This window comes from Mirounga leonina, unplaced genomic scaffold (genome assembly GCF_011800145.1).
Source record: "Mirounga leonina isolate KUSES-001 unplaced genomic scaffold, KU_Mleo_1.0 Mir_93, whole genome shotgun sequence".
NCBI lineage: Eukaryota > Metazoa > Chordata > Mammalia > Carnivora > Phocidae > Mirounga > Mirounga leonina.
This window is the reverse complement of record NW_023270854.1, coordinates 52,341,586-52,413,674: the sequence shown is the minus strand read 5'-3', so window position 1 is coordinate 52,413,674 and position 72,089 is coordinate 52,341,586. Positions and strand designations below refer to the sequence as shown.

Genomic DNA, 72,089 nt, shown 5'->3' with positions numbered 1-72,089 from the left:
CTCGGGTCATGGTCCCAGGGTCCTGGGATCGAGCCCCGCATCGGGCTCCCTGCTCAGCGGGAAGCCTGCTTCTCCCTCTCCCACTCCCCCTGCTTGTGTTCCCTCTCTCGCTATGTCTCTCTCTGTCAAATAAATAAAGTAAATAAAATCTTTTAAAAAGAAAGAAAGAAAGAAAGAAAATCATCAAGGGAGCACCTGGGTGGCTCAGTCGGTTAAGTGTCTGCCTTTGGCTCAGGTCATGATCCCAGGGTCCTGGGATCAAGCCCCACATTGGGCTCCCTGCTCAGCAGGGAGCCTGCTTCTCCCTCTCCCTCTGCCACTTCCCCTGTTTGTGCTTGCACTCTATCTCTCTGTCAAATAAATAAATAACCTAAATAATAATAATAATAATAATAAAGTCATCAAGAAGAGAAAATACATTTCTAGTATTATACTATATTTATCCAAAAAATTCACATGTGGGGCACCTCACATGTGAGGTTAAGGGTCCAACTCTTAATCTCATTTCAGGTCTCAATCTCAGGGTTGTGAGTTCAAGCCCCACATTAAGCTCTGTGCTGGGCATGGAGTCCACTTAAAAAAAAAAAGGTTAAGATGGTAAATTTTATGTTATATGTATTTTACCACAATTCCCCCCAAAATAAAATATTATCACATAATGACTAAGTACTCTAAGGTAGGAAAGAAAGAAAAAAAAAAAGAAGAAAGAAAGAAAAAAAGAAAGAAAGAAGAAAAGAAGAAAGAAAGAAAGAAAGAAAGAAAGAAAGAAAGGAAGGAAGGAAGGAAGAAGGAAGGAAGGAAGGAAGGAAGGAAGGAAGGAAAGAAAGAAAGAAAAAGAAAAGAAAGAAAGAAAGAAAGAGGAGTGAGTTACTTTTTGGTGAGTGTCTACAGGTCTTTAAAAAATGCTCTACCGAGGCGCCTGGGTGGCTCAGTCGTTAAGCATCTGCCTTCGGCTCAGGTCATGATCCCAGGGTCCTGGGATCGAGCCCTGCATCGGGCTCCCTGCTCGGCGGGAAGCCTGCTTCTCTCTTTCCCACTCCCCCTGCTTGTGTTCCCTCTCGCTGTCTCTCTCTCTCTGTCAAATAAATAAATAAAATCTTAAAAAAAAATGCTCTACCAAAAAATTTTTTAAATAAATAAATAAATGTTGCTTTACCAATAATTTGCCGTGTTCGTACAACCTTTATGGTTTAGGAAGCACATCGGCATCTACTACCTCATTTTATCCTTACAAAATCTCTGTGAGGCAGATAAGGTATATGTTATTCCCACTTTATAAGAGAAGAAACTGAGGATCAGACAAGGTCCTGGAGCTAGGAAACTGCAGACTCAGCTATTAAAGGCTGGTCTTCTGTGTCTAAAACTGTAGCCAATCCACTTATAGAAGCAACTGGCTGCTTCTGGAATCCTTGTGGTAAGCCACCCCAATATCTCCTGGGGCTTGTGGTGTGTTACAGCATAAGCATACAGTGTGTTTAACTCGGTTGGTTCATAAGCCTCACCAACTGGCCAGTGTCATGGGTTTGCTTCCTGTATAGCCCAGTTCACTATACTGTACCTCATGGTCAGAGACAATGGATCTAACTAACTCTGGCCAAACATCTTTCAAATGGATACTTTTTTTTTTTAGGATCTTATTTATTTATTTGACAGAGAGAGAGAGAGAGAGCACAATCACGGGGAGCAGCAGAGGGAGAGGGAGAAGCAGGCTTCCTGCTGAGCAGGGAGCCAGCTGCAGGACCCTGGGATCATGACCTGGGCTGAAGGCAAATGCTTAACCGACCGAGCCACTCAGGAGCCCCATCAAATGGATACTCTTTTTTTTTTTTTTTTTAAGATTTTATTTATTTATTTGACAGAGAGAGACATGGCGAGAGAGGGAACACAAGCAGGGGGAGTGGGAGAGGGAGAAGCAGGCTTCCCGCTGAGCAGGGAGCCCGATGCGGGGCTCGATCCCAGGACCCTGGGACCATGACCCGAGCCGAAGACAGAAACTTAACCGACTGAGCCACCCAGGCACCCCTCAAATGGATACTCTTAAACAACAATTCTATATGGATGGAAAATCAGGATAGATTTTTTCCTTACTGCTACTGGAAAACTCAAAGTGCTTGCTGGAGGTGCATTAGTATTAGATGTGCAAGAGAATCTGAAACTGTTAGAATGCAGCCGGTTACAATTAAGAGGAAAGGTAACTAGACCTGGTTTAAACAATAAAAAAATTCTGTTGGTTCCCATAAGTGCCAAGTTTAAAAACCATATAAGCCTCAGGTCTGTAATTACCTAGAGGTTTCTGCTAGAATCAGGGCTCCTGGACTCCATTCACTTGCGGGGCCCTCTTTCAAGCATTACTTCCCCTGCCTGGCTTCTGTCACGACTGCTCGGTGGACACAGTGGTGGTCTCACCTCCACATACGTGGTGTCTGGAAGAGGAGAGATTGCTTTGTCCCAGCATTCTAGGCATGAGTTTCATTCTGATTGGACTGGTGAAGTGCCATGCCCCAACCAGTCCCTGAGGCCAGGGCAATAGTTTCACCAACTGACTTAGCTCAAGTCCTGTGCTCACCTCTACGGGCCAGGGATAATCACTTTTCTCTTAATCCTCCGGAAATGGGAAATTTATGCCATTAGAAAGGAGAAAGGGGAAATGGCTTTTGGGAAGGATCCAACAGGTCTACCGCAGCAGAGCTTCGCATGCAGTGTGCTTTGGCCCTGGAGTGGCCACGTAAGGTACACTGAGTACTCAGCAGGCCTTGAGGTGCCAGGCAAGGTTGGGGGCAGCTGGAGTTCCCACGGACGCCCTCCAGCCTGGAGCTGAGCTTAGCTGTGTATGCTACACAGTGTGACCGCTTTCTGTGTCTGCCATGGGAAGAAAGGATTGAGAAATACTGTACTACCAAGTCATTTGAATACTTCTCAATCCATGAAAGCAATTTATCAATCACGTTAATAGACTTAGGCCATCTCCTGAAAGCACTATCTTTGTGAACTGCAATCCTATCTCATATTTCCATTTCCAGAAAAGACTGCAAAAACTAGTTTGGATACTACCTAATCTAGGTTTGGGTCTGAATATAGGGTAAAGTACAGATAGCTTTGATAGCAAGAACAGAGTATTCTTCAACATTCCCTATATGTGGGGTTTAGGATTGATCCAGCTAGATTTGACTGTAAACGATAGTGGATCTAGACCAGGATTTCCTTTTTTGAGGTTTAATAGGTAAGCCCCTGACCTCAGCCTGACTGTTGTCATGGTCCTTTGACTTCCAAGGGCTGAAGGCAAAATGCAGGGTGGGAGGAGGGATATGTCCTCACCAAAGCCACACATGGTCCCCCATCTCTCTCCAATTCTTAGCATTACAAGATGTTGGCACCTGTTTGGAGTTTCTCCAGTGCTGGCCTGTGGCTTAGTTGCAGTGAACCCTTCAACATAAACTGACAATGAGGACATAGAAGAAAGGGGAAAAGAAGGGGAACCCAGAATTCCCCTTCCTTCTGTCTCTTCACCCAGACCTTTAGCAACACTGATGGAGCCTGGATCTTCCTCACTTCCCTCACCTTGCCTTCATTTCAGAGGCCCTGGCCATAGAATCTGGTAACTTACCAGTTAGAAATAAAGTCTGGGGTGGGAAATATGGAAGTGAACATGCAATATGTAGTTGCAGGGGGCTCCATGTTCAAGAGAGCCCTGTGCTTGGTTTAATGCTCTGTTATAGGGGCACCTGGGTGGCTCAGCTGTTAAGCATTGGCCTTCGGCTCAGGTCATGGTCCTGGGGTCCTGGGACCGAGCCCCACATCGGGCTGCCTTCTCAGTGGGAAGCCTGCTTCTCCCTCTCCCACTCCCCCTACTTGTGTTCCCTCTCTCGCTGTCTTCCTCTCTGTCAAATAAATAAATAAAATCTTAAAAAAAAAAACTTTAAAAAAACTGTGCTGTTATAACCATCTTAAAATTCTTTTTTAAAATTCTTTTTCTTTTAAGATTTTATTTATTTATTTATTTGAGAGAGAGAGAGAGCACAAGCGGGGGGAGCAACGGAGGGAGAAAGAGAAGCAGGCTCTCTGCTGAGCCGGGAGCCTGATGCAGGGCAGGCTCCATCCCAGGACCCTGAGATCATGACCTGAGTTGAAGGCAGATGCTTAACCTACCGAGCCACCCAGGCACCCCAACCATCTTAAAATTCTTAATCATTGTACCTCTGCATTTGTGTTTTGGAGGCGAGGTCCAATGGCACAGCAGTGGATGTTCGTAAGCAGAGGAATTAGGTGTCGCTTGTGTCCTCACTGGCTCATTCTCATGGAGTGTGCAATCCCCATGCCCCAGGAGCACAGGATTTCAGTGGACTCACTGGGGATCCCCACTGGAGGTAGCAGGAGGTCGGGGAGTCAAAGTGGGTGCAGGAAAGGTGCTAGGTCTACAACTGCGTAATTGGAGGGGCACCCCGCCCCCCAAGAAGCCATGCTTTCTATTCGAGCCAGAGGCAAGCAGTGGCGTTCTCAGAGTCATGAATGCTATCAGGATTTTTCTTGCTCTTGTTACTTCCCCATATTAGCCAACAACTTACTTGGAAGATTTTATTTATTTATTTCATTTGAGAGAGACAGAGACAGAGAGAGCGTGCACGCAAGTGGGGGGAGGGGCAGAGGGAGAGGGAGAGAATCTCAAGCAGACCCGGTACTGTAACCAGAACCTGCCGCAGGGCTCGATCTCACGACCGAGATCATGACTGGAGCCGAAACCAAGAGTCAGATGCTTAACCTACTGAGCCACTCAGGCACCCCAGCCAACCACTTACTTTGAAGATGGTGATATAAAAGGAAAGGGAAAGGAAGGGAGACCCATACATAGTTCCTTTTCCTTTCAGTCCTTCCTTGCTCAATAAGCCAAAGGTAGAGAATGTTGGTAGGACATGGGCATATTAAGAAGTGAAAAAACAACAAATAAACAAGAGATTAGTTACTTCTACAGAGCGTTTCCTCTATTCAAGCTACAGCAAAATATATATCGTGTACAAACTATGAAACAGAAACGGTATGATTTGGGTGATTCTGTGTATGTTGCATGCTCTTATATTTCCATTTAAAACTGGCATTCGTGATATAAAGATGAGCAGTAAAAATTCATGCTAATAATGTAAAATTGTAGTTTTTCTTTACTTAAAACAACATTAAATAGCAAATGGAAAACACCATGACAGGTCAACAGAAAGGAAAAAGCACTGGATGTTAGCAGCATTCATGGTACTTTTTTTCTTGTTCTTTGAAGGGGCCCCACACGTGTGTTTTGCCCTGGGCCCTGCAAGTTATGGGGCTGGCCCTGGCTGGAGCCCAGATATCTGTATTTGAAAGCTCCTGCCAGAAGATTCCAAAGCACAGCGGAATGTAGAATCTGGTATCTCTTTCCCTGGCTTCCCAGGGCGCTATTCCTGCCGGCCTGTTCCTGCACTCTGCACTGCCCCCCACCACTGCCCCTCCACCTTCGCCTCATGGAGTCCTGAGCACAAAGTAAAGATTCTCTGTGCTCACTTGTTGTCTGCCCCGCATAGGTGCGGCTCCTTTTCTCTCAAGTAACAATTACCCCGGGCTTCAGAGAGCCTTAATGTGAAAGCCAACAGTTTACCAGTTGCCAGCCTTGCCCAGCTTGCCCAGCTACTCTGAAGGGACAGCTTAGTTTTTAAAAAAACCACTACAGGGGTGCCTGGGTGGCTCAGTCATTAAGCATCTGCCTTCGGCTCAGGTCATGGTCCCAGAGTCCTGGAATCGAGCCCCGCATTGGGCTCCCTGCTCCGTGGAAAGCCTGCTTCTCCCTCTCCCACTCCCCCTGCTTGTGTTCCCTCTCTCGCTGTGTCTCTGTCTGTCAAATAAATAAATAAAATCTTAAAAAAATAATAATAATTAAAAAAAAAAGATTTAAAAAAACCACTACATCCTAACTTCCAGAGGCGCCACATTTTTATTCCCTGGAGTCATAAGGTTCTTTCCTATCTGGTTTCCAAATGCCCCTCTGACTTCTCACTAAGTGTAGAATTACAGTCATTTTCCTAATCAACTACAGGTTTTCCTGGAGCTCTGTAGTCTTCAGGAACTCCTTGAGATCCTCCCCACTTCTGTCTCCAGGGGAAGACATGGCAACTGGGCAACTGGGCAGGCCTGGCACTCTGCCCCCCTCTGCTCACCGCCACCTCCCTCTCAGGGCACCAGCCCAGTCTGTCTCCCCCCTTCCCCTCCCCCACACCGCTTCGTCACTGCTACCAGAAACAAAACACTTAGCCTTTCCAATTTAATAGTCTTTTTCTTTTTTTTAAGATTTTATTTATTCATTTGAGACGGAGAGATACAGAGAGAGAGCAAGAGCAGAGGGAGAGGCAGATGCAGGCTCCCTGCTGAGCCAGGAGCCCGATGCTGGGCTCAATTCGATGCTGGGCTCACTTCGGGGCTGATCCCAGGACCCTGGGATCATGACCCGAGCCGAAGGCAGACGCTTAACCCTCTGAGCCACCCAGGTGTCCCCCAGTTTAATAGTTTAATGTAGGCTTTTCTCCTCCGTGGACGGCAGCATCATCCCTCTTGATAGTTTTCCCCAAGGAAAAGAGACATTTCATCATTTTGAGACCCCAGTCACAAACTTTTTATTTGCACTCTGTTACACAGTCAATCTTTTACTCATACTATGATGATCAGTATCTTGTGGGCCTTTTATTGATTTTTAAAAAAACGACATTGTTACCAGATCTATAGGTATTATTGCTTAAGTCCTTGGAAAGTTAGTGCTCTCAGAGGCGGGGCAGAGCATCTTTTGAGAAGCCAGTGTTGTGCTGGCCTAGTACAATACTTAGTTCTGAAGTAGAGCTCAGTGCTCTTCCTCCCAGGTCGGGCAGCATCTTCAGCTGTGACTCAAAGTCACAAGAGGCAAGAAGCCTGTAGGTTGAAGACATGCGCACACAGTGCCCCCCCACCCCCCACTGCAGGTCCGTGGGGACGGAAGCTCCTGCATTCCACCCCCTTCTGGACCTCATCCAATGTTACCCCTTCACCTGGCTGTTCATCTGTATCCTTTATAATGTCCTTTATGATAAGCTGGCAAACAAAAAAAGGGGGTAAAGAGAAAAGGAGAGCAAAGAGCAAAGACAGAAGAGTTGAAGGAGAGACATTGTCCTTGAGTAACTAGGGAATGAAGCAAAAGCAAGACATCCAAGAATAGACAAATGAGGTTATTCGACCAGTTATTGTTTCTAGTAAAAAGACTGACTGTGGTATCTTAAAAATATTCTCTAGAGGATAAATAAGAGATGAGGGGACTCACGCTTGGAGAGATCCCGTAACTTAAAAAGGTTAAGAGACAAACCCAGTGTTTGTGTCTCATCTAAATGATCCAGAAAAGACCTTCTGCCTCCAAGAAAACAATGAAAAAGTATACCTCTGTTTCTGTTCCATGGTCATCATAAATTTCACATCTTTCACGAGAACAACAACAAAAATCACAAAAGGCAACATGAGATCTCTTCATAGTGTTTTTCTTAAGGGACCCCAGAGGGAGGAGAAAGCAAACCTCTCTGGATGGTCAGCCCCTTAGTAAAGAGGAACTGGTATTATTTTGAACTTTGCAGGAATGATGCTCTGGTAAAAATTCAAACAGCTTTGAGAGAGAGAAAGAGAGAGAGAGAGGATTACCTTGTCTTCAGCAGAAGGGCCACCACTCTCTCCAGCCTACAACCCATTTCTGAAGTTTTTACACCACTTCCTCATATAACAAGAGAGAAAGAAGGAAGACAGCAGGAAGAGTGGGGAAAGGAAACTGAACTGCTGCTATTTTAAGACAGGGAGAAAGGCAGCCAGGAGGTGGGAAGAATAGGCGGGGTTGGGCCTGGCAGGACAAGATCAAAGGCTGCAGCCGGATTAGGAGCATTCACCTGCCCGGAGGCAATGTGGAAGCAGGACTCTGAACCCCGCCCAGGTAATGGTGGCTGTGTAGAGGTAGGTTCCGTCTATCTAACATGCAACAACCACATGTATTTGTAGGTCAATCTGCTTTGCTCTAAAACTTTTAAAGGGTTTCCGATTTAGGTATTTTTACCAGATTTAGAGGTGACATCCAGGCTTAGCGAGATGCCAACTAACTTCCCTGAGGCTTCACAAGTTCAATTGTCTTTCACCTACGGCCCCAGTTGTTCTAAAACACCTCTCAATGCAATGTCAAAAAAAAAAAAAAAGCATTTAAAAAAAATCCAAATGCAGAGTGACAAAATCTTGGCGGCCAAAATTGTATGGGCTTTGAAAGAGAAATGGAGCCCAAGGACACGTATTGACTTGTAGTTGAGTGTCAAAAGGATGAGAGACCAATTAAAAAAAAAAAGAAGACTGGATGTTATCTGACCATTCACTCTTGGGCTGGTGATACACTCTTGAGGTCTGAGTATGTCTCGGGATCCCTCGGTAAGGGACATTGCTGTTTTTAACTCAAAGTTCCCAAGCTGTCGGAGGTCCAATTAATAGCACCCAGACCTGCTGTCTGGGGGTCATCTCCGTGGACAGAATATGTTGCACTTCCTAGCTGCTTTACAATGAACAGAGTTCCCCTAAACTGAACTATGTCTTCTAGTTACTTTCAGCAACACGCCAGCAGGCACCGATTTACATCATCACGTACATGGCATTGCACATGAGCCTGAGAACCCTCCCTGACTCTCCATTTGCAGAGATTGAGTTACAAAAAGGAGTCACCCACTGTACCTGGATGCAGGTTTGACCTTGTGACAGTCTAATCGTGGCAAACGCCCTTCAAGGAAAACATGCTGTTATGTGAACCCAGTGAGCAGACACAGAAACAGGAAGGCTGAGATTAGAGTCTGCTTTACAGTTCTTTTGATGTTTCCGGAGCCAACTCGGGAAGCTCGTGAGGTTCTCAGGGAGCTGATCAAAGGTACCTCTGCAGGTTCAAGTTAACACGGACTTGGCGAAACAGGGCAGCACCTGCCTGTGAATAGCAACACATTTCACCAAATAAAGTCAACCTTTGAGTCAAGCTTGGAGGTGGCAGTCCATTAGAGAACTTGCACAAAAATTTTTCCCCCCAGCTGTATCTGAGGTCTCTGAAAGGGAAATAATGCTCAGCTTTGTTTTCTTTGCTTGGAGGTATTTATTTTAAAGCCGATCTTTGCCCCCTGGTGTAGACCATTTAAGACCTCTGGCTCTAATCAGCTTACATGGCCTTGTTTCAAAAAAAGGTGATATTTTGGGGTTGGAGGAGAGAAGAGTGGAAAGGCACTGTCATAAATCTTCACACTCCTTTTAAATGTGTTACTTCTTGAAGCTGTGCCTTTGGTCCAGGGCAGTCCCTCATCTCTATTTGGGAAAACACAGTTTCCCCAAAGACTTAACTTTTATACAGAGGAAATTGAAAGGAGCAGCACAGAGTAACTATAGACACTAGGATAAGTCTAAAGTTTCTCTGGGTCAAAAAACAAACCAAAACACCACCCCAAACAGACATGTAGTAAGAAAAAGTAGTAGCTGCAAGGTTGCAGGCTCAGAAAGCTGATACTTAGAAAGGGAAATGAAATGCACTGAATCAGAGATTAGGTGTTAAGACTTACACAGAGAAGCTCCAAAACAGATTTCTTGGCACTGGAGAGTTCATTATTTCAGGCCCTGGCTAGTCATAGGACTTAGGAAATCAAGAGGATGTGTCAGATCCTGTTAAGTCTCCCTGAGAGGCAGAGGTGGCCAAAGGGGAAAGCAATGGGGGACAGCACGGAGTTTGATAGCAGAAAAATAGAGGTACTTAGAAAATAAAACTTGTATATGATCATCTGCCAAAGCAACCATCAAATCTTTATTGAACAAAAGTATGATAAAAACGGGACAGGTCCAAGTTGTTTCATTTCAGGCATCGTGTGTGGAAAGAGTGGGAGCTTGCAGAATCGCCTAGTGAATGAGGGCTCTGTTAGCAAGAAACCACAGATAACTTGAACTTGGATGAGTCCCAGTTGCCTTAGCTACATAATGGGAATAACATCTCCCACCAGGGTTGTGAGGACTAAATGAGATATGTACATAAACTGTTCGATAAATATAATACTAATAAAATAAGTATTCAATAAATATTGTTTCTTTTCCTTTCCTAATTAATCTCACATTTTTCATTGCAACACTGCGTTTATAGATGATACATTTATAGAAAACATTACAACTTGAAGGACTGTTGATTAGAGAATTTAAAATAAGTAATGTTCCAGATTGTGGAGATTTACTATACACATAAGCTGCGGGGGGGGGGGGGGGGGAGAATGTTAACTAATGTGATACACATTGACTTTTCACAGAATCATTTGAGTAAATCAAATTTCAAAACAAAAATTTATCTTAAAACCCCTCTATGGTTTCATTTTCCTTACCTGTATGTTATTTAGTTAAATGTCTGGTCTCTATATATGTTCTCTCCAAGTCTGAGTGAATTCCCACCATGGAATTTCATTTCATTTGCAAGTCAACCATTCAGCACTTCAAAGGTGGTACATTCTATTGATGTCTATGAAACATTTCATTCAAAAACTATTTCCTTGCCATTTGATGAAATCCTTGTAGTACCTATTACTGTATTCATCACTTTATCATGCTTCCCTCATTTATTAGCTGTCCTCCTATGACCATCAACCATAAATTATTGCTATTTCTTTTTTTTTTAAGATTTTATTTATTTATTTGTCAGAGAGAGAGAAAGAGATAAAGAGACGGAGAGAGAGCACAAACAGGGGGAGCAGCAGACTTCCTGCTGAGCAGGGAGCCAGCTGCCAGGACCCTGGGATCATGACCTGAGTCCTGGGATCCTGGACCTGAGCCAAAGGAGATGCTTAACCAACCGATCCACCCAGGGGCTCCAAATTACATTTCTTACAAAAATTGTCTAATACCGCAACAAAAAGCAAAAAAACAATTTTTTTTAAGGTATGGAAAGAGAACTAGTTTTCTACTTATGTAGAGAAACTGGCTAATAAGCCAAGCCACAGGTTTTTGTTTTTGTTTTATGTTGTTGTTACTTTTTTTTAAAAAAATATTTTATTTATTTGAAAGAGAGACAGGGGAGAGAGCACAGTGGGAGAGTGAGAGGGACAAGCAGATTCCCCACTGAGTAGGGAGCCCAATGTGGTATTTGATCCCAGGACCCTGAGACCATGACCTGAGCCAAAGGCAGACTCTTAACCAATTGAGACTCCCAGGTACCCCTGTTTTTGTTTTTTTTTTTAAAGCTTTCCAGTGATTCCAATTCGCAGGTAAAGTTGAGAACTCATGATTTAGCATTTAAAGGTAACTATAGTAAAATTCTAGTTTCTAGTAATGATGGAGTCATTTCTTTACAGACTAACTTCCTTACAGGTAATAATAACAAAATGTGAACAAAAAATTAAACAAAAAGCTACTTGGAGGCCTGAGAATGACCAACAGCAGCAGGTAAAAACTGGAGGGTTGTTTACCATTAAAAGAAGGGAACTTGCAGGAATAAGATGCGCAGATTGTGGCTTGATGCTTGAGGGCTCTCTTCTTCACTAGAGTGGGAGAAAGCTGCAGCCTCAGCGACCTGAGATATTAAGGACAGAGCTGGAGTTGGCAGAGCAGATGGAAAGTTAGGAAAGGAATGCTGCAAAGGAGGGAGCAGCAGAAGGAGCAAACCTAACTCTGAATCTAAACTCTGTCCAAATCCTTGGCCCGCTTGTGCAGGGAGATCCCTATAGGCCCACTAAAAGGCTACAGCTCAAAACTGAAAGAACTGATCAGACATTTGAGCTACTATTTATGACAGGGAAGACAGATTTTGAAGTTTCAGTCCTGCCAAATGAACTGCCTGCCAGAACAAAAATAACACTCTTCAGAGAAATGTAGCAGAATCCAGAATCCTTATTAAGATATCATCTATAATGTCTAGCATAAAGTAAAAAAAAATCACTAGACAAGCAAAAAAATAATGTGACCCTTCCTGAAGCGAAGTGCAGTCAAACTGACTGATTATGACATGTTAATAGACAAATACTTTAAAACACCTATTGTAAATAGCTTACAAGAAAATATTCTTGTAATTAATAAACCAATGGGGAAATCTCAACAGAGAAACAGAAATAATAAAAAAAAGAACCAGATGGGAATGATACATGTAAAAAATATAATAACTGAATGAAAATCCATTGGATAGGCTCAACAGCCTATTAGAGACAGCAGAGGAGTTGGTGAATTAAAAATTACTTAATAGAAAAAAAAAATTACTTAATAGAGAGGCACCCGGGTGGCTCAGTCAGTTAAGTGTCTGCCTTTGGCTCAGGTCATGATCCCAGGGTCCAGGGATCGAACCCCGAGTCAGGCTCCCTGCTCAGCAGAGTCTGCTTCTCCCCCTCCCTCTGCCCACCCACCCCCACCCATGCTCTTTTTTTCAAGTAAATAAATAAAATCTTTTTAAAAAAATTACTTAATACAAATTATTCAATTTGAAAAATAAACAAGATTGAAGAAAAACAGAGCCTGGAGACATGTAGGACGATATCAGGGGATCTAATAAAAATCTACGGAAGTTCTAGAGAGAAGAAGGCAGAAAACAAAATTTAAATAATGGCCAAATTCTCTCAAATTTGGTAAAAACAAAAACATCAACTTACAGATGCAGTAAGTTCAACCCCAAGCAGGACAAATACAAAGAAAACCATACCTAAGCACATCATAGTCCAACTGCAGAAATCCAAAGATAAAAGAGCCAGAGAAAGACATTACATACAAGAGAACAATGAGACAATTGATGTCTCATCCCAAACAATGGAAGCCAGAAAACAAATGCCTTTAAAGTGATGGAAAAAAAATAAAAAGCAAAAACCATCAACTCAGAATTCTATCTTTAGTGAAACTGTCCTTCAAAGATGAAAGTAAAATAAATCATTTTCAATGAACAAAAACAGATGATTTGTCAGTGGCAGGCCTGCACAATTCTCAAGGAAATTCTTTAAGCTGAAGAGAAATGATAACATATCATTTGGATTCACAAGAAGGAATGAAGAGCACCAGAAGTGATAAATATTTAACAAAAATAAAAGACTATATATACATTCTCTTTTAATTTTTAAAGAGACATGGACATGTTTAAAACAAAAATTATACCATTGTAGTTAGATTTATTATATATCTATAATATATATAAAAAACAAAGGGAGTGAATGAACTATACTGTTGCAAGTTTCCATAATTTGTATGAAGTTGTAGAATATTAACACTAGATTGTTGTAAATTTAAGATGTATGTTGTACATCCCTAGAACAACCATTAAAAAAAAAGTATAGTTCATAAGCCAATAGAAAAATTCAAATGAAGCACTAAAAATATTCAATTAACCTGAAAGGCAGAGGAGCAGAGGGAGAAAAAAACCAAAAAGACACATATCAAAAATTATATTAAATATATATAACACTGTATGTTAACTGGAATTAAAACTAAAATTTAAAAAAAGTAAACAAAAAATTCTATTAAACATGAATCAAGTATATACAACAAATAAAAGGCAGAGATTGTTAGGCTAGATAAAAAGCAAGACCCAACAGTATCTTATCGAAAAGGGATGAACTTTAAACACAAAAACACAGAGCTAAAAGTAAGTGAAAAGAGATCATGTAAATACTAAGCACAGAATTCATTTCTATTTGGCTTCAATATGTATAGTTATATGGTCTTTTACATTTCACGTTCCAGTTATATTTTCCTGTTTTTTTTTAATGGTTTACATTTATTACACACCAGTTATTATCAACCAGGATCTATATCAACCTCAAGAGATTAAAAACAAATAAATAAAACACATGCAACTTTGGAGGACTCTTTTGGTTTTAAACCTTTGGGCTTCATTCGACCCTTGACATTTTTCTTTCAAATCACTCATACAGCTCCTTCTCTCTCCCTGCTAGTATTAATGAAACATCTTAACAAGGGAAGCCTTTCAGGACTCGCAGGTCTCCCTTATCTCTATTCAAAGAATTTCAGTCTTTGATCTAGCTATTAGAGCAGGTTATGAGTCTTAGTCATCTTTGTTTATTTCACTTACATTTGATAGTCTTTCCTTTTATTCACTTTATTATTGCTTTTTCTGGTTTACATCTACTTCTGTGACCCTGTGGTTGAGATGCCCTTCGGCACTGCACCCGTCACAGGCTAGAACACACCCTTGCCTCACGTACTTGACGTCCAACTCTTCGTTTTACTTATCGGTGTTGCTTTTCTATTTACAAGTCTTTGAGTTTAGCTCTTTCTACAGAAGGGACTTTCTTAAGAAGTTGACAAAATTAGACAAGCTTAACTTTTGAAAGAATTCTTCTACATTCTTTAAGCAGTATGAAAGCTCTGATACTGCCTCAAACTCAGCCAGTTCCTAGCTGGAGCGGGGCTGGAAAGAACAGGACTGTAATAACAAAGAAACCTCACACTAAGCATGACTACAAAGAATGGTTTTGTGGCATGTGACAAATTTGGTCAACCATGTAAGTGAAAGGAACACCACCAACTCCCTTCTGGCTATCCTGGCTTCGTAAGCAATTGTCTATCCCAACAAACTCCACTTGTGTATGGCACCAGCTTTCACCCACAGTGACCTTAGAAAATAAACCTAATACACAAAGAATCCCATGGCAGACAGAACCCCACTGTTTTAATCACTTTAGAAAATGTTTTAAGATGTTTTAAGAAGTGACTTCTGTACAAATTCAGGCCATGTTTGAATGTAGAGACCTAACGTAACTGTAGCACTTGATAAAGGTTATTTTAAAGGGCCATGTGAAAGACGGAAATACAGAGGGACCCCCTGGGTTGTTGTTTACTTCTGAAAACTTAAGCCCTAATCAGGTGCTTTGAGACCTTTTTTCAACACTGGCCATGTCTTAAAATATGCAGGACAGATCACCAAGGGATTTGGTGGTTAGCTAAACACTGATGGAATGAATCATTTCAGTTTGTCATGCAGTTTTAAGTCAAGATTTAAGGCCCTGCTTATGCCTCCTATCAAGAGTAAATATCACACATCCTGTTTATAAGTACTGGCTTGTTGTCCACGGTTCTTCAAAGAGCTCGTGACACCCCCCTAACTCACACCCCACCCTACCCCCAATTTCCTGCTCATTGGGTGCTATAATCCTACTCGTTTTTAAGAAATGCCTCCCTCAACAAAATACTCTGCATTACAGTAAATTTTAAAGAAAATACTTTATTACATCATGAAAAAAAAGGGCATCAATCAACTAGATTCATACTTGTTTGAAAAAAAAATTGAAAATTTATTAATTAGACAGTATGTGGGCATCCTGTTCCACATGGGAATGAGAAGATGCTATAGGTTCTCTAAGTATTGCACAGTCTGAAAAAAAAAAAAAAAAAAAAAAAAAAGAACCAAAAAAGGGAAGGGGAGAGAGTGAGAAAAAAAATAATCACATGATCTTGGGAACCATCTCACATTATGAATACTCTACCAAGAAACATTTAAAAAAGAAAACCCTTTGTTTCTACAGTAGCTTTGAGTTTACAGTTCTTGGAATGACTGTATTCCATTGAAGACCTCTCAGTAACAGGAAGCTTCACTTTAGCAATCCCATGTGCAAATATTAATAAAAAAATATATAAAATAATGCAGTTCGACTCTTGCCATCACCCCGACAATCATAACACCTGTGAAAACTTTTCTTCTTGAAAATGGGTTAAGCTGTAAGTTTAGCCTGAAGCTCCATCTCCGCAGCCCGTTTGAGTGCAACATCCACTAGAAGCTGAAATCCACTAAAATCCTGGTTGAGGTCTGGCGGAGTAGGGGGCGGAGTGTTGAAAAGACCACTCTGTGGATTTGCACTTGGTCCAGATTTACATGAGTCCTCGGGGTACAGGAGGGAGGTGTCTGTGAAGCTGCCCGCCGCTACCCGCTGTCTGTCTGTGTTCTGTCCCACACCTACCGGCTGGCAGAGAGGGAAAGGCACGTCTTTCAAGGCAGTCACAGTGGTATGACAGATCACTGACGGACGCGCCAATATTGATCCTGGGCACGACGGCTTGGGCGACAGCGGCCTCCCCAGCGCTGGGTTTGGTCCAGCTGTACAGGAGTGAAATGGGCTCTCCTCTAGAGCTGGTATGAAGTTTTTGATGCCCATGGCTGACTCCACAGAGCTCGCTTCAGAAATCTTGGCCCCACGGCGGGAAATTGTGAACTGATTTGGATCTTTGCCATCTTTTCTCAGCATGTCTGGGAGGAGCCTGCGGCGGGCGTTGATGAACCAGTTACAGACCTGAAATCATACGGGTATGCTTCAACACTCGGCAGACACGTTCTGAGAACCTTCTGTGGGATGCCTAATTGATCTCTTTCTTTGCAGTAAAGAAGGCATGAAAAGGCTTATCGGAACTTCCAAAGTTATTTCAAGGTATTCGAGCACCGCCAAGAAAGAGAGCTATTTCCTGCCATAAACCTCCTCCTCTTCTAATACAAATCCCCCCCCCCTTTTTTTTTAAATCTCATCATCCTTAAGCCTTTTCAGGAGGAAGAAAAGGATAAAAATTCTCAAATGTCTGAAAATGAGTTTAGGGAGGGAAGTTTACCCTTTAACGCTCCTCCTTATTAACCTATTACCTACTGCCCCAGCATTTAAGTTAACCAACTACAGGAAAACTTTACCTGTATGAAAAGGGCCACTTCTCCCAGTTACTGATTTTTCCCAGTTCCAATGACTGTGTCAACAGACATAACATGAATTACCTCACTGAAGTCTGTCCTTGTTTAAATATCAAACCAGTTTCCTGGGCAATAGAGGAAGATTTAACCTCCTCTTTATGTTTGGTGCATAAAAGAAGGCCCTTTTAGGCATTAAAGGAAATGCTATTTGACAGATGACTGTCAAGTGTTTCTGTTTCTCTAAATAGTCAGTTATTAGCTTTTAGTACTTTTAAAGTTTTCAAGAGAAAATTCTTCTTCTTCTTTTTTTTTTGAGTGGGGAGGCATTTAATGATTTGACAAACAGGAATGCTATAAAATGTCTTTGGAAAGGAAAAGAAACCACCTCCCCGTGCATACACTTCGAGTTCTTACCTGTAGTGTAGACAGGTGTGTTTGTTGGGACAGTAATGCTTTTTCTTGCTCTGAGGGATAGGCATTGTATCGGTGCTCATACAACCAGTCGCGGAGAATCTGAACAGACTCCTTGGGCAGGTTGCCCCTTCGCCTTCTCTTGCCTGCACCAGCAGAGGAGGAGAGGTCCAGGGGGATGTCCATGTTGTCATCATCCTCCGTCTCACTGCCTGATGCTGCAACAACACCTGGTCAAGGACAAAGGCTTTTATCAGGGGAGCACCGAATGGACAGCTTATCTCTTCTGACCATATAGCTTGCAACCATACTGTCTTGACTCCTGGGAGCCAAGCGAAGGACCAGTATTTTCTATTTTGATGTATCAGACCACATGTCAAAGTCTCAAGGGTAATCTGACCAGTGGCATGTTATAGATTCTCAACCAACTGTCAGGAGCCCTTTCATACCCACTTTCCTGTAAAATATAATTTCTCACATTCCTTCTGAGTGATGCTCAGAAAAGTCCAGTGCAGCTGGGGGGGGGGGGGGGGGGGGGGGCGGGGGCGGGCGGGGTGGGCAACGCTGCACCCAAAGTGAATAGTTTGTTACATGTGAAACAGAAAAGGTGCTTCAGCAGATGGAATGTATCTAACACCCTTTTCTTTGAGGTCACTGCTAACTTAGGAAAAACAATCCAAGGGTCCTAATGTACATTTTAAATGCTACTCTGCCTCCTTCTTCCATTGAAAGCTGGAAACAAAAGGGCAGAGTCATACATTTATCCCACTTATATAAGGAGGGAAAATTACACACAACCCAGTGTGTATATATATATATATATATATATATATAATCTTTTTTTTTTTTAAAGTAGGCTCCACATCCAGTGTGGAGCCGAAAGAGGGGCTTGAACTCACGACCCTGGGATCAAGAGCTGAGCTGCAAGCAAGAGTACAACACTTAACCGACTGAGCCATCCAGGCGCCCCAACCTAGTTAGATTTCTGAAGGTAAAATGTATGTCAATTTTTTCTGCCAACTCCATGGTCATTTCTTTCTCATTGCTACCTACATTTATTCAAACTATACACCTACTTTTAATGGACAACACTACCGGTCACGTTTTACTAAATACAAACAGCCACTGAAGTTTTCAGTTTCATTATACAAAAATATTTTTCTACTCCTAGTACTTGAGTAAGAGGTCAAAAGATGCTAATACTGAATAAACTTTTTAAATTTCTATAAATTTCAACTGGCAGTTTAATCAAAATCTAAATACTAGATACCAAGAACTATAGTTCAGTCTTAAATTATTACATGACAAAGAAAACTGAATATGCACCCCCCCCCCGGAAACTCTCTTTTGTCTGTAAGTACTTTAATCCTACCAGAAATCTTAAGAATTCACAGCCATAGAGAATATTTACATCACATATAATAGACTGGGGTCAACAAAAATTCAGACCTGGCTCCTTTAACATTTAAACATAATTTTGAGAACTTTAAAAAATTTAAATTACAAATGCTACGAACCCTCCCCCCTTTCAAAACGACAACTGGCAACTCTGAATGACTATAAAGAAACATATTCTCTATTTTGAAGACAATCTAGAATGTTTAAAATGTAAATGAATTACAAACTATCGCATGCTTGAAAATACCAGTATTTCTATATAAAGACAATTAAAATAACATGAAATTGAAAGAAAATTGAAAGTTCTTAACTTTGTTGATGCAATTCAGAGTGGTTTACCTTGATAAAAAAATAAAAGAAATATTCCACAGTGATAAACCATTCGATGCATTAAAAAAAATTTTTAACCCATCCTTTTAAGGCATTTTAACACTCAAAAAGTTACTCATTCCAAGATTCGTTGATGAGCTAGCTCACAGTTAATTGAGTCTGACTTCACTTGGGGACACATTTGTAGTTTTGGACTGCAGGGGGCAGATGGTGCTGGAGGGAGTGTCCACAGAAAAGGCAGAACCTTACAAAGACAAAGTAAAGCAAGTTCTAACAAAAGAGCAGGATGATCTTGCAAATTCACTTTAGCTCAAGGCTTAACAAACAGCCATCAATAAACAGCACAAGAATCCGAAGTTTTAACCGCCATGTATTTGATGTTCCCTTTCCCAGAAGTTTTCATTAAACTGCTTAAAAAAAAAAAAGTTAAAAAAAAAAGAGGCACATTTAAAACTGAAACTGCTTTCACTGTAGAATAGATGAGAAACTTTTAAAACCTATATTGAAATTTGGGTAAAGAACTATTAATAAATACCTTAAGAAATTAGAAATGAGTTCCTGTTTTACATTTACCTTAATAAAGAAATCTAACTTTTAAAAAATGTGTCAAGTAATTGAATGACTAAGGCAAATTTGAATAAAGCAATTTGTTTAAACTCTTCAATGTCTGAAAAGCCAGACATTCTTCTCAAGGCTATAATCCCCCTCCACCCCCACCCCCAAACTAGAAAAGTGTGAAAATTTCCTCAGTGAACAGTGAATTCCCAACTGTAAGTTGATAATAACAAAGAGTTTGAAACAAACAAAAAACCCCTGAAGCCTGCCCTTTGATCTGCTTGCTCAGTTTGACAAGAAGCCTGATCTTTCAGAATAGGTTAGTTGACACACAAAAGGGTTTCAGTTAAGCAACACTAAACTGCAGTGTGACTTTACTCTGTTCTCAGTTCATTTAAATAAATGAATGCCAGGCCTCTGGACCTCTTAACAAGTATTTCCAATATGTGCACAAAAGCTGAAGTAACAGGAAGTTAAGACTTCAAGTTCCTTGGCCACACCAGCTGATATTTCACTGCAGCAAACCACGTTTGCTGCTGTCAGGACTGTTTTCATTAAAACTCTCCCTCCGGATTGTGGCTCAGCTTGGAAAAACAAAAAGACTTTTCCACGTTACTCATTTCCTATTGTAACAGCTTTTGAAAAGTTTCCCGGTTACCACTTGTTTCCAAAGGTCCTGCTCTGCTTACACTTTAAAAAATGTGGTGGCGGGGGAGGGGGATCACAAGCCTCTTACCCCATCCACATACAAGGAAATGTTCAGAAAGCCACAAGATGGCCTATGGATCCCACAGCGCGAAAAATCAATCTTTTCTTAATAGGACCTGGGGTTGGGGGTGGCGAGGGAAGGCCAGAGATCGTGGTTGTGAAGTTGGGACTTTTTAAAAATATCTGGAAGATGCCAGAGAAGGATCTAGAAATAGGAATAATCGAAGGAAAAGTTTAAGTATACAATTAGGAAAAATGGAAACCTAACCTAACAAGTTTCCTGATTAGAGTATCTCAGGAGATGTCACGGGAATCGTAGTTAACACCCCAGGCACAAACTCCAAGGTGCGCTTGGCTGGACCCAGCTGGAGAGCAGTTCTAAAGCAAGAATTCCAAACTGACAGAAACTAGGAGTAAAAAGACGTCGGGGACATTCCTCACTGCATCTTCTCTGCTTGTTTTAAAGCCAGTCGCGGGGTGGGAACCTTTTGATATCCTCAGCTTTCTAAAGACGAGACACTATTATCACAAACCAGGCTTACCAAATCTCGGGCCCTGCAACTGAGTTTAAAGTACTTTTGTCTCCAAGAAAACTTGAAAAGATTTTCACAGACTTTTATAAAACAGACAACAGTCCAACTGCACAAGCCAAGCAGGACAGATTTCTTCCCGGCTCCTGGCTGAGCAGACCCGGAACGCGGGCCCCCTCCAAGGTAGTTTTAGGAAAGGGGCGGGGAGGCAGGACGCAGGAGGACAGGAGGAGAGGGAGGGGCCCAGGAGGGAGGACAGCCAGGGAGGCTTTTGTTCTTGCGAGTTTCTCAGCCTCAACTGAAATGGGCCCCTCCAACTACACGACTAGAGGACTTAAAGAGTTTCAGATTACAAGAAGAAACTAGAAAACGGTGCTGTGAATCTCAACATTCTGAGGGGTCTGCCCACCCTCAATAGGATTTGCCGGGAAAACCTAAAAAGGGAAAGAAACTGGGCAATCTCAGCAGTCTCGGCTCCCCCGCACAAGCTGTGAGCCAGTCGCAAAGTTTCCCTTCCAACACGTCACCTTTCATTGTTTCCATGAGTCGGCGCTCGGTAGCAGGCAGGACCTTACCCGGCGCGCCCCGGGCCGCTGACCCCGAATATTCCCACCCCGCGGCCAGCCTAGTTCCTTTGCTGGGGGGGGGGGGGGGGGGGGGGAGCCGGGGGGGGCTCGGGGGGGGGTTCCGGGGAAGGGCGCGGGGCGCTGGCGGTGGGGGGGACGAGGAGAGCCGCGGGAGCGTACCCGAGGGGCTGCGGGGGAGGATCTGCGAGGCAGATCTGCGCTTTCCCCATCCGAGCCCGAACAATGGGGGGAGCCCGCCCCCGGCGGAAACCCAGCTTTGCTTTCGGCTCCCAAGAACCACTCTACAAAAACAAACCCAACCGATCGTCAGTTCCACCAGGAGAGCGAGAACGCCTTCCAGGAAGGATCTAGACCGGTCAGTCCTTGTCGAGGTGACACAGCCTCCCAGACGCCACCCCGGGCGCTCCCCGCGCGCGTTTGTTACCGAGTCCTTTTAAACATCCGAACCTCTAACCCCTCAACGTTCTCAACTGTCCCTTGGGGGATGGTTCGCTGGGAGTCCTACCACCAACTACTATGAATGTCCCGGGTGTTGACATTTAATTTTACTCTCCCTGGGAAAACATGGCTTAAGAAACTCCGTGTGTTTTGAAGCCACCGGCCCAGAATGAAAGGAACAGAACTCCAAGGTGAAAACGTGGCCGAAGGAACCCTCTCGGGTTGAAGGCTGCCCCACTAACAATACTGAGTTTTGGCTGTATCCGCTGGACGAGTCTGAAAGAATGTGGAGTTACAGAAACTCCGGGACGCTCCTGGGCATGCGCAGCAGCCCCCCCCCCCCCCCCCGCCCCCGCGCTGGCTTCCCTGAGAGATTAACTTCTGTTTTGAACCACTCCGCATAAATCACAACAGAAAAGCCAACTCTGGCTCACCACGGAACGTTCGGGGTACCTCCCAGTCAGGGACTCAAAAAGTTAACTTCAAAAGGGAGTTAACATTCTTTGACCTTTCGTGGCGGTGGGTTTTTTTTTTTTCCCTGTGTATTTTGTTTTTAAACCAGACTGACGGCAAGTTTTAGTTGTAACGCTTCCAGAACGCTTCGTGGAAACAATGACAGACTCACTCTGTGCACTTACAACCAAGCCTGCTTGTCACACTTGGACTCATTCTGACTACACGCCGCTTTAAGCTGCTCGCCGTCAGTCCTAACTCTTCATCTTGCTCCAAATTCATCGTGGGAAAACTTTTAGAGGCTAGGAGTTTTTAAAAGTCTAGCTTTCCAAGGCTACCGACACCCTCGGGCGGTTTGGGGGCCAGAGTCGCATTCCTTGATTGTGAAAACACCCCATCCCCAGCGAAGAGAGTGTCCGGGCCCAGCTGGGAGGGAGCGGGGGCCCGGGAGCACAACTTTCAGACAAAGGCGCCGCCGCTCCGCGGTCCCGGCCGGAAGAATCGGGGCGGGGGTCTCCCGACCAGGCCCACACCTCCGCCCGCAAGAACCAGCGAGAAGCCACGCGGCGGCTCCGCGGAGTGTGGGGTGTCCGCTGAGACAATGAAACTTGGAGGCGCACAAACAAGGCGCTGAGCGTGTTTCTTGACAACGTGCCAGCAGCGTGGAGAGGCCCGTCTCCCCACAACAGCCCCTCGTGTTGTGTCTAGGAGGAAAACAGCAACTGCCATTTCAGACGCAGCCTCAACAAAGAGAACCGCGGCGGTTCCTGCCTGAGAGCCCGGGGCTGAAAAGTCCACCAAGTCACTCTCGCCCCAAGCCCGGAGGGGCCCGGTGGGGCCCGGCGAGCACGTTTCCCCGGCACCCGCGCCCACGGCGGGCACAGCCCGTCAAGCCTTACCTTTCTTGCTTTTCATTCTGGAACTCCCCTTCCAGCGCGAGGCGATGCTGGGGTCGCGAGGGGCCAGGAGCGGGGGCGCAGGGGGCACACGATTGTCCTCCTTCCGGACCGACTCTCCCGTAACTTGTAGGACGCGCTCCAGCCGTTATTGCTAATCAAGGCGCTCGGATCCCAGGCGCCCGCTCCTTGGGTGGAATTCAAGTGACACTTGGGCTTCCTCCTGCCGGGATCTTCTGGCAGCCGGCTTGGGGACTCTCCCTCGCCCAACTCACTCCCCTCCCCACTCCTCTCCTTTGTTCCCCGCTCCTGCTCGTCGTACCTCGGCGCTGTCAGAGTGAGAGAGGCGAAGAGGGAAGGTACAGGAGGTCCTGCCTCCGCCCCCAGCCGCCCGCCCCGTCCCCCGCCCGCCCCGCCGCTCCTCCGCCCCTCCCCCGCACCTTCCAGTTGGGGAGGACAGCACCGAGCTCTCGGGCCGCGCTGCCTCACTCCGCGCCTCCCCGGCCGCTGTCACCCGTCCCTCGTAGGGGCGGCTGGGCCCAGAAACCCGATCCTTCCTCCCTGCTGCGCGCACGCCGCCCGCATCCCTCGCTCGGCGGCGGCAGCGACACCAGCCGGGCGCCCGGGTTTCTCCTTTGGGCCTTTCTTCCTCGGGCTGGCGAGGGTGCGTTTGGTTAGGAAATTGCAACAGATGGAAAAAGGCTGCCCCCTCCTCCACCCCGGGGAAGAAAAGGCTCCCCCCTCGTTTTTGACAGCTGCCCCAAACTCCACCGTCCCGGCTCTAGCCGCAGGAGAAGACAGCTGCTTCTGATTCAAGGGGCGGGGCACCGTAGGAAAAGTATTCGGGACAAGAACCAACTTCTTCCAGAATGCGCGGCTGCCATTGACACGCGGGTGCGGCGCGTCGCACCCTGCCCTTCCCGGGGCTCTTCCTCCAACCCGGACGGCGGTGGGTGGGTGGGGGCGGTTAGGGGAGGAGGGTGAGACACAGACACCCCAGGCAAATGTCTGTTACCCCGGGCTGAGGCTGTGAGTTCCGGACTGGATTGCAAGGCAGTTTCAAAATCTAACACGTTGCGGACAGACACTTGTCATGCTCACATGCTCTTTAAAAAGTCTCAGCCTGGGGACTGCCCGGGCGCGCGCTCGCCGCACTGCAAAAACTCGGCCTGAAACCCCCACCCTCGGACCCAGGCGGATAGCGCCTTTAAGGAAAGGGGGCGACCACACTGGGGCTGCTCATCTGTTTCGGTAAACAGTCTACTTTTAGGACTTAAGCCCTGTTAGGGGACCCCTTCTCCCCTCGGGTATTTCAAACAGAAACTACCCATTGAGTAAACACATGTTCCTGTTGGTTTATTTTGGTTGAGAGTTAGGGCTCCAACAGGAGTTCCTTGATGAGATTACCCTTTTAAAAGACCAGATGCTGTTTGGCTGATTTCAAGAAACGCCTGCCCCCTCCCCGCCCTCTCCGCTGGGTCTAGTTTTCGCGTGTGTGTCCCGTTGTTTTTGAAGTAAACGAACTGTCGCATGCCGCTGTAAGACTTTCCCCATCACTTAAAAAAAAAAAAAAAAAGCCAAACCGTAAATAAGCCTAGTAGAGACGTCAGCGCCCGAGTCTGCCTCCAGTTTCGACTCTGTGCTGTTTTTGTTTTGTAACTTCGATGGAGAAGCCGGCAGGAAAAGCTCCGTGGAAATAAGGTTAAACCCGAGGAAGACTAAGGCAGCCAAACGATGACTAACTAGACTTTGGAGCCTCTGTTTTAGGATTACACTGAAAATTAAAGCCAGCCTCCCACCCACTCGCCCTCCCAAAAAAAGACACCCCCGCCTCGAGAGTGAATTAAGGCCAGAGTTTACAAAGCTTGGGTGGTTTTACCAATTACAGGACTTAAAATGAATAAACAAGGAAAAAAGCGTCATTCTAAGAAGGCAGCAACCTTACGATTTTTTTCTTCTGTGGTTTGCCGACTGCTCGGCACCTAAGAGAACACACATCTAAAACGGCAAAGGGGGGGAAACATGGTCCTAGGGGAAACCACCAGCCTGGAAGCTACCCTGCAACTTGCTGGAGCGCAGTTCCTTCCCCGGGCCTGGCTGGAGATGAATCAGCTGCTGCGCCCGGGTGCAGGACAGATGTGGGGCGGGGAGGGGGTAGGGGGCCGCCCGTTAGAGGGCCGCGGCGCTCTTGCATTTGAAGGGTTGTTTGTTGCGGGGATTGGTGGCTCGTATCCGTTGGGGAACTGGGAGGAGGGAAGAGAGACGCAGGGAGGAGGAGCCGGGGGCCGGCCGACGCTGCGACTCCGCGGTCTGAGTGGCAGGAGCCTCGTCTGGAACCGGGCGGTTACTGGGGAGACGCTTTGTTTGCTAACTTCGAAAGCTGCTTCGGCTGCCCCGGCCGCTTTCGAAGCCACTCCACAAAACACGCCTTCGGGTCGGCTTAACCCTCCCCCCGCCCGTTTACAGAAGCCCGAGACAAAAATGTTTCCTTCTGCGTGGTTATCCTTGGCCACGCGGTGGCTCTCATTAGGTACACAAAGGTATCTTTTTCTTCGTCTAAGTGAACTTGGCTAATTACTGCGATTCTCAGGCAACCGGGATGGAAACCGAGAGTTGAAGCGACTTTATAGCTAGAAAACAAACTTTACAGGGGAAGGGGGAGGGGCGGGGAGAATTAGAAGCCTCTTTCAGATTGCGAGGAGGAAAACAGTCGAACTTTAAACTCTCTTGCTGGAGGCCCGGCTTGATCCGGCCAGTGCTCACCGTTTGCTCGAGCGAATCCTATCAAAGCTGCATTAAATCTGGCGAGATGCACCAAAGAGGAACACCGGCACCATTCTGTGCGATGGCTCTCCCACCCCCACCCCTGCCCAAGGCTGGTCCCAAACTTGTTTAGAGCTTTGGATTGTTGCATTCTGGGAAGAAAGTGCCTAGAGTCTGCATAACACAGGGAAGAAAAACAACCCGAGAGAGTGGGCTCGAAAAACCAGCAATTGCTTAGGATATTTTTTATTTGCTTTTCTCAAGGTGGAAAAACAAGTTTCAGTTCTGGCTCTGTCAGTCCCTTAATGTCCCAGGCAGGGCTTCTCGATTAAACTGATTTAATGACTTTTGGGTTTCCTTCCAGTGCTAAAAGAAATGCTATGGATTCACTTTTGCTACATATTATTGGCTGAATTCATATGAATGTTAAATTGGAAAATTACTTGAGTAAAAGTGAGAAAGTGCTTGGTGCTGGAGAAGGCTGCTGATAAACATTTTTCACCATTATTTATTTTTTCCCTCTAGGCACACATAGTTCCATTTGGTGTCATCTTTTGAAGCTGCCTCAAGGCCAAGAAAAGACACAGAGTTGTGTAAGTTAAGTTACTTTTCACAGCCTGCAAACCCTTCCCAGGCAAAAACTCAACAAGAAACATAGAAAGGCAGGGGCGCCTGGGAGGCTCGGTCGTTAAGCGTCTGCCTTAGGCTCAGGTCATGATCCCGCGGTCCTGGGATCGAGACCCGCATGGAGCCCGCATCGTGCTCCCTGCTCCGCGGGAAGCTTACTTCTCCCTCTCTCACTCCCCCTGCTTGTGCACGCTCTCTCTCTGTCAAATATAAATAAAATCTTCTAAAAAAAAAAGAAACATAGAAAGGCAAATAAGCCAGGAAAGTGTGTTGATAGGTGCAATTATTTTTTATATATATACCAGGTCTGTCAGGTGATCAGAGAATGTATTTATTTCATTCATCTACTGGACCACCATTGATTAAGCATGATTTCCCTCCAGCAAGAATGATGACTCACACAGTTGCTGGATCCCTTTGGCTTCCAGTCTCTGGGGAACAGATACTTTTATAAAATATGCAGACTGCCGGGCTCCAAACAGTGCAGGAGGATTCCATAATCATCTTTTCACATCTCAGGTCAGAGGGTCTTCGGCTGCTTGAGGAGAAGCTGGCCATTGTCTTTCCAAGGGCTTGGGCTACAACAACCAGCTTGTGGTGATTTTATCCACCCGGATTACTCTCCTCCTCTTAGTTGCATGAATAATGTAACTGGGGCTACTACTTTCTTTTGTAATTACTTCCCTCCTGGTCTGCACTTCCTTTCCCAGGCTTTTGCCCTCTCTAGTCCAGTCCTCATCGCTCTTCACCTAGAGGGGGTTTGGAATCAAGGAAATAGAGCAAAAAGATTTATTAGTTGAGCACAGCCTCTCCCCTTATATTCGCAACAGTGGGTATCTATATTGTGTTTTCCAGTTTATGAAACACTTATTTAAATACACAAACTGTAAGGTGGGCTGTTTTTTCCCCCTTAAAGTCAAGATAAATAACACATCAAATATAACGAAACTAAAAGGTATAAAACCAAGTATTGGACATAGATATTTGGCTTTAAATCAGGTGATCTCTGTCATTCTTTGGGGGAAGGTCCATTGGATTTAGAAGGTGGTGAAGAGCAGAGACTAACCACAGATGATACACCAGGGCCTCCTGAACAGGTGGGGCATACTCTAAGATCTCCCTCTTCTCTGAAATCTACCTGTAGTTTTACAAGAGGCTGTCTTCCAATCTGCCTGCTTTTTGTACTGCCCCTTCCCCATTTTTAAATTTAAAAAGAAGAAAAAAAGCTATTCTCCAAAATTCAACAAGACAGCCATACACAGTGAAACATGAAAGATCTCTTAATTGCCCCCTTTGCTCTCCGTAGGGGCATATGTATACAACACACTAATGTAAGGGATTTTTCATTGTTATTGTTGTTTTCAAGTCCGCTGTGCCCAGGATGGACCCACACCACTTGCTGCAAGTCTGGCTCTTTTTCATTAGTCAAAATTTGGCCTAAATGTCACTCCAGAGAAGTCTCTGTGACCTCCTGACCTAAATTCATGTACCCCCTCCGCCCTCCCCCCACCATCTAGCTCAGGGTTTCTCAGCCACAGCCCTGTTAACATTTGGGGCTGGCTAATTCTTTGTTGCAGGGGCTGTCCTGTGCAATGTTTATCAGTGTCCCTGGCTGGTAACCACTACTTGCCAGTATTACCCTCTCTACCAAGTTGTGACAAATAAAAACATCTCTAGACATTGCCATATGTCCTCCAGAGGGGATAGAAATGGTGTGTGTGGGGGGAGGGGGCGGGACGCAGGGATTACCTCTGGTTGAGAACCATGGATCTAGCTCAACCCTTTATTTCTTCCATAGCCACAGTTTTTAATTATTTTGCTTATTTGACTGTTAACTTGTTTTCCTTTGACTCCTCTACTAAAATGTATGATCATTATTAAATCTTCATGCACTTAGCACAATGCCTCATACATCATAGATACTCAATAAATATTTATTAAACAAAATAATGCATGAAAATGAGACTGTAAGGGGATGTGCCTGGCTGGCTCAGTGGGTAGACCATGTGACTCCTGATCTTAGGGTCGTGAGTTCAAGCCCCACGTTGGGTATAGAGCTTACTTTTTTTTTTTTAAAGATTTTTATTTATTTATTGACAGAGAGAGACACAGCGAGAGAGGGAACACAAGCAGGGGGAGTGGGAGAGGGAGAAGCAGGCTCCCTGCTGAGCAGAGAGCCCGATGCGGGGCTCAATCCCAGGACCCTAGGACCATGACCTGAGCCGAAGGCAGACGCTTAACGACTGAGCCACCCAGGCGCCCCATGGGTATAGAGCTTACTTAAAAAAAAAAAAAAAAAAAAAAGATGAGAGCATAAGAATCATTAATAAAAAGAATACAATCATTTGTTGAATATAACATTCCAGGCAGTGTCCAAACACTTCACTTATTTAGTCTTATTTATTCCTGAAAACAACCCTAAGAAGTATTCCTTATTACCCCATCTGACAAATGAAGTTGTCAGAGTCTGGGGAGGTTGAATAATTTATCCTGTCACTCTGACCCCTAGTCAATGATCCAAACAATAATGATATTCTGCAATTTGTTTTTTTCACTTATGTAACAATTTGCTTAGTGATGAGTATTTAAATAGTTTCTAGTTTGTAACTAAGCACAAAAAGATAGTCCACTTATATCTGAAATACTTAACAATTGAGAGAACATGGGCTCACCATCCAAATCGAAGGAGCTCCTCCTGATTGTAAACTAGTGTGTCTCAGCAGAATGTCAGCTTCTATGCAGATTTTTGGGGGCTTGAGTACATTTGTAGGGTTCCTGGGAAGTGGAATGGCTGAGTTGAAGGTATGTGTGTTCAGAATTTTCATAGGTATTGCCAAATGGCCCTCTAAATCATCTTACCTATTTAAAATCCCACCAAAAGTATGTGAGAAACCCTCTTGCTCTACGCCCTCGCTAATACCGCATATTAACAATCAGTTTCATATTTGTCAATCACCTGGGCAAATAAACTGCACCTAATTTTTGTAAGGTTCACATTTCTTTGTTTGAGAAGGTGAGCACATTTTAATGTATTTATTGGCAATTTTTAATTCTTTTTCCTATTCATGACTTGTGTCAAATATTCTATTCTATTGGTTGTTTTCATGTTCTTCTTTCTTCTTTTTTTAGAAGGGTAAGTAAGGAACAGTCTGCTTTTGCTCATCTGACAAAGAACTAAAAAGAGTGAATTAACATTGAGGGAACAAGGTTAGGTGAACAAATAATGAATGCAGGGGGGCGACGTGTCCGTTTTTAAAAAATATGTGTCATTTGGAATAAGTACCATATTTATGCAGTAAGAATAAGACTTTCAGAATATCATCCCTGTTTGTAACTTACTCCCTTTCTCCTCCTTCTGTCAAAGGGTTAATTCATTCACGTGTTTCCATTTATCACCATTACCTCTTCCCAACGCTGTGGAGGACCCATTTATAATTGCAATAAAATGATGAAATATCTAGGAATAAATATAACAAGAAATATGTGCAAGTTTTATGAAAGAAACTTTAAAACCCTACTGAGGGACATAAAGGAAGACTTAAGTAAAATAAAAAATGTCATTTATTCTTTCTAGCAAGATTCAGTAGTGAAAGCATAAAGATGTTTATTTTCCCCAAATCAATCTTTAAATTTAAAGCAATTTCCATTAAAATACCAACAGGATTTTTAAAAATTGCCACAGTTCATCAAAATTAAAGAGCTCACAATAGGCAGGGAAATTCTGAAAGAGAGAAGTAGGGGATGAAAGAGGGCAGAGGAAGCCCCTCCAAGTATCAAAGTATATTATTTTTTTAAAGGTTTTATTTTTAAGTAACCTCTTCACCCAACGTGGGGCTCGTACTTACCACCCCGACATCAAGGGTCGCATGTCCCACTGACTGAGCCAGCCAGTTACCCCTAAACTATATTTAGAAGTTGATAATAATTAAAATGTAAAAGTTTTGTACTGAGAAAAAAGGAAGAGAAACAATGAGACACATTAGAATATATACGGAGACTTAGACTTTTGGCAAAAGTGTCTTTTCAGATCAGGGATAAACTGAATTGGGACAATTGACTACTTTTAGTTAAAAATGAAGCTGGATCTCAATCTCACTTCTTTAACAAAAATAAAATTCACCTGAATCGAAGATTAAAATGTTGGGGTGCCCGACTGGCTCAGTCAATAGAGCATGTGACTCTTGATCTCAGAGCTGTGGGTTCCAGCCCCATGTTGGCTGTGGAGATTATGTAAAAACAAAATCTTTGAAATAATAATAAATAAATACATAAAGATTAAAATGTTAAGGTAATTAAAAAGGCACTTACGCATGTTCTAGAACAGTGGTTCTCCAGGCACAGTGTGTGTGGCGATTTTTCCTCCCAGGGGACATTTGGCAATCTCTGGAAACATTTTTGGTGAGCTTAACTGGAGAGGAGGGGGATGCTACTGGCATCTGGTGGATAGAGGCCCGGGATGCCACTAAGCATTCTACCGCGCCCGGCCAGACCGCAGTGAAAATTACCCTGCCCACAGAGCCTGGAGTGGTAAGGTTGACACAACCTGTTCTGGAAGAAGACATAAATATGATCTTGGGAGTGAGGGAGGCCTCTCTGGTCAGGACATACAATCAAGAGACAGGAAAAGATATAAACAATTATAAACATTTTGTGTTTTCAAAGAACTTTTGTTTGAGGAAAAACACCTAAAACTTTCCAAAAGCAAAGAAAATGGGAAAAAGATACTTGCAGCCTATGTCAGGCATAAGACCAATTTATCTAACTTATGAAGAACTCCTACAGACCATAGGAAAGAAGAACTCTGTTTAAAAAGCTGGGCAATGGGGGCGCCTGGGTGGCTCAGTCGTTAAGCATCTGCCTTCGGCTTAGGTCATGATCTCAGGGTCCTGGGATCGAGCCCCGCATCGGGCGCCCTGCTCAGCAGGAAGCCTGCTTCTCCCTCTCCCACTCCCCCTGCTTGTGTTCCCTCTCTCGCTGTGTCTCTCTGTCAAATAAATAAAATCTTAATAAATAAATAAATAAATAAATAAATAAAAATAAAAAGCTGGGCAACGTCTGTAGATAGGCAGTTCACCAAAAAAAAAAAAAAAAGGAATCCGAATTAAAAAACCATGGAAACCTTATGTAGCAGTCGTTACAACAAAAATAGTAAATTAGATTGATTAATAATATATATTGATAAGGTTAATAATATATATTGATAAGGTTAATAATATATTAAAGATTAATAATATATAGTGATAAGGTTTTTTAAAGCAAGGTACAGAACAATTATCCCTTTTGTGTAAAATATCTTATGCCTATAGTTTTTTGATTGAAACTCAAATATTAACTCAAGGAAATATTAACAATGGCTACTTTTGAAGGAAGGAAAAAGAAGGGAATAAGATGCATAATAAAGGGGCTTTTACTTTTTTTCATCTTGTACTTTTTTGGTACAAGCCTGAGAAGAGAGAGAGAGGCAAGTATCCCATCATATGTGGGTGCAGGGGGCCTACATAATTTTATTTTACCTTCACTTACTCCTTCTTCTGTGCTCTTCCTTTATGTAGGTCTAAGTTTCTGACCTGTATTATTTTCCTTTTCTCTTAAGAACTTCTTTTAACATTTCTTGTAAGGTATGTCTACCATGATCATTTTTAATGACCAAATAATAGTCCATTGCAACTGGGGATATAATTTATGTACCAATCCCCATTTATTGGACATTGAGGTTTCGTTCTGGTTTGAGTTAGAGGGGATTTTTGAAGATCCTATATAAAAATAAGCAGGGATCTAAAACAGGAGTTTGAAATTGTATTTGGGGCCTTTAAGTCTGGCTCTGCGGGCCAGGAGCCATGGGTGGTTAATCATTAGCAAGTGCGAATAACCCCCAGTGACACCCTGGGAGCTCATTATTCATTGCCTTTTTCAGGACACAATAACAAAGGCTGTCAAACCATTTACATTATTGAATTGGATGACCAAATTTAGAAAGGTTAACCCCGATGCAGGTAATTTTTATAGAAAATTTGGCCAAGTATTCCAACATGTAAAAATAGGGCAAGATGCACTCCCACAAAACAAATTTATACATGCTATCAATGTACGGAGGGAGTCAGCATATCCCCTGAAAGGCCTGGAACATTTAAGTAAAGGCTTTCTCTTCTCCTGGCATATTTGTGAAAGCGAACAATCTGTTATCTCCTGAAATGTTTCAGCAGGCCTCCACAGGATGTCATGAAAAAGCCAAAACAACTCTCCCATATTACCTTAAAAGGCAGGAAAACATCCTCATGTCCAAGCTACTTGGATATCCTTTATTTTTAAAACTTAGATATATTTTATTTTTATTTTTCCAACCCGTTTTGGGAGCTGTCCTCAGCCACACATTTACAGAGTAGATGATCAGGGCTCCTCTTCAAGGGTGAAATAAATGTTTGAGTCAGTCCCTATTTTTCTCTCCCCTTCTGCTTGTGCTTGGCAACAATCCACACCCATATGTACTAGTCCCGAATACATTTTTTTAAAAGACCTTAAAAATAGCCAGGTGACCTCAAAAACAAAGACTCTGTCATGCCTAGAATGTCTTTCTTTGTTTTGCCTTTTTACTTTTTATTACGGAAAAATTTAAATATCTAATATGGAGATCCTAGTATAATGAATCCCCACATACCCATCACCTAGATGCAACAGTTATCAACCCAACGCCACTCTGGCTTCATATTCACACACACCCTTTTCTCCTGTATTATTTTGAAGCAAATACCAGACATCATATTATTTCTGGATAAGCTCTTATAGTTAATATTCTGGCTGGTAACTCTTTATTCCCTAGTTTAAGTGGTCTGTTTACTAATGGGGCTGAGAAGGAGTCCCAGAATGATGCCCTATTGTGTTTTCCTTTCTAGCTATTTCTGTTGCTATGACTAAACATTTTCTTCTTGCCAGGGAGAACAATTATATTTTATCTGTAGATGGCATTTTAAGGCTTTTAGTTCTCCTAGCCTCTTTTAGACCAATAATAGAGGTAAATTTTCTTTTTTGGACAGTTCTATCTTCAAACAGTTATTTCCATTTCTCCTATTTGAACAGTCAGACCATTTGTCCTGATTTTTTTTGGTTCAGGCAACATACTCACCAAATCAGTATCTCACTTTGAGATCTCTAGAACTACTGTTTTACTTTACTGGCCCTAAAGAAATAAATTACTTTTTTTTTTAAAAGATTTTATTTATTTATGTGACAGAGAGAGACATAGCAAGAGAGGGAACACAAGCAGGGGGGAGTGGGAGAGAGAGAAGCAGACTCCCGGCGGAGCAGTGAGCCCGATGCGGGGCTCGATCCGAGGACCCTGGGATCACAACCTGAGCTGAAGGCAGACGCCCAACGACTGAGCCACCCAGGTGCCCCAAGAAATAAATTACTTTTAAAAATTAATGGCTACAAATGTGTTTAAGGGCGATTATTTCCTCCTTGGGCATTGTGTGTGTGTGTATGTGTGTGTGTGTGACAAGAATAGGAAGATGGGGGAGGAAAGTCTAGAAAGATTTGACACATCTAGTGTGGAGTTGTTTTCAGCCAGGACAGCCAGATGGTAACATGAAAACACACACAGGCCTATTCCACAGTGCAGAAACATGACTTTCTGACCATAAAGTTTGAAAAAAGTAGAATTTCAGATAGCTAAACTGTTTTTACTTCCTCCCTCCCTTTCTCCTTTGCTTCCTTCCTTCTCTCTCTCTGTCTGTCTCATAATTCTTGGATACATTATCCCTCATTGGAAATCAGAAATCTGTGATTTTTTCTAAATATTTTGTACTTCGCAAGAATCCCATTTATTTTTATTTTATTTATTTACTTATTTTAAAGATTTTATTTATTTGACAGAGACACAGCAAGAGAGGGAACACAAGCAGGGGGAGTGGTAGAGGGAGAAACAGGCTTCCCGCCAAGCAGGGAGCCCGATGTGGGGCTGGAGCAGGAACTGAGCCGAAGGCAGATGCTTAACGACTGAGCCACCCAGGCGCCCCTATTTATTTATTTTTAAATTTTAAGTCAGACCCACGCCCCAACGTGGGGCTCAAACTCACAGCCCTGAGATGAAGAGTCACATGCTCTACGGACTGAGCCAGCCAGGCGCCCCTTAGTTTTAAAAACTAAACAGAACAACTGTTTCAAAAAAGGGTCTAGATTTCTTGAATTAGGTTCACTTTGTTTTCATCTAATAAAATCATATGTTCATCTATCAGCTTCTTTATGGGAAAGAATATAGAAAAAGCCTACACAAAGTTCTACTTCATCAGTCACTTGTCACTTCTTATTTGTCTGATTGCAAAGTGCATTTTCCAAACGGATTAATGATTCTGTAAGCACAGTGCTTTGCCTTCTGTCGACATTCTGTTGAGCCTCCGAGAATTCTTGAGATCCCCCACCCCCACCCCCAGTCTGAGATACACGCCCTTCTTTGTAGCTTTGAAATCCAATTCACAAAATAAAGTCCTCATTTTTCATACTAATGATATTTAGGAAAAGTTTCCTCTCCAATACAACTTAAATGTACACTTGCTTTCCCCATTTCTCCAAAATACATCTTATTTTTTAAATTGTAACTTGCATGAAAAATGCAAAAAACCCTCTAATCCAGGGAAAATAATAAGACAAATTTAGTTTGTTGGACTTCAAGCTGTGAAAAGAAGGTTTAACGAAGTTACTGTTAAGGAATCCTTATCTGGTAACAGGTGGTCTAAGCTAGGAAAAAAAAAGCTTACAATGCTGGAATGGGAAGTTGACATTCATTCCTCATCGATTAGCTGATTAGCTGTAAGATTAGAGCCTCACCTCCGCCCCCACCGCTGGCCACTCGCACAGAGCAGTTGTCTCAGCTATGGATTGTTCTTGAGAAATAAAGCCAAGAAAGTTTGGAGGACTTTCAAGAGTTTGTACTCTTTCTTCTAGGTTAATGAAATTGAAGATTTATTTTCTTTTAGCTGGGGGCCTCTGGACCTACACTCTAAACTTCATCCACTCCAGACACAATTTCAATGTCCATAGAAACAAAACAAAAATAAAATTGTGTACTTCTAGGATTCAGCTTTATCTGTTGCATCAAGTCTGTCACCCTCAATGTAAAATAACGCCTATGTCCAAGTTGTGAGAGTATGCCTCCCCTCTCTCTTGCAGGTTTTCTTTCTTTCTTTCTTTCTTTCTTTCTTTCTTTCTTTCTTTCTTTCTTTCTTTCTTTCTTTCTTTCTTTCTTTCTTTCTTTCAAGACTTTATTTATTTGAGAGAGAGAGAGAGCATGAGCAGGGGGAGGGGGAGGAAGAGGGAGAGGGAGAAACAGACTCTCCGCTGAGCAAGGAGCCTGATGCAGGACTAGATGCCAGGACCTGGGATCAGGACCTGAGCCAAAGGCAGACACTTAACTGACTGAGCCACCCAGGGGCCCTCTTGCAAGTTTTCTGCAGTGAGCTTGGACTGACTTACTTTTATCATCATAAAAACCAGTAGGTGTTATTTTTTTTAGTTAAAGAGAAGACCTTGGCCTCAGGTTCTAGGTACAATGAGAGGTTCTGCATGAATGAAATAGTGATATTAAGTCACTTGGCAAACATTGACAAATATTCTTGAGTGCTTATTCTGTGTACAGTATGAAGCTGGTTGGTGTGAAAATTAAGTAAACAAAGAACAATAGATGAATGTGCCCAGGAGTTCAAAGGAGGAGAAAAGATGAGTAGTTGAGTGAATTTCAAAAGCTGAAGAAAGTAGGACTGGCAAGGATTTGAGGAAAAGGAAGCCTCGTGTTCAAAGCTGGTGAGAGAACAACTCACCAATGTATATTTAAAGTCTTGAAAATGGGGGCGCCTGGGTGGCTCAGTCGTTATGCATCTGCCTTTGGCTCAGGTCATGATCCCAGGGTCCTGGGATCGAGCCCCGCATTGGGCTTCCGGCTCGGCGGGAAGCCGGCTTCTCCCCCTCCCACTTCCCCTGCTTGTGTTCCCTCTCTCGCAGTCTCTCTCTCTGTCAAATAAATAAAATCTTTAAAAATAAATAAATAAAGTCTTGAAAATGGGTGCACTCTTTGGAGGATTCATTGTAAGGTTCGGTGGTCTAATTTGGCAGATACATGGAAGGTAAACCTCAAAACATATATTGAGGTCAAACTACTAGGCTGAGGTGGGGTACGGGGCCTTATTCTGTAGGAAATGGTGACTATTTGGCAACACTTTTGGAGGACAGAGTTTGCCATTTTCTCCAGAATGAATTAGGGGCAAAGAGTCTGGTTAAAGGGGTTTTAAAAAATTGAAGGCTCGGAAAAAAGAAAAAAAAAATGGAAAGCCTGAAATGTCATTGTAGCTGTGAAAAGGGAAATGATTTTTTTCACTTGGTACTCGAAGTTTCTAAAAAATAAGGCAGGGTTTATGATGCCTTGATATTTGATGCTGTACAGGCAATTACTACAAACACTTCAAGTATAGAAAACACTTTACCATTGTTGATACTATAAAAAAATAATGAGTAACCTAGATGAGAACGTGGGCCTACTTCAGACCAGGCCAGTGCCCGAATTCAGACTGCAGAAGTCAGCAATTTCACTTTGCTTTAATTTTCCTGTTCACACAGCAGAGGTCAAAGGGTGCAACAGGCAAAGGCTTGCAAAATGCTTGGTTTCTTGGTCACCATCCTTGGGATGCCTACAAATAGGCTGTTGGCTCATTACTGCAGTGACTGAGATTACTTCCTGAGCCAACTCATAACTGTTATTTAAATAGGCCATTTCTTACTGTGATTGGCAAGATGTTATGAGATCTCTGGTCTGGAAGGAGGCTGTTCCTTAAAGGTTTTGTTGAATGAATCTGCAATTTGTAATCAGCTCTGGGGAAGGAGCACTGGTGTTGTGGGGTTAAAATAGAAATCTGTGGCTGTCAACCCTCATATACTTTTTTGTATGTGTGGTAAATTCTACATAATGTAAAATGGTACATGGTACATTTTTAAGTGTAGAATTCCGTGGCATTAAGTAACTTCACGATGTTGGGCAACCATCACCAGCACTAGAACCTTTCTCACGACCCTAATGGGAAGTCTATACCCACTCAACACTAACTCCCCGTTCCTCCCTCTCCCCAGCCCCGAGCAACCTCTCTGCTACTTTCTGTCTCTATGACTTTACTACTCTGGATCCCTCAGATAAGTTAAATCACACAATATTTGTGCTTTTGTGGCTGGCTTATTCCACATAGCATAATGTCTTTAAGGTCCATCCATGTTAGAGCATGTGTCTGAATTTCCTTACTTTCTCATTTACTTTTGTTTTGTGATTTTTTATTTTAACATACTTTTGACTTTATAAAAAAGTGGTAAGAATAGTACAAAGAACTCCCATATACTCTTCACCACCCAGATTCTTCAGGTTTGGTTCATTATTTTACACACACACACACACACACATACAATCATTTCCCACAGATATGTCCCTTTTTTCTTGAATCGGTTGAGAATAAGCTGCAGATATTTGCCCCTTGAGCTCCAAATACTTCAGTGTGTATTTCCTAAGAACAAGGACATCCCCTTACATAATACAATGATCAAATTTAGGAAACTAGGGCGCCTGGGTGGCTCAGTTGGTTAAGCAACTGCCTTCGGCTCAGGTCATGATCCTGGAGTCCCGGAATCAAGTCCCGCATCGGGCTCCCTGCTCAGCGGGGAGTCTGCTTCTCCCTCTGACCTTCCTCCTTCTCATGCTCTCTGTCTCTCATTCTCTCTCTCTCAAATAAATAAATAAAATCTTTAAAAAAAATTTTAGAAAACTAACGGGGCACCTGGGTGGCTCAGTTGGGTGGCCGCCTCTTGGTTCTGACTCCAGTTGTGATCTCGGGGTCCTGGGATCGAGCACCCCATCAGGCTCTGCACTCAGCGGGGAATCTGCTTGAAGATTCTCTCTCCCTCTGCCCCTCCCTCCTGCTCAAGCTCTCTCTCTCTCTCTCAAATGAGTAAGTGGGTCTTTAAAAAAAATTTAGGAAACTGACATTGATATAATGCTATTACCCCAAATATGGACCAGATTCATATTTTGCTAGTTGTCAAATAATGTTTTTCATAAGAAAACAAAAATTTCTAGGCTAAGACCCAATCTAGAATCACAAGCTGTATTTAGTCAGTGTATCTCTTCAGTCTCCTTTCATCTGGAACAGATGGTCTTTGTCACTCATAACCTTGCCATTTTTGAAGAGTAAAGTCCTGTTATTTTATAGCAATACACCCACTCTGGCATTGTCTCACGTTTCTTCATAATTAGGTCACGGCTGTGCATTTTTGACAGATCACAAAAGTGACAGTATGCCCTTCTCAGTACATTGTATTAGGTGGCACTTGATTTCAGTGTTGACTTGTCCCCTTACTGGTAATATTGACTTTAATTACTTGGTTAAGGTGGTGTCCAATCCATTGTGATTCTAGCTTGAATCAAATATTACTATAATATTTACCTTTTTTTTTTTTAATTTTACTTATTCATTTAAGAGAGAGACCGCTAGAGCACAAGCAGGGGAGAGGCAGAGGCAAAGGGAGAGGGAAAAGCAGACTCCCTGCTGAGCAGGGAGCCCAACGCAGGACTCGATTCCAGGACCCTGGGATCATGACCTGAGCTGAAGGCAAATGCCTAACCGACTGAGCTGCCTGGGCGCCCCCATATTTACCACTTTCTAACACCATTTCTTTTGCATTTATTTGTTGGCATCTACTATTGTTGGCATCCTACTACTGTTCTACTAAGAGCTTTTCCTTCCCCATTTGTTTGCTTGTTTATATCAGTATAGATTTGTGGAATCCTTCTATTCAGTGAGCTATAACTGATCACTATTATTTATTTTTATGCTCAAATTGTCTCACATTTGGCCAGTGGGAGCTCTTCAAACTGACTCCCATATCCTTTTGGCTTGACTGTCATTTTTTGAGGACTTTCTATTTTCTGGTATGGGAAAATATTCCAGACTCATACTGATTTTTCCCTGTCCCAGCCCTGGAATCAATTATTTCTCCAAGAAATGCTGGTTATTTTCAGTAGAGTTAGAAATCAAGACTTGGGCTCTAGGTGTGCTTATAACTACTGGAGTATCATTACTTTTAGGACCTAGCAGAGAGGGGAGAGGTGGGCATGTGCATATACACACACACACACACCTGTATCCGTATGCTGAAAACCATGAATTCATGGTTTCAATCCAACACCACAAGACCTATTTCAGTCTTCCTGGTTTTCATAGTTGTAACTTTCTTCTCTGACGGGGAGAAACCTGTGTCCCCTTAGTCTCAAGCAATTAGCACATGTTCAATTCTAGAATATATCAACCACACCTCTGCAAAGAACAAACCTACTATTATAATTCAATATTTTTTTTCTTTAGTCTGAGGGTATAAGGTCAAAATACTATGTTCAAAAGTTACTTGAGTTAGTTCTTTATTCCACCCTCTTCAACATGACTGTTATTCTTTTGAAATACATTTAGGTTTATTTTTAAATTTTTTATTTTATGGTTGTCCCACATTCTTTTGATTTTGTCATTATTTTTTTATATTTAAAACGGTAGCATAGGGGCACCTGGGTGGCTCAGTCAGTTAAACATCTGCCTTCGGCTCAGGTCATGATCCCAGCGTCCTGGGATCGAGTCCTACATCAGGCGCCCTGCTCAGCGGGGAGTCTGCTTCTCCTTCTCCCTCTTCCACTCCCCTTGCTCATGCTCTCTCTGTCAAAATAAATAAATAAAATCTTTAAAAAAACCCAAACAAACAAACAAAAAAACAGTAGCATGGTTCCAGAGTCAATACTAAGTGTAAGGTTTACCTAAAGAAGGGTCAGTCCTGTAGGTTCCTTCCACCATGTAGGTAACCTCTCTAGGTAACCAAGATTATTAGTTTCTAGTGTTTCTTTCCTCTGTTTCTTTTTGCAAAAAAATAAGTCAATATATGTATATTTCTTTATTATAAGATAGTACACTATAGATCATCAATTCTCAAACTTTGTAATCTCTGGGTCTCTTCACACTATTAAAAATTACTGAAGAAGCAAAGAGCTTTTGTTTATGTGGGTGAAATCCATTATATTTACTGTATTAGAAATTAAAACTGAGAAATTGTAAAAACATTTATTTACTAGTTCAATTAAAATTAACAATAATAAACTCCTGAAATGTAAACATATTATAGTTTTGTGAAAAATGACTCCACTTTCTCAAATAAAAAAATAGAAAGAAGATGGCATTGTTTTACATTTTTTGCAAATCTCTTTAATGTCTGCCTTAATAGAACACAGCTGGATTCTGTTTCTGCTTCTTCAAGTGATCTCCTGCAATATATTGTTTTGGTAGTAGCATGTAAAGAAAAGCTAGCCTCAAATAGAGTTGTCTTTGGAAAAGAGTATTTTAGCAGTCTTTCCAGGTTTTGTGCATCTTCTTTGATATTACTTTAAAACACAATAGTGATAGTTTCTTAAAAGTTAGTTGCCATGTGGAATCTGAAGCCATATCAACAAACTTTATTTATTTATTTATTTATTTATTTATTTATTTATTTATTTGAGAGAGAGAGAGAGCACATGAAAGGGGGGAGGGTCAGAGGGAGAAGCAGACTCCCCGCCTAGCAGGGAGCCTGATGCGGGACTCGATCCCAGGACTCCAGGATCATGACCTGAACCGAAGGCAGTCGCCCAACCAACTGAGCCACCCAGGCGCCCATATCAACAAACTTTTAAAAATTCTATTGCATTAAAATCTATTGATCTACTTTATACTTTGATAGTATTTTTTAACCATGCATGATTTTGTACCATCATGTTTTGGTCATTTGGAAAATTATGGTTCACTTAAGTATATGGATCTCCCAATGTTAATACATTGTATTGTACGGTATCAAAAATTGTTTGATTTAATATCATCTCTGAACCCATCAGAAAAGTCTTTAAGCTGAAATCAGCTGAAAACCCCATAGTAGTGGATGGGATTTTTCCAAAATTCTAATTTTGACTTGAAAGTTTGAATTTTACCACTAGTAACATATACTATCAGTTGTTTTGCTTGAAGCAATAGGCTCCCTTCAGTCATAGCTAAGAAAAAAAAAAAACTGTCAAATACCCATGTCTGAATAACAATAGTTTGTCTATCATCTGTTCTTTGAAGTGGAAATGGTGTTCCATGAAAAAGTGGCTAGTTCAGCTTGTAACTCAAACAACAGCAGACATACTTTTCCTTGAGATAACCATCATACTCTGTGTGCATCAGAAGTGATTCATGTATACTTCCCATTTAGTCACACAGAAAATTGAAAAGACATGTCCTTAGGGTCAAGTTTCAATAATATTACCAATTTTTATTGCTTCATCAAGGTGAAATTGTGCCCCCCACCAAGAGTACGTTGCAGTAAGTGCACTTGTCACAAACTTGATTTGTGGTGGCCCCAACAGTTTTACCCTCATTGTTTTTGCACCATCAGTGAGATGCCAACATAGTGAAAAAAGACAAATGATGACTTAGTAAGTAGTATTAGGAAAATAGTTTTGATTTTACAGAGAGTCTCAGGGACTCTCAGGTTGTGGACCACATTTTAAGAACTACCTTAGATATTTTTTTGTACTTTCCTTTTTTCACTTAAGAAATATATTCTGGAAATCACTCCATATCAGTTTATAGAGATCAACTTTCCTACTTTTTTTTTTTTTTTAATACTTCCATAGTACTCCATTGTATAGATGCACCATACTTAAATTACTTTCTTATGTTTGGACATTTAGACTGCAGTTACAAACAATTTTGCAGTGAACAATCTCGTGCATATGTATTTTCATAGTATTGAAGATGTATCCTGAGGACAACTTCCTAGAAGTGCAATTGCTGTGTCAAAAATAAACACGTGTGGTTTTGGGTTAAATGTTGCCAAATTCCACTTCACAATGCAAATTTGCATTTCTACCAGCAATGAATAGGAGTTCCTGTTTCTTTACACCTTATAACAAAGTATAATGCATAAGATAGAAACATAAATTAATCATATATTAGACCCATAGGTTATCTGTGAAGCTGACACCAACTTTTCTGAGAACTTTCTTCTCTAATACCAGTCTATGGGATGACTGATTTAAGTAGACCCTAGCCAAAGCTGGGCCAGATTCCCTATCCTGGGAACTCTGGAATTAGAAAGGAGGTCCCATTCTGTCTCTGTTAGGAAATGATGTAAAGCTGGGGCCAGTTCAATTATATTGGGTCATATGCCAACCAACGTAGAGAATATCTGCTCTGTAGAAGCAGAGATGAGAATTACCCCATTTCCTGATATCTTCTCTAATTCCTGTTTTAGATCCTGCAAGGGTTAGTTTAACTTCCAGCTCTTGGATTATAGTAGAGACTTGTTACATGTTATTACTCCCAGATACTCTTCGTATTATTACTGATTGGCTGTTTATAATAAAAAGAATCACAATTGAGAAAAAGAGTTACAATGTAATAAGATATGATACTTGATCATAAACCTGCATTAATTAGGTTATAAGCTTTAGTTGCTTTAACAAAGACCCAAATAAATAGGAAAGAACTTTCTTTCTGTGTCAGTCTGAATATAAGCACTCCAGGGCTAATACGGCAGCTCTGAGGTGCTGAGGGTCACACGCCTTCTATTTTGTTGTTCTACCATGGCTGTTCTTGTTTTTGTTTTGTTTTTCTTTTAAAAATGTATTTATTTATTTTAGAGAGAGAGCGCGCGCATGCAAGAGACCATGAGTGGTGGGAGGGGCAGAGGGAGAGGGATAGAGAGAAATCTCCAGCAGACTCCTCACTAAGCAAGAAGCCCAACATGGCTTGATCCCAGGACCCTGAGATCATGACCTGAGCCAAAATTAAGAGTCAGATGCTCAACCAACTGAGCCATCCAGGTACCCCTGTGGCTGCTCTCTCATAATCTAAGATGCCTGCTTTAGCTCTTGCTACCTATCAACTTTTCAGACACTAGAGAGAGAAAAAGGAACAGGGCAGGCATGCCTATTTCTTTTAATAGCTTAAGAATATATGATATATATGAATTCTCACATCCCATTAACTAGAACCAAGTCACATAGTCAAACCTAGCTGCTAAGGAGGTTGAGGAATATAGTCTTTGGCTGAATGGCCAGGTGCTAATCTAAAATTTGATAATTCTATTGCTAGAGGAAGAGAGGAAAATGCATACAGTCCCAGCTACAACCCACCCCCTGATCAGCCAATTATATATGCTCAGCCTTCTTCCTACATATAAAACACACTTTGTTCCCTGTTCAAGTGAAACAACACAAATTTCCATCTGACCACTTCATTCAGTTCAAAATCTAGGATCTCTGTGACATACATTCCCCCATCAGGACACTCTGTGACTCTTTTCATGTGAGCATCTTCTGAAAAACAAGTTACCTGTGCCACTCACCAAAAACAATGGTGAATTAGGAATGGGATCATAAGAATCCTCTTTCAGAAAAAGAGGGAAAGAGCAATCATTGAACTAAGGCAATGGTGTAATGCTTGCTAAGGTGAAAGGCTCCCTGCCCTGGCAATAAAGTGTGTTTCCCCATTAGACCCCAGCTCTGCCAGGCAGTCTCCTTCATCACCCTCTGTGGTTTTCGGCTTTGCCTCTGGAGGGTTTTTCAATCAATTATCCTTCATAGCCACATCTGAAGTGGTATTGAAGGGTATGCTCCTGCATGGGTTCAGTTGTGGGGGCCCTGGGGATTGCTTTAGGGGTTGAAGAATTCTAAGTTCTTGAAGATCAGTCTTGTGGATTCTTAACATATTATTTCTGGTATATTTCCTTCCATTCAACTCCTTGGTCAAGTAACCACAACCATACATAGTGTCTGGAAAGCCTGAAGAGCCTCCTTTTACTCACTAGCTGGTACATGGCTCATATCCACACTCAAAATATCATGAAGAATAACCTGATGCCATGGAAGCAACTGGCTTAGGTTGGAAAGCAACCAGACTTTATTAATCTGGCTGGCTCCTGTTGACTGGTAAAGAGCACATGAGAAAGGTTTTACCAAACATCCTTAGGGGAAATGTATTCCATTTCACTCTGCTTTCAAACCTGACTAACTCTTGCCTGGACTCATTCCTCTCATAGGGCTTAGCTAAAGACAGAAAAAAACAATCAATATACATAAACATTCTGACTTTCCTCAAACACTTCTCCTAGAGCTATGAGTGACTGGCATGAGTACTGCCTTCCAAGATGTTGGAGGAGATAATCTGTCTGAAATTAATATAGCTACTGCCACTTTCTCTTGGTCAGTGTTAACGTGGTATATCTTTATCTCTTTACTTTTAATCTGTCTTTATATTTAATCTTGTAGACAACATATTGCTGGGTCTTGTTATTTTTATCCACTCTGATAGGCCCTGTCTTTTAATTGGTATATTTAGACCATTCACATTTGAAGTAATTATTGATATACCTGGATTAATATATGCCATATTTATGACTGTTTTTACTCACTGTTCTTGTTCTTTGTTTTTGTATGTCCATGGGTTGTTTTGTTTTGTTTTGTGGGGTCTTCCATTCTTTTTCTGAGTTCTCTGTTTTTAATTGAGCATTTTGTATGATTCATTTTTTCTCTCCTCTCTTAGTGTATCAATTATACTTCTTTTTTTTTTTTTTTAAAGATTTTATTTATTTATTTGACAGAGAGAGAGATAGTGAGAGCAGGAACACAAGCAGGGGGAGTGGGAGGGGGAGAAGCAGGCTTCCCGCCGAGCAGGGAGCCCGATGTGGGACTCGATCCCAGGACCCTGGGATCATGACCTGAGACAAAGGCAGACGCTTAACGACTGAGCCACCCAGGCGTCCTCAATTATACTTCTTTAAAAGCTTTTTTTTTTTAGTCATTGCCTTAGAGTTTGCAATATACACTTACAACTAATTTAAGTCCACTTAACATTATAGCACTTCATGGGTAGTGCATGTACTGTGTTAACAGGATATCTCTAATTCCTCCCTCCCATCCCTTATGATATTGTTGTCATACAATTTACTTATCCATAAGCTAGAATTGTACTATATATCATTGCTCTTATTATTCTGAACTGTTATCTGTTAGATCAGTTAAGAATTAAAAAAAATAATTTTATTTTACCTTTATTTCTCAATGCTTCATTTCTCAGACTCTCTTTCTTTATGTAGATCAGATTTTCTGACCTTTATCATTTTCCTTCTCTCTAAAGAACTTCTTTTAACATTTCTTACAAGGCAGGTCTATTAGAGAAAAATTCTCTCAATTTTTGCTTGTCTGAGAAAGTATTTCTCCTTCACTTTTTTTTTTTTTAAGATTTTATTTATTTATTTGTCAGAGAGAGAGAGCACACACAAGCAGGGGGAGTGGCAGGCAGAGGGAGAGGGAGAAGCAGGCTTTCAGCTGAGCAGGGAGCCCGATGCGGGACTCAGTTCCAGAACCCTGGGATCATGACCTGAGCCGAAGGCAGCAGCTTAGCCGACTGAGCCACCCAGGCATCCCTCTCCTTCACTTTTGAAAGATAATATTATTGGATGCAGAATTCTGGGTTGCTGGCTTTTTCTTTTATTGCTTTAAATATTTTACTCCCAAAAAATAAAAAATAAAAATAAATAAATATTTTACTCCACTCTCTTCTTGCTTGCACGGTTTCTGAAGAAAAGGCCAATGTAATTCTTATTCTTGTTCCTTTATAGATAAGGTGTTTTTTTCTCCCGTCTCTGGTTTCTTTCAAGATTTGCTCCTTGTCTCAGATTCTCAGCAGTTTGAATATAATATGCCTATGTATACATTTTTTGTTACTTATCCTGCGTGGTATTCTCTGAGCTTCCTGAATCTATGGTTTTGTATCTCATAAATTTTGGAAAATTCTCAGGTATGATTATTTTAAGTCTTTCTTCTGTTTTTTTTTTCTTTCTTTTCCTTCAGGTATTGCAGTCCCTATATGTTACACCTTTTGTAATTGTCCCACAGTACTTGGATATTCTGTTCCATCTTGTTCATTCTTTTCTTCTCTTTGATTTTGAGTTTGGGAAGTTTCTACTCACATATCTTCAAGCTCACTGATTCTTTTTTCATGGGTAGTCTATTGATGAGCCCACAAAGGCATTCTACATTTCTGCCACAGGTTTTGATTTCTAACATTTCCTTTTGATTCTTAGAGTTTCCATCTCTTTGCTCTTATCACCCAGCTGTTATGTTGTCCATCTTCTGCATTAGACTCCTTGACATATTATTCATAGTTATTTAAAATTCCTGGTCTGATTATTTCAAAATCTCTGCCAAATCTAGTAGTCCCATTAAAAAAAAAAAGTAAAAGTAAAAAGAAACAGGTAAAATTAAATTTTTTTTGAGGATGGAGGGGCAGAGGGAAAGGGAGAGAGAGTCTTAAGCCACCCAAGCACCTCTAAATTTAACTTTAATAATATATTTTTACTTGAAGCACCTGAGTGGCTCAGTCAGTTAAGCGTCTGACTCTTGATTTTGGCTAAGGTCATGATCTCAGGGTCATGGGATCAAGCCCTGCATGGGGCTCCATGCTCAGCAGGGAGTCTGCTGGAGATGCTCTCTCCCTCTCCATCTGCCCCTCCCCCCACTCATGCACTCTCTCTAAAAAAATAAATCAATAAATCTCTTAAAAAATGTATTTTTACTTAACCTAATATATCCAAAATGTTATCATTCAACATGTAATCAGTATAAAAATCTTTGGATATTTAATATTTTTCTGTACTAGGTCTTTGAACCTCCATGCGTATTATTACTTATTTTTTTAAGATTTCATTTTTAAGCAATCTCTGCACCCAACACGGGGCTGGAACTTACAACCCCAAGATCAAGTCTCATGCTCTACTGACTGAGCCAGCCAGACACGCCCTCAGTGTGTATTATTAAGTTATAGCACATCTCAATTAGGAATAGTCATATATGGCTGGTGGCTACCATGCTGGATGGCTCAGATACAAGAAATTTCTATTTCTGATTCTTGCAATCTGAAACCACCAATTCTGTGATGAGATTAATTTTATAAAAATTATGGTAAAAAACATATAACACAAAAATTTACTATCTTAACCATTTTAAATATATATGTCAGTGGTGTTAAGTATACCAACATTGTGCAACCAGTCTCCAGACCTCTTTTCTCGTTGCAAAACTGAAGCTTTGTACCCATTAAACAACAATTCCCTGTTTCCCTCTTCCCCCAACCCCTGGTAACCACCATTCTACTTCCTGTTTCTATGAATTTGTCTACTTTAGATACCTCATACAAATGGAGTCATACAGTACGTGTCTCAGAAGTGGGATTGCTTGATCATATGGTGTTTTATTTTTACTAATTTTTTGAGGAACCGCCATACTGTTTCCCATAGCAGCTGCATTTCCACTAACAGCACGCAGAGGTTCCAATTTCTCCATATCCTTACCAATACTTTAATTTTCTGTTTTGTTTTGTTTTTTAATTTTTAATATTAGCTATCCTACTATTAGTGGGTAGAATGTGGTATGAAGTGATACCTCATTGTGATTTTCATTTGCATTCTCTATGTTTTTTTCTTTTTTTTTTTCTAAGATTTTATTTATTTATTTGACAGGGAGAGACACAGCGAGAGAGGGAACACAAGCAGGGGGAGTGGGAGAGGGAGAAGCAGGCTTCCCACTGAGCAGGGAGCCCGATGCGGAGCTCGATCCCAGGACCCCGAGAACATGACCCGAGCCAAAGGCAGATGTTTAATGACTGAGCCACCCAGGTGCCCCTGTTTTTTTCTTTTTTAAGTAGGTTCCACGCCCAATGTGGGGCTTGAATTCATGACACTGAGATTGTGAGTTGCGTGCTCTACCGACTGAGCCAGATGGGTGTCCTTCTATTCTCTAATGATTAGTGATGTTAAGCAAGTTTTCATATGTTTTTTGGCCATTTGCATATCATCTTTAGAGAAATGTCTATTCTAGTCATTTGCCCTTTTTTTAAATAGAGTTTTTTGTTGTTATTGAGTTGGAGACTTCTTTTTATATGCAGCGAATACAATCAGATGCACTTAGGGTAATCTCAGGTGGAAACTGGAAGTCATTATGTGGATTACTAGTGTTATGTATTGTATTTAGCAACACATAAGGTGGACATAAAGGAAGAAGAATCAAAGAAAGGATACAAACAAACCAACAACAACAACAACAACAAAGTGGAAAGCACTCTTCTGACCTAATACAAACATGGCCCTCCATGTGGCATATGACTTGAAGTTCTGGTTGCCAAAGGTCAATGAAGAGATAATTAAGCTCAGTAAGGCCCAGAGATCTTTGGAATGGGGAACCAACTAAAGCAGAAGTACAATCTGGTCACCATTTTCATCAATATTTCCCTATAGCACTTTAAGTATTTAAGACATCTGGAATACATTTTGTTATTTAATCTAATTTTGTTTTTTTTTCCAAATGGTTATCCAGTTCTCAGCATACCGATTGAATAATTCATTCTGTCATCCGTCCTAATTTGAAAAGCTACCTTTTTTTTTTTATATGCTTAAATCTTAAATGAATTTGAACCTGTTTCTGGTTTACCTGGTCTACTCCATTATTTTATTTATTCTTGTACCACAGTATTACAGTATTTTAACTATTGTAGCCTTATACTATCTGGGGGAAGTGTTTATTAATTGATTTCCAGTATTCATTCCTCCTTCTTCATTATAGTAATGATTCCTTACCCTCAAATTTAGCGGAACATGTATCTGTGGCTGGGAGCTACAGATCACAGCCTGCCTTGCAGACTGGTGTGGTCATGTGACCAGGATGAAGCCCATAGTGAATGGAAATGACATGTGCAACCTCCAGGTCATCTCCTTATAGACAAATCTACTTGTCCTGGACTCTCCTGTGGGCTAGAATATGGATGTGGAGGTTAGCCAGCTTCTACCAAGTGGAAAGGATAAAAACCCAAGTAATAGCAGCACGAGGTGAAAGAAATCTAGCTCCTGAATAACTGTGGAATACAGCTTCATCACAACACTGCAGCACTCATTTTGAGATAGTGTGGGGAGAGTTAAGAACTCTTCTATCTTATTTGAGCCCTACAGTTTGTGTCTTTTTGCCAAAACCTAATTAACAAATGGCTGTTAAGAATAACTTTTTTTTTCCTATTCTGAATGTAATGTATGTCAACTATAGAAAATTCAGAATTCAGTGAGCAAAAAGAAGAAATACACCATATTTCTTCATAATTACACAATGACACAAGTATTACAAAATTTAACATTTGAGGGTATATATTTCTGTTTTCTGTGGTGATTTCTATAGTGATATATAAATATACAGATAGACAACAGATAGATATTTATAGTCACATAGTAATAGAGAAATGAATATATCTTCATAAAACAAAAACAGGATTATACTCCATATGTTGAGTAGTGTTATACTTTTTGCACCTAACAGTGTATATTGTGAACTTTCCCATGTTATTAAATATTCCTCTGGATGTAGTATAATTTACTTAACAAACCATTCATTGTTGGACATCTAGATTCTACAAATTTTTAATCATCATAAATAATATTGAAATAAAGACTTTTATAGAAATATATTTGTGTTCATCCATGATGACTTGGGATAAATTCCAACAAGTGTGATTTCTTGGTCAAGGAATATGTAAAATTCTATGATTTTTTTTTTTTTTTTTTTTTTACCATGCACTGTCAAGTTGCCCTTTAGAAAGAATATGGAAGTGTAGAGTAGAAGAGTATCACTTCTCTTTATTCTTTCTGACATTAGGTATGGTGAGTTTTTAATTAACAAAATGATCTTGCTAATTCCTCTTTTTTGTTGTTGTTTTCAAAGATATTTTAAAGGGAAGTTGGGAGAGACTTCGATGGTGTATGTTGGTAAAAGGAAACTGTGGGCTTAAATAAGATGGGGTCTTGAGGCCTAAAGAAGACACAGAGATGGGCCACCTCTTTATTTAATTCCATTGGTAGAGCCAAGAGACCATTATTGGAAGACCATTTTGGTACAAGGAAGTACCAAATAAGATCCCAGGGTAAACAGGATCACCATTCCAACTGGGGCTAGACTTGGAGATAAAGCCTGGCTACAAAGCCAGGAAACGGGGGGGAGATGGTAGAAAAAAGGCTGAAGCATGAGGATCATGCTAGAGTGGCACGGAACATGCTAGAATAGGCGAGAGTAGTTCCTGAATTAGTAACGGGTTGAAAGCATCAATTCTAGACTCAGACTGTCTTGGTGCGCCGTAAGTGTCAGGGATTCTTGTTATCATTACTGCAGCTAACTAGCATCATATATACTCATGTCCACTCAGTGTATGAGGCTTCAGGATCATTTAAGAGATGATAATTATTTAACATTTTACTATAATCATGACCAGTTCAGTGCAGTATGAAACAAAAGCAAGAGACAGAACTCTTGGAAAGGAGTAGACAAAATTCTCATTTTGTATAAATGATATGATTGTGCATCTAGAAAACCTAAAGGAACTAATTATGTGCTCAGTAATGAACTGGGTGACCCTGGGCACGTTACTTCATCTCACTGAACTTCAGTTTTTTCATTTATAAATTAGGATAATAATGATAAGTAACGATAGGGTTACTGTGAAGATTCAACGGGAAAATACATATAAACACACAGCATAGTGCCTGCCATTTGGCAACTGTTCAATACTAGTATAATTTTATCATTTATTATTGCTATTTTTATTATGGCAACTATAGGATAAATTTTTAGGAGGACAGTAACTTTCCTTTATATCATCTATAAACAGCTAAAATATGATGGAGAGAAGTCTCTTTTATAGTAGGAAAAAAAACTTATAAAATTCTTAACAAAAAATACACTAGACTCTATGAAGAAAACTCCAAAATGTACTCAGAGGGGCGCCTGGGTGGCTCACTCCCTAAGCATCTGCCTTTGACTCAGGTCATGATCCCAGGGTCCTGGGATCACGCCCCACATCGGGCTCCCTGCTCAGCGGGAAGGTGCTTCTCCCTCTCCCACTCCCCCTGCTTGTGTTCTCTCTCTCGTCTGTGTCTCTCTCTGTCCAGTAAATAAATAAAATCTTAAAAAAAAAAGTATTCAGAAAAAAATAATAATCTGAGTAAGTGAATGAAACTACCATCTTCCTGAATAAGAAGGCTCAGTATTCTAACAACCAGGTTTAACAAAATTCCAGTCAAATCTCAATTCAAATTTTGGGGCAGAATTTTACCTAATGATTCTAAACTAATCTTGTTGTTAGAATGAGTGTCGAACAAGATGAGCTTTGGGCAGTAATTAGCAGATTTGATTGCATTAAGAGCCAGGTCTCAAAGAATAAAAATGTTCACCTGACACATTTCTCTCTCTCTCTCTCTTTTTTTTAAAAAAAGATTTTGCTTTTAGGTCATATCTATACCCAAAGTGAAGCTGGAACTGACAGCCCTGAGATCAAGTTGCATGCTCTACGGAATGAGCCAGACAGGCACCCCCACATTTTTCTCTTTCAACATGAAAATAGTTATATTGATTTCATGAAAAAAAAAAAAAAAACTTACTCTTTCTACTTTATTAAAGAATGCCAATGAGAAAATAAGCATTTCTTTTTAGTCACTACCCTATTACTATCTGGGGGTATTGAAGAATTAGGAATCTTTTATCCCTACATTTCTGAGTTCACCAAGTGACATCCAGTATCATCTCTTTTTCACACTTGAAAAACCTTGCGAGGTAGGTTTTATTTATTATCAGCTCTTTTTTTTTTTTTTAAGATTTTATTTATTTATTGGAGAGAGAGACAGAAAGCACAAGCAGGGGGAGTGGCATAGGGAGAGGGGGAAGCAGACTCCCCACTCCACAGGGAGCCCCACACCAGGCTGGATTCCAGGACCCTTAGATCATGACCTGAGCCTAAGGCCACGCTTAACGGACTGAGCCACCCAGGCGCCCCTATCAGCTGTACTTTATAGAGGGAAAAACAGATACTTACCCAAAAAAGCTTGACAAAGCCAAAGAGTCAATCAGTGGCAAAGGCCAGAATTAGTCCACTCCATTGACTGTAACATTCCCTGCCAATCTAATGAGCCGGATCCTGTGCCAGGTAATAGGGATGCAGACCTCTCATACCTGGGTCCTTCCTGACCCAGGTTCCTCCTACTTCTGCTGGTAAGGGCAGGGCGAGCCCTGTGCAGCAACCTGAGCACCCAGCTCCCTCAGTGAAGGGTGGTCTCTTCCACCAGGTCCTAGCTTCTCCCAGCTGAGGCAAATCGTTGTTGTCTTAGAAACTTCTTTCCCCCTTGTAACAGATAAAATGTTTTTTAACGATTCCTGGCCTGTGCTTCCTCACGATAAGCTGGTTTCTGTTTCCTGAACCCTTTCCACTCTGGGGGCAAGGGCAGGAGACACCTCCGGAAGAAAGAGGATATGATGAAGGGGAATGTTCTGTCAGACAGGAAGGGGAGACGCAAAGTCTGCCCTTCATTGTTGCAAACCGAAGAGGAGCTGGAGGTATGAGAGTGCAGGTTTAGGTGTGTTCCAGTGTTCTTTTTGGGGTCTGAGATGTGGTCACATACTATGTTTGGGACAGAGGAAAATGGAGTATGGGTTCCCAAGCTGCTGTTGATTCTCAAGAAGTGGTACCAGACCCAGACCCTCCCGCAGGTGGGTATCATGGATTGGGGAAGCTGCAGAAGTGGTTGACTTGAGAACTGGGAGCCTTGTGGGTCCCAAAGGGGCTAGAGTGGGAGGACCTGGCAGCAGAGGCTTGGGTGGACCCACTGGGCAGGAGCACAGTTAGAGGGTGAGGTATAGGCTCAGAAGAGGTTGACTAGGAAAGAGAGCCCGCTGGGCACTTGACCAAGCCCTAAACTACTCTAGCAGCAAACTTCACCAAGCACACATGGGACATTGCCTCCGAGGCCCGCAGAGGCCTGGACACTGCACCATCCAAGCACCTTTTATCTGAAAGCCATCAAGAAGGTATATAAGTCCTGCCCATTTTCCCAGATCAAAGAAGAAAGGGTGGATGAGACAACATTTACGAGATAGAGTATTTTATCTGAAGACATTTACTCAACCAAATAAAGATTTTTATCAGCCCTAATGGGAAGCGGAACTTTGGACCAGTTGCCTACACTGACACAAACCTGCATAATTGGGAAGAAATGGGAATAATGTAAAGAACCGAAATCAAGCTTTCCTCTTGATACCTGAGAGATGAAGAGGGTGGAGTAGGAGAAGGAAGTCTGCTTGCAAATGAGCGCTCAAAGGGAACAAACTTGAAATTGTTTTTCCACATCTGAGTTGTATAATTTTACAACCTTCCTGCATTCTATTTCCTCCATGTTGTAGAAACTGAAAGGTTGAATTTAAAATAAAGTGGGCCTTTGGGAGCCATGGATTTCAGCCATGGATTATCACTATCTCTAGAGAAATTAATTATAGCAAAATAGCAATTACCACTGTGGCTACTTACAGGTTTCTTCTGTGTATGCAATTTAATACAAATTGGGGGGCGGGAAGGGGTGGTTTAGTTGGTTGAGCATCTGATTTTTTACCTCAGCTCGGTCTTGATCCAGGGTTGTGAGTTGTGTAGGACTATTATCTCCATTTCACAAGTCCGGAAATGCCCCTTGGCATTGAGATTCCAAATTGAATATTCCATAACTTGGGACAGCATCCCCACGTTTGCCCCACACCTTTACGTTTTGTGTGTCCTGTCAAGTATTATGACAGTGCCCATGGAACACAGCCACAAGTTGGGGTTACATGGGCCTAAAATTCTAACCCAACTCCAGACCCTGAGAGTCATTTTGGAGGAAGCCTGTGTGCGGTGTTTTAACCTTATAAAACTGATGAGAACAAAGGGGAAAGAAACCTATCGTAAAGCACATAAACGTAGAAGCTTCTTCTGTACCCAGGTGTGGTTTCTTCCGTACCCAGGTGTGGTTTCTTCCACGGACCAAGCTGCGATGCCTTATGGATTTGACAGAGCCTCCTTTTCAATGATGTCTGTCTCAAATGCCTCCAGTGATTTCTGTAGTGCAAAATAAAGCCAAACTCTGGAAACAAACAAACAAACAGTTATAGGATTGCTCATGATTGTAGAGCCATCAAGTAGATGAGAGAAATAATGTGCAAACCCAGACCCTTCTGATCGCGCTAGTCCAGTGTTTATTTCACAGCACCAGTGATTTCCAGGGCATTATTTCTGGAACCTTCTTTCTCCCAAAACATAAGACAGGATAGGATCAGCTACTCTGATTCGAGTGGGAATGAGGTGGAATCCAGAGTCCTGGATACTCCCTCCCACTCCCTGGAGCCCACCATGGAGGTGTCTCTGCAGGACCCCAGGACGTCACTGAAAACAATCTGAAAACCATTGCCCTGTACCACACTACTCCCAAACCACTTCAGCCTCCCCCATTTCCAACTATAATTACGTGGTGTTGAGAACGGAGAGCCTGACATCAACTTGTGAGACAAGTAATTTTGGGCACAGAGTAAATCACAAAGATGACAGTATGGTGAGAAGAAACATGCCAACTGAATTTAAAGATACAGACATGGTTTAATTGCTCCTCATACAATATACCATCACTACTGTCTGCTCAAGTGCTTTGGGGCAATTGATTGTTGAAATATTGTGACTTTCCATGATGCGAACATTCAGTTGCCCAATCAGAACTGAGACTCATGAGGACGAGTCTCCTAGTGCAAACATCCGTTACCCATTAAGGCTGTGTTGCCCACATCTGAATGAGAAAGCAGGGGTGGTCAAGAGAGGAAATTCTACAAAAGGTGGCAACAGCAAGACCACCAACAGACCACCCTGAGCTGGTTCTCCTTCAGTCTGGCCGCATGTGAACTCTGTACAGCAGTCCAAAGGATGATGCCAATGAGGAGAGGGCCTTTTGCCAGAAACCCTGTCTCAATCCAACCATTTTAAAGCTGCCTCACAAGAAAGGAGAGACTTGGGACTCTGCACACATTCTGGTGACCCCACTCCTGAACAAAGATTTTTACAAAGGAACTCTTTGTAGGAGGACTCTGTCCCACCTTGTGTAGACCACCTCTGCAAACATAGTTTTTAAGGTTTTCATCATTGGAACACATTCCATAAGTTTAAAAAAAAAAAGAATTGTAGAGAAGGGTTAATAACAAAAAGCAGTCCCCACTCCCAAGAGGGAAAATTATTTTTAACTATTCTAGTCACTTCTGTTTTTATTCTTATGGTGATTGCCTCATGTCTTTAAATAATATGCCAGCATTGCTATTTCTTGATGTAGTATTTTCTGAAATTATCTGTTGACTCCTTACTATGAAAGATGAAAATTAAGCTCGGCTCTACCTCTTCCCCAGCCTCTTTCCCAATAGATTTGTGTTCTTTTTTTTAGTTTTTATTCTAATTCCAGTTAGTTAACATAGTGTTATATTAGTTTCAGGTGTAGAATATAGCGATTCAACAACTCTGTACATCACCTGGTACTCATCATGACAGTCCCTCCTTGATCTCCACCACCTGTTTCACCCTTCCCCTATTGCCATCCTCTCTGGTAACTCTATAATTAAGAGTCTGTTTCTGAGCTTGTCTCTCTCTTTCTCTTTGCTTATTTGTTTTGTTTCTTTCTCTTTTTTTTAAGATTTTATTTATTTGAGAGAGAAAAGAAATGAGCAGGGGGAGGGGCAGGGGAGGGGCAGACTCCCCACTGAGCACGGAGCCCAATGTGGGGCTTGATCCTAGGACTCTGGGATCATGATCTGAGCCCAAGGCAGAAGCTTAACCAACTGAGCCACCCAGGTGCCTATTTGTTTTGTTTCTTTTTTTTTTTTAGAATTCCAACACTCCAATAATCACCATAGACATTTATTTAAAGTAATACATTTGCAGCTCAGATAGTCCTAAATTGTACATTTCAGGTTTATTCAACTTCTTAAAAATATTTGAGGGCAGCTGCAACCACAGATTTCAACTCCATCATTATTTCTTCGCTCATTCTTCTCTCTCTTTTCTTTCCCGAATAACTTCTTTCAGATATGGTTCAAGACAGAATTTATCCTCCTCATGTTTTGTCCACTGCTCTTTAGGCAAGATCTGATGCCTCATGGTCAGGTCCAGTGCTCTCTTAATGCGAAACATCCTGTCGTTCTAAAGGTTCTCAGGAAGCCTTCTTACAGCCTCTTTCACATCATCATTCTCGTATATTGTATCATCTCTCATGAACCCCAGTTTATTGAACCCTGCAGCATTGCAGGACCATTTTCGAATACCCTCCAGCCACCGGCTCGATGCTGCAACTGCAGGCCTGCTCGCCATTTTGACCCGAGGCTGCCTGTTTTGTTTCTTAAATTCCACATATGACTGAAAGCATATGGTATTTGTCTTTCTCTGACTGACTTTTTCATTTAGCATAAGGCACTGTAGTTCCATCCATGTTGTTGCAAATGGCAAGATTTCATTCTTTTTTAAAGATTTTATTTATTTTAGAGAGAGAGAGAGAGAGCAAGAGAGAGTGGGGGAGGGGCAGAGGGAGAGAAAATCTTCTGTGCTGAGCATGGAGCCCAATGCATTGCACCCCTAAGCCTCATGTTGCTCAAGAATCAACTCTATAAATAAATCTTTAAATTAATTTTAAGAGCTGAAAATCAGTTAACTATGTTTATTATATTATAACAATGGCACACGCTGTTGGTTGCCTACCTAGCATCCATCCCAACCTCACTTAACAGAATCTAACAAGACCCTGAGTTTTTCAAGTGTCTACCCTCATCCACTTAGCCAAAATTTTTGGGAGAGGTCAGCTCTATTTTCAGCCAAAGGATCCCAGATGGGCTATTCAGTGTTTTTCAACCTTGGGTCTGCGTTAGAATGACCTAGAAGGCTTGTTAAAGCAGACTGCTAAGCTACATTCACAGATATTCTGACTCTGTAGATCTGGGGTGAGGCTGAAGATTTTGCATTCCCAGCAAGCCTCTAGGCTAATGCTGATTTTGCTAGTTTGGGGACTATACTTTGAGACCCCCTGGTCTTCGTGAAGCGTGGCCTTTGCAGTAACTAAGATATTGCTCTGGCTGCTTTAATAGTGATCAGAATAAATGGACAGAAGTTTACTTCTCTATCACATAAAATTCAAAACTAGTAGAAGTATAAGAGGGTTAGCTTCGTGAAAATGCCTTGGGTCCCAGGTTTCCTTCTATCTGTTGCTTTGTCATCTCCTTAGGAATTGCCCTCATCTTCATGTTTCAAGCTGACTCACTACTACCAAACCTTCATGCTAGCAAAAGGGAAAACATGAGGCAGTGGAGAGCCTATAACTTCTTTTTTTTTTTAAGATTTTATTTTTAAAAGATTTTATTTATTTATTTTTGCGAGGGAGAGAGGGAGCATGAGCATGGGGGAGTGGCAGAGGGAGAAGCAGGCTCCCCGCTGAGCAGGAAGCCTGATGTGAGACTCAATCCCAGGATCCTGGGATCATGACCTGAGCTGAAGGCAGACTCTTAACTGACTGAGCAACCCAGGTGCCCTAAGATTTTATTTCTAAGTAATCTCCACACCCAGTATGGGGCTTGAACTCACAAACCTGGGATCAAAAGTTGCATGCTGTACTGACTGAGCCAGCTAGGTGCCCCCATACTACTTCTTTTAAAGGAATAATCCAGAAATTGCCCACAACATCTCCAATCACATCCTATTGGCCAGAACTTAGTCACATGGCTACACCTAGGAACAAGGGAAGCTGGGAAAGGTGGTTCCTAGCTTGTTGATTATGTGTCCAGATAAAATTCAGGGTAGTTCTGGTATAGAAAGGAAGAGGAGAGAATGGATATCAAGTGGCAATTGGCAATCTCTGCAACAGTGGTTCCATTCTCCTTTCCAACAGTTGTTTAGAGGAACACATGACACACCTTTAGCCAATGAGAAAGGAAAAGATGGCTGCTGAGGATTTCCGGGGAAGTACTTCTCTCTCCAGGAGAGACATAGGATCTTTGGGGTTCTGTCATGTTGGATGTGAACCTTAAAAAAGAGCAGTGGGAAGGTGCCTGGCTGGCTTGGTCTGAAGAGTGTGCAACTCTTGATCTCGGGCTTATAGGTTCCAGCCCCATGTTGGGTGTAGAGATTACTTAAAAATAAAATCTTAAAAAAGAGAGAAAAGAGCAAGCAGTGGGTTTCTTGCTACTGTGAGAAGAGCTAGCCTTTGGACAAAGCTTACAAAGTAAAGCTGGCAGAGAGAAAGATGGAGAGAATTTATGTGCTCGATGAAAACCCAGAACCACTGAGTTAACCAACAACCCTGAAGCTTCCCTGCCTATAGTGCCCTTGTTATGTCAGATAATAAATTCCTTATTCTTTTTAGCCACATTGGTTTTCCTGTAGTTTGCAGCCAAATCATCCAAATGTATAAAGTGACTTTCTAATTGTTTTTCTTTCTCTTTATTTTTGCACTGTAGGCCTCTTTATATTAGCCCAAAATCTCAAAGTTAGTATGAGATACTCAGCCTCTTTCCTTTTTTCTCCCAGATAATTTCCTCCTAGCCTCTTGCTTGCTGGCCAGGTCTGCTACACAGCTGTCACCCTGAGACTGCCCTCAATTACTTTCCTCAGTGGAAAACCACCGTTTCCTGCATGCCAGTGCTTTTCCTTGGTTTATTCCTTTGTCTTGCTGAGGCATACTGCCAAGTAACTTCCTAAGAAAAGATATGTGGAAAGTGAATTTTCTGAGCCCTTGCATGTTAGGATCTGTAGGCAGATTGGCTTCCTTCTCAGGTCTGGCCTCTCCACGCATCCTTCAGGGTGGAATGGCCTCCACTTTATCACTTTCTTCTTTGTCTTCTGGAAATTTATTGAAAGATGTAGATCACTGATGGCCCTTTCCTCGTCTCTTGATTGCTCCTCAATTATACCTCTTTATTTCTTTATTGTCATTTTAATGAGGTCTTAGGAAGAAGATCACATAAATGTCATTCCTCCATCTTGAACCAGAAGTTTTATCCCCTTTTAATACGCATAATAAATAATTCAGACTTTGAAACTGAGTCATTAGATTGGATACTTCACATTTCAGTACTCTGTGAAAGAACATCATCTTACTATTTCTCAAAAAACAATTTTTTTAGCACATTCAAGATAAAATTAAATGAACAAACTGTATTTGCGTGGGAATTTTAACCCACTCACTTTCCTGAATGTTCTTCAAACTACAGTCAGGAACTAGAGTTTCTACTGTCTACATTAGTTACGAAAAATTCTTTTTTTTTTTTATCATTAATGCCAAAAGTGTGACTGAGCATCCAGGCCAATAGAAATTTACAGTTCCAAAAGAAGTTTGGAGGTTTTTTCTAATAATTTTTCAATAATTCAACTGAAATTCAGTAATTTGTTTTCAATAATTAAATTGAAAAGAAAGAAAAAGCTCTTAATTTCCATAACCACATGAAATAAACATAAGAAAAAGCGCATGTCAACAGGTACAATGGAAAAAGCATGTAGACAATAATGTCAAAATGACTGAATGTTAATGGACCACTTAAATGTGCTCAGATGTAACGAATGCAAATTAGCCTTTCTTGAGAGCCTACTATGTAGCTTGTAACTTTCATATATTTAATAATTGATGCCCTCAATCTTGCAAGGGTCTTATTTCTATTATACTGCTAAAGAAACAGACTAAAATAATTACCTTGCATAAAGTCACTGACAGGAAGGAATTGGCTGAGTTGGGGTTCAGTTCCACTTTTGCTGAACCCCAAAGTCTGGGCCCTTTGCACCTCTTCATTAGTCTATAAGATAGGTGGGTACATCCATTCCCATCTGTATTCATTTCCTTGTGCCTCTGTAACAAAGTGCCACAGCTGGTTGGCTTAAAAGAACAGAAATTCATTGTCTCAGTTTTGGAGGTTAGAAGTCACAAATACAAGGTGTTGGCAGGGTCATGATCTCTCAAAAGCTCTAGGAGAGAATCTGTTCCATGCCTTTCTTTTCGCTTCTGTTGTCATAAGTGATCCATGGTGTTCCTTGGCTTGCAGCTGCCTCACTCCAATCTTTCCTTCTGTGGTCACATGGCATTCTCTCTGTGTATGTTTGTCTTACATGGTCATCATCATGTTCTTCTTCTTCTTTTTTTTAAAGATTTTATTTATTTATTTGGCAGAGAGAGAGAGAGAGTGCAAGTAGGGGGGAATGGCAGGAAGAGGGAGAAGCAGGCTCCTGCTGATCAGAGAGCCCAGTGTGGGGCTTGATCCCAGGACCCTGGGATCATGACCTGAGCCGAAGGCAGACGCTTAACAACTGAGCCACCCAGGCGCCCCTAATTATATTTTTAATGACCCTATTTCCAAAGAAGGTCACATTCTGAGGTCCAGGGAGTTAAGATTTCAACATGTCTTTTTAGGGTGACACACTTTAAACCATAACACCATCTAATTTAGGTTTCCTTCTCTATCAGAGCTCTATTTCAAATATTTCCTGATGAATAAAAGTATTAGTAGTGTTGAGAAGGAGAAGTTTTTCACTACCCTTCAAGATTCTTTCAGCTGGTCTAAAAATTAAATTGACATGAGACAGATTAATAGGAGCAAATCGAATTTAATTACCTATGTACATGGGACTCTATAAGAATATGAGGCCCACAAGCAGTTAGGTAAGTGAGGCTTATATGCCTTCCAGAGCTAAGGAGAAGAAGGTAGGCACCTGGGACCCAAAAGGGAAGGAAGATAATTCACAGGGAGATTAAAAAAAAAAAAAAGTAAATGGGGGTACCTGGGTGAGTCAGTCGATTAAGCGTACGACTCTTGGTTTCAGCTCAGGTCATGATCTCAGGGTCATAAGCTCAAACCCTGTGTTGGGCTCCTGGCTCAGCAGGGAGTCTGCTTAAGGATTCTCTCCCTCTGCTCCTCCCCCCCCCGCACTCTCTCTCTCCCTCTTTCTCTCGCCCTCTCTCAAATAAATATATCTTTAAAAAAAGAAAAAGAATAAGTGCTCAGGAAACAAATGTGGCTGGGTCACACAGAAACAATGGAAGATAGAATGGAATTTTAACAGACTTTGCTAAGCTCCTCCCTGTCTACCACACCTAGTTTATATCATACTGTAATTATCTACGGCATAGCTCCTTTCCAGGAGCAGGTCCTCTAACTAAATTGTTTCAGGCAGTTACAGGGAAGATCAAGGGTTCTTCCTGAGCCTTCTATTTTTTATTTTTGTTTTTTATATAATAAGTCTAAAATAATCCATATACCAGAGACACACTTTGAGGTGGCAAAGTTTGCTCCCCTACGTTAAATAAAAGTTCTAACACGAAATTCGCCCACACAATACCCTAAAAATATGGTAAAATTACTATTGAAGGAAACCTGGTTTTTAAATCTTAAATCTGTATTAGAATCATACTATTGAAATATTTCATTGCAATGGATCATTTTTCTTTGTGTTAAATTGTTTCACACATTAAAATATACACTGGAGTTATCATTATCACATAGGAGTAATTGAACAATTAATTCCTCAAAAAAAGTCTCACTAAAAGTGATTTCAAGGTATTAACCAATGCATTGTGATGACAATCAGGTCTTTTAGAATGTAAAGATTATCCTCAGAGGACTGCCCTTTTTGTAGACTCTGAAGCATGACTAAAATAAGTTTGGAGCTCATCTCAATGCCAAGCCTAATTATTATCACTTAAATATTTATGGTGCTCTTGTTTCATTGCTGATGGTTCTTCCAGAAACATCTAGCTGCCCATTAAGACTAGATGTACCTGCTGTGTACTAATGTTTTATTTATTTGAATAGACAGTAGATTATACTAAAGATATAAACAGGACTATTTCACAAATGCAAAAATTTAAGGTATTCTTTATAAAAGGGAATGTCTACAGAATTTGAGTTCCCCTGGCTAGAACAGTGATCTATCTAAGCTATAGCACAGGGCCCCTTTCAGGTGTCTAAAATTATCAAGAGGGACAAAGTCGTATTTGCAAAGGGGCACACATTTACATGTGGCTTGCATAAATCATTTTGCTCATGCTGCAGTTCTGTTACTTCTGTGGTTTCATTTCCCTTAACTTACTATCGATCGCTGACCCCCATCTTCCAGAGAGACAGTTTAAGTGGGAGGCATTGTCATTTTCTGGTTATCCATGTTGTTCTTCTAAGATTCCAGACATGTGGAAGTTCATTTGTTTAACAAAAGTAACCCGACTCCTCCCCAGACCGTCCAGCTTTTCAACTTAGGAGTGTGTGTGACTGGGAACATTTCTATTTATACAAAACCAACACACACAGCCTGAAGCTCCTACCCTGCTCGTCTGCAAGTCCACTTCCTCCCCAACTATTTCAGAGTATCCTTGGGATGGATGAGAATTGCTTCTCCTTTCCATACTCCCATTCTGGTCCTCACTTCTCACCTCCCGCCTACCACTCTCTGGGCTTCTTTGTCATTCATCTCTGCTGTTTCACAGACATTTCTCCACACCTTGTTCCTCTCTCTAATCTCTACCCCTCTTACACCACGTGCAGAGCCTTTTCTCATTTTTCCCAAAGGATGTAAGGCAAGGCTGCCATGTTTAACACACTTTATCAAGGTTTGAATTAACGCAAGGGAACTATTTTGCAGAAAAGGGAAATTTAAGGCTGGATTACCTATTCTTACTGTCAGTGGCATCCATTGACCACACCCTTCAGTTGGGGTTGCCTGGGGCCATCGGTCCTCTAACCCTGGCCCACCCCCCCCCCCCACTCCCTGGCCCACCCCTGTGTTGTCTGGGCCCACTTCCTCTTTTCAACTGCCTCACCTCCACCACATTCAGATAAAGGAAATAGAAATCAGGCACCTGGGTGGCGCAGTTATTAAAAGTCTGCCTTCGGCTCAGGTCATGGTCCCAGGGTCCTGGGATCGAGCCCCGTGTCGGGCTCCCTGCTCGGTGGGGAGCCTGCTTCTCCCTCTCCCACTCCCCCTGCTTGTGTTCCCTCTCTCGCTGTCTCTCTCTCTCTCTGTCAAATAAATAAATAAAATCTTAAAAAAATTTAAAAAAAGGAAACAGAAATCCCCTAATTAAAAAAAAAAAGCTGTGCTCCAAATGAAGACCCTCCTTCCACATTCCTGAAAGGCACACTAATAACAGCATTATATCAAACAGCACCTACCATCGCATCCCAGTCTGAGACACATGCCCTGGGATTACTCAACTGCTAGCCTTCCCGAGAACAAAGGACAGAGAGGACACAGGGAAGGTCCCTCCTGGGACAAAATAAAGGTCTCTTTCAAGCTCATAAAGCAGAATGCAGACACTACTCCAGTGTTACATCAGCACTTTAAAATTCTTCCTGCTACCAAAATGTGTCAACACTTACCCTGTGAAGATCTATTATGGGTTACGTATTAACACGTTAGTGATGTGTAGAGGTCCCAAAGAATAGGGACTTCCCCTGGCCTCCCAACCTCCATCACATGGGGACCACTCACTGAAAATGGATTCTCCTCCTGGTTCTGTCACATGTTAGCTCTGTGTCCTTGGATAAGTCACCCGAACTCTCAGAACTGTAGTAATCCTACCTTTAGAAGGGGGAGAATAATACCAGCCTCAACATGCTTTCAGGACTTTGCAGGAAGTGAGAATATAAGAAAGTAAGTACTTATAAAATTGTATGCAAATGCACACTGTTATAATTACTAAATCTTAGTCCATTCTAAGAGAGTCTTGTGATGAACAGATGTCCTGTAGAAAGTAGTTTTTGTGGATTCCAGGATGTTTCTAGAAGCTGGCTGGCAGCTGGACGGAAGGAAGAAAGAGACACATTTAAATACAGTCATTCATAATATCCAAAGTTATTATGCCAGGCTCCTGGTGGACAGAGGTATTAAAATAAAATAACAATAAAAATTTTTAAAAATAAAGTAAAATAATAATTAAACTCAAAAAGGAATGCCAAGGACTGAGCTCTGCAGGTGAGTGCAGTGCATGAAAATAGGAGTTCCAGGTTCCTGGATGCAAAACCCAGGTATCCCAGGTACAAAACCTTCCACTAGCAGCAAGACCTTGATGGAGATACTTAGGCTTTCTCTGCCTCAATTTCTTCATCTGTAAAAAAGAAAAAAAAAGGGGGGGCTGTTACAGCTCCCATTTCATAGTGTTTCTGTGAGGCTTAAGTAAGCTAATACATGTGAAGCCTGTAGAAGTTTGCATGAGAAATGTCCTAACACAACAAATATTAACCACTGTTATATCCTGATAGCCTAATGATGGTCTACCCCAGATTTGAGGAGACTTTTCTACTTAAGTTCAGAATGCTTAACTGAAACCGTTGAGTTTGAGGATTATACTTTATGTGTCTGCTAGTGAATGATGTGAACTAACTCCCATAATCCTCCCCTTCTCACTCTATCTTTCAAGGTCCTTCAGTATAAGTACTTATATGTTTATTGATTACTATTGCACTGCTATGAAACATCTTAGTTTTTATTCACTCTCTCCTCATTTGTGCACCAGATTTCATGCTGTCTTTGTGGCTCTCATTGCAACAGTGTTCCACTTGGTTCTTCAGAAGGCGGCAGAGAAAGAGGCAGAACTGTCTTATTAACAATGCTTTCTTTTTTTAAAAAAAAGATTTTATTTACTTATTCATGAGAGAGAGAGAGAGAGGCAGAGGGAGAAGCAGACTTCCCGCAAAGCGGGGAGCCTGATGCGGGACTCGATCCCAGGACTCCGGGATCATGACCTGAGCCGAAGGCAGATGCCTAACCATCTGAGCCACCCAGGCGCCCAACAATGCTTTCATTGAACATTCCCAAATGCTGTGTATGTACATGTGTACGGGTGTGATGTGTGTTTTCTGTTGTTTTGTTGACTCAGAGCCAGCTGATGGTCTGCTTTTCTTCCTAGACTTTCTTCCTTCCATCTGACTAGTGGTTTCCCAGTTTGTGTGTTTATGGAATTCATTCATTCCTTATCCACAAAAATCTACCTCCGTGACCTCAGAATGTATGTGGGTGTGCCTGTGAGGGACACACAGTAGAGGCGTTGTATCTTGGAGCCAACCTATACTCTGTATGAGATCCCAGGACAAGAGCATTCACTTTGCGCCAAATGTCATTTACAAATACAAAAAGCTGGCCCCTTGGTTGAATGATCTCAAAGCTCTCTGGGGTGAGGAAATGGGCAAGGTTAGTAGGCAGTTTCAGGTTGAACCTGTTTGGTTTCTTTTTGCTGCAGCAAGTGACCACGGTTGAGGGTTTTGCTTTCTCTGCTCTGAAGTTTCACAGCTTCCCTGGTGAACTCCAAGGTGAATGAGGTAACTGTCTCACTTTATCCAAACAGGGGCTGCTTTGTAACCCAGACAGCCAGCCTAGTATTCTAGTGAGACAGGGGCATGTTCTCAAAGAGACAGACGGACTCCCGAGAGCATCACCTTCCCTGCGCCGAAGTACCTGGTGAGCTTCAGAATTATAAAGCCTCCGTGTTGAATGCCAACAAGGGGAGCTAACTTTGTGACTCAGTATTTTTAACTGAAGGCAGGAACCTGCGATGTGTTTGTCTGCTCTGGGATCATCTGCCTGCTGATCTTACGCAACAATGATGCTGAGAAGCATACGCTTTCTTGCTTTTCCTTTCTTGTTTCTAGAACTCTGTTGATTGGCATTTTCCAGGACTCCACCCATTCCCTTCTTTTCTTTTGTCTTTAGTTTTAACTTTATTGTTCCTTCCTTTAAAAAAAAAGATTGATTTATTTATTTGAAAGAGAGATTGCGTAAGTGGCGGGAGGGGCAGAGGGAGAGAGAATCTCAAGCAAATTCCCCATTGAGCACAGAGCTGGACATGGGGCTCTATCTCACGACCCTGAGATCATGACCTGAGCTAAAACCAGAGTGGGACGCTTAACCCTACTGACCCACCCAGACACCCCTATAGTTCCTCCTAATCATTTAAAAATGGACATTATGTTCATATAGTATGTGATGTATTTAGAAATTATATCCTGCTTTTTTAAAAACATACTATATTTTGAGCATTTCCCCCATGCCATTAGATTTTTTGGTAAACATGAATCTTGATGATTATATAATATGACAACTTATGTCCTATGATTGCTTAACCTTTTTTTTTTTTTTTTTTTTTTTTGGCATTTGGATTGTCACTTTTCAATATTGCACTTGATTCCAGTGCTAGCCCTTTTATCTGTGTGGGATGACTCTGGGTGAGTACCCTCCTCACGATGACACAAAATTCAATAAAATGATATCAAATAATAAATTAATAAAAGGGTACCATTCAGGTATGCCTGCTGTAAAGAAAGAAAAAAAAAATCTTTTCCCCCTCTCCATCTTAGTTTTAGTGGCTGGGCCCTGCAAATCAGACACAAATTGATTAACAAGAGAAAAACAGAGGTTTATCAAGGCCCGCATGGTACATGCGTGGGGGTACTCCGGGATGAGTAACTCAAAGAGGGGTTAGGCAGCATCTTAATAAAAGAACAATAATTTTGTAGAAATATGACAGGACAAAAGAAAATGACTCTGAGCTTCTAGGGGTGGTACATTGTGAGAAGGCAAATATATGGAGAAACTAAGGAAGATCTGGGCTAGTTAATAAAGCTTGTTATGTAGATTCCTCTGGTGCCATCTCTAGGCTGATAAGGGTCTAGAGTTGTCTCTGGGGGTTCATTTCTGTCCTTTCTGGTAGAAAGGGAAAGGGGGGGCACCTTTACAAACTTATGCCTTGCTTTTTGGCAGAGAGCTTTTCGTGTATCTGCTTTTCCTCAGTTGTGTTCAGCTCAAAATAATCCTTATACCCAAGTGGTGCATTTTAGGGCATGTCCTGCTACTGTTCGCCATGCTTCATGTCTGTCGTCTTCACCAATGCTGTCATCCTCTTCTAAGGAGACTTCTGCCTCCAATGGCCACTGCTGCAGAGACCAACTTAGGGGGCCTTATCTGAACCCCATGGGCCTTCCGTGCCAGCCACAACTGATAGGACCAGGTGGACGCCAACCCAAGGGCAAGCCAGACGCAATGGTATGGGCCAGTGGGAGAGGACAACTGGTCAAACTGAGAATCTGTGAGATCAGAAGGCAGTTACCTGAGGGAGGGAAAGGGAAAAGATGCAGAGAGAAGCCTTGAGGGAGAAAACACAGTGGGAGGGGCGCCTGGGTGGCTCAGATGGTTAAGCATCTGCCTTCGGCTCAGGTCATGATCTCAGTGTCCTGGGATCAAGTCCCACGTCCCGCTCTCTGCTCAGCGGGGCATATGCCTCTCCCTCTGTGTTCACATGTGCTCTCTCTCTCTCAAATAAATAAGTCAATAAAGTGGTTTTTTTTTTTTTTTTTTTTTAAAGAAGAAAACACAGTGGGAGACAGCCTGGAGATTTGAGTTCCAAAACTGACTCTGCCACTTGACCTTGAGGACTTTATTTAACTCCTTCAAACCTCACTGTTCTTATCTTTAAATTGGACATAATCATCACCATTACCTCATAGGTTTTGGGGGAGGATTAGCGATAGAGTGTATATAAAGGGTATATAACAGAATAGGACCTCATCAAATGGTAGTTATTATTACGCATAAAAGTATTTTTTAGAAAGGAAATAAATACAATAGAATCTTTCTAAAATCATCACTTATAATAAAGAATAAAGCATACGGAGGAAGTAAAGGATTTATACAACACAATAGCTAGATTTTAAGTTCTTAAGACACAGTCTGTTTTGATGACATGTTTATACTCTGTACTTAGCACAGTGCCTGACAAATCCTAAGTGTTTGATGAATGCATATTGCTTTCAGTAAATAGCTTCAGAGCAAGATTCTTCTTTGACTCTAGTACCACTCAGATACCCAGCTGATTGAGCATTTTTACCAATGGAATCATCTTGCCATGACTTGCCTCAGTGTAACTCACTGAGTGCCTTGCATGTGGAATCATTGCAACAATGTTTCCCTTTGAAAGGTTGGGGTTTATGAGGCCATTTCTTCCTTCAGTCTCTATTCCTTTTAATTCTCCATTGCTCTTTAGTTTCTACCATATTTCACAGGCAGGCAAAACAGAGCAAACAAAAGACCTTTCATAAAAGTAACTTCCTACTATAACTTCTCTCCACCAAATCTGCTGAGAACACAAAAAGCAATCACAAAAGAAATGAAAACATAAGCCAGGCTAGTTCCCTAAATCTTTCATAGGGCACCAATATTGATATTTAAGTGAAAAGTTTCTGCAAGATCCTGGAAGTAATCCTGAACTCAAGGAAGGATGAGTCAGGGAGGGAAAGGGACCATTTCCATACCCAAGAGTGTGAGGTGTGGTAGACACCTGCTAATTTTGTCCTCTCTGGGCAGCACTCCTGTCTACACGAGGGAGCTGCTCTTCCCAGAGCCCATGGGACTGGCGGTGGGGATGGCTACTCTATCTAATCATGACTCCCCAGCCATGTTAACACAATACAATTGGGCACTGACCCAAGCAAATCTGATCTTATTTCTTCCAAGGGATTTGATATATGAAATATTGGGAAAGAGAGAGAGTCACTTATTTTTACACCAGGAATTATAAGGTTATACAGACGATTGGCACTACCAGTAGCCATATTTCCTACTACATGTAATGAACTTATTTGTATCAGAAGAGAATTAGGTCACATAGAAAAAAAAAAAAAGCAGAGACAAACATAACCTGAGAGGAAGAGTGGGAAATATAATCTTGATGACATCATTTGGACACCTGAATGCACCTGTGACTAAAGCCTTTGTTTGATAGAACAGATTGTAAGAGTAGAAAATGTGTTCTCCTGTCCCCACCCCCACCGCACTTCTAGCTCCAGGCTTGGTAAGTTGGTAAAAAGGTTTTAAAGAAAGAGGGAAGTTACTGGTGCACAAATACAGGGAAGAATTTGGAACTGAACAGCCATCCAGGAGGGAGGGGATGAGGGGCAGAATGGAGGAAGAGTAGAGAGAAGGAGATGATCCAGTCCTGTGATAGAACTGCTCCTCATAGCTTTTCAAATTTTAAACAAATTCAACTAAAGATCACTAAATATTGATGTGTCAGTCGATTTCTTGGGGAAATCCATTTTTTTTAAAAAGAGGTATGTAGTTTTGTATGCTCATAGTTTTGTATCTGTGACATATGGAGAAGAGAGGCATAGGATTTAGTTGATACTATGAAGTGTTTGGCCTTTCATAGATCCTGAAGTTGGTTGGGGACTAAACCAGTTATTTCAGTCTTCAAAGGACCAAAAGGCCTTAGCTAACATCTGAATTATAGATATAAAAAGAAACAAAGAAGATTCAACACACACATAATAGGTGTTCCTAGAGAAGAAAACAAAACAAAACATAAACACAAAAAAAGAAAAAATATTATTCAGAATTAATACAAAGAATTTCTCCTGAAAGAAGAGATCTAAATATGCAGGTTAAAACAACACATCAAGAAAAAAAGTAATAAGATCAAGGCAAGATCAAAAAGTGATCAAAATCAAGACATATCCTGATAAATTTCAAGGATGAACCAGACAGAAAAGACTTGTCACCTTTAAAGAAAAATAATATATATCAGGCAGGCCTTAGATGTCTATCCACAGAGACACTAGAAGCAAGGTAATGGAGCAATGTTGAAAAGAAAAAATATGATACAGAATTCTTAGCCTAGCCAGGATATCTTCCAAATGTAAAGGCGTGAGAAACACAATCCTAAATATGTAAGAACTTTGTAATTTTAGTAATAAAATCTTTCTTAAAAATCTACTTAGAAAATTAACCCTGCTACCTGAAAGAATAATCAAATTTAGAATTTATAAGTTAAGTTGTGATAGAGATAGATTAGCAATAAATACTGTGGTCTGTTAAACAGAGTTAAATCATTTATAACTGTGGTACCTATTGCTTCTGAATAATGTGATTATGGCTTCTGAAAGAAATGTGTTTTTATTATTTTACAAAGTGAAAATATAAGAATAATTTGGCAATGATAGACCAAGATAAAAAAAAAAATCCCAGAACATGCCAACAAAAAGAAAAGATTTGTAGTTGGTTCATGGTGGCACACTAAATGGATATGTCCCCTTCTACCCCACATTCCTTTGAGAAGGTGGAAAGAAGCCGAAGGACATCAAATGACAAGAGTGCTAGAAAGCAGAGCCAAGAGTACAGACCACAAAGTTGGAAGTATTCATGCAGACAGTAGACAAGTTTACAGGGACAAAAAAGGAAAGTGACACCACAGCCCCAAATATCAGAAGTAAGAGAGATTTTTTCCCCAGGGAAGCTCCTAGAGAGGCTCTGAGCTCAGAGTCAAGAAATCCAGCACACTGGAGAGGGGGTGACATTATGCCAGTTCCAGGCCTAGCCTTGAGGGGACTGGCAGCTTCTACTTTCCTTCCTCTTGGAGCTCTTGGAACCCAGCTACCTCTCAGAACCCAGAAGCCACTCTGTGAAAAGCACGGGCCACATGGAAAGGTTAAGTGAAAGTGCCAGACCCAGCTGAGCTTCCAGCTTACAGGCAAGCACCAAATGTGGCCATGAGAGTGAGCCATCTGAAATAATGCAGCCTTAGGGAGCTCAGAAGAATACAGCTCCGCCCATATCTCATGGAGCAGAAGATGACCCAGCAGAGCCCAGTCAACCCACAGTAGCATGTAGTATGTACATGTTGAAAATACCGATAATGAAAGAGAATACTATAATTAACAAATGTTGAGAGCTGAAGAGGGAAGGGGATAGAAAAGATAAAGTATATAAAGCCTTCATCCTTAACGGGAGGAATCAAAACATAGCAATATACTTTAAAGTGTTAATTATAACCACCAGAAAAGCAAACCCAGAAAATCTTAAGTTGTTTCTGGAAAGTGGGACTAAGGATAGAAATAATTCAGAAGGCAGTTTAGACTCTTCTTTGTTTTCCTTTGTTTTTTGCCATGTAAATCTACTTCCTTATTATTTTTAAGAAACCAAGTTAGAAGGTTATATTTAAGGGATAAAAATAAAAAATATATCAAAATATTATCACTTCATTGTAGAATTTTTTCTTCATTTCTCAATTTTATCAACTTATATATATTATATATATGATAAATATATAAAAATACAAAATGTATTTCTTTTTTTTCTTTTTTTTAATTCTTATGTTAATCCCCATGCATTACATCATTAGTTTTAGAAAACGTATTTCAAAACCAATTTATATATGTAAAGACTGATTAGAGGAAAATACAAAGCCCAACCACATGTATACTGAAGATAAAAGACCTCAGAGAGACCGAAAATAAAAGAAGGAACAAAAGTCTAGCCAGCTGGGGCACCTGGATGGCTCAGCTGATTAGGCAACTGACTCTTGAATTTGGCTCAGGTCATGATCTCAGGGTCATGAGAACGAACCCCCATGTTGGGCTCCATGCTCAGCTCAGTGGGGGAGTCTGCTTGAGATTCTCTCTCTCCCTCTCACTCTGCAATCCCCACCTCGTGTGTGTGTGCATATGCTCTCTCTAGAATAAATAAATCTTCTTTTATAAAGATTTTATTTTTTTATTTGAGAGAGAGCAAACAAGCATGAGTGGGGGGGAGGGCAGAGAAAATAAAATAATAATAGAAATAGTAATAGTAATAATACAGGTTGAAACACATGAGGCAAAGTCAAGGTTATACCAAGAGAAAACTTCCTGACCCTTAATACCTTCATTCCTTATCAAGGCAATTGAAGAATTTTTTTAATAAGTAAACAACTAACACAGTTGTTTAAAGAGTGACAACAATATTCTTTAAAA

General features: G+C 41.6%; 1 protein-coding gene, 2 long non-coding RNA genes and 1 pseudogene across 3 annotated transcripts; all 4 read right to left on the bottom strand.

Annotated features, from left to right (window-relative positions):
* Positions 1 to 15,197: 15,197 nt before the first annotated feature.
* TGIF1 (TGFB induced factor homeobox 1) lies at positions 15,198 to 23,637 on the bottom strand. The gene is made up of 4 exons (XM_034995752.1): positions 23,410 to 23,637; positions 22,973 to 23,157; positions 17,078 to 17,304; positions 15,198 to 16,280 (listed from the first exon to the last, which is right to left on the bottom strand). Exons 2-4 carry the CDS (start codon positions 22,986 to 22,988, stop codon positions 15,705 to 15,707), a joined length of 819 nt encoding a protein of 272 aa, XP_034851643.1. The 5' UTR covers positions 22,989 to 23,157; positions 23,410 to 23,637; the 3' UTR covers positions 15,198 to 15,704.
* Positions 23,638 to 26,650: 3,013 nt separating this feature from the next.
* On the bottom strand, positions 26,651 to 29,805 carry LOC118004436. Its single transcript, XR_004677580.1, has 3 exons — positions 29,699 to 29,805; positions 29,032 to 29,134; positions 26,651 to 27,108 (listed from the first exon to the last, which is right to left on the bottom strand). It is a non-coding gene; the product is annotated as an uncharacterized LOC118004436 (long non-coding RNA).
* Positions 29,806 to 30,475: 670 nt separating this feature from the next.
* On the bottom strand, positions 30,476 to 52,943 carry LOC118004435. The gene is made up of 3 exons (XR_004677579.1): positions 52,336 to 52,943; positions 30,668 to 30,907; positions 30,476 to 30,576 (listed from the first exon to the last, which is right to left on the bottom strand). It is a non-coding gene; the product is annotated as an uncharacterized LOC118004435 (long non-coding RNA).
* A 3,382-nt stretch (positions 52,944 to 56,325) lies between these two features.
* Positions 56,326 to 56,667, bottom strand: LOC118004434 (annotated as a pseudogene).
* Between the last annotated feature and the right edge of the window lie 15,422 nt (positions 56,668 to 72,089).

What these genes read in the sequence shown, in the direction of transcription:
- TGIF1 (XM_034995752.1), bottom strand. An exon ending in CACACCTGTCTACACTACAG is followed by an intron (nt 16,281 to 17,077) that starts GTAAGAACTCGA and finishes GTATGATTTCAG; the next exon opens with GTCTGTAACTGGTTCATCAA.